General features: G+C 27.3%; 2 protein-coding genes across 4 annotated transcripts in view; one reads left to right on the top strand and one right to left on the bottom strand.

Annotated features, from left to right (window-relative positions):
• The window catches only part of LOC101237240 (uncharacterized), a 7018-nt gene extending 99 nt beyond the window's left edge, over nt 1–6919 (top strand). Inside the window, exons 1-2 of one of the 2 annotated variants that reach the window (XM_065799515.1) lie at nt 1–48; nt 6017–6919. The exon at nt 1–48 is cut by the window's left edge and continues 99 nt beyond it. In XM_065799515.1, coding sequence (XP_065655587.1) covers nt 6073–6918 — 846 coding nt within the window. In that variant the 5' untranslated portion in view covers nt 1–48; nt 6017–6072 and the 3' untranslated portion in view covers nt 6919. Of the gene's footprint in view, nt 53–6016 lie in introns of both variants that reach the window. The other variant, XM_065799516.1, reaches the window with a different exon arrangement.
• Nucleotides 6920–12414: 5495 nt separating this feature from the next.
• Nucleotides 12415–50814, bottom strand: LOC100199199 (RAS guanyl-releasing protein 2-A). 2 transcript variants are annotated; one of them, XM_065799513.1, is made up of 18 exons: nt 50666–50814; nt 41077–41185; nt 36316–36372; nt 33049–33180; nt 31798–31933; nt 31551–31724; nt 31261–31377; nt 30853–30950; nt 29240–29426; nt 20908–20985; nt 19796–19915; nt 19244–19359; nt 18638–18776; nt 14493–14529; nt 14301–14384; nt 13942–13965; nt 13303–13490; nt 12415–13229 (listed from the first exon to the last, which is right to left on the bottom strand). In XM_065799513.1, exons 1-18 carry the CDS (start codon nt 50754–50756, stop codon nt 13062–13064), a joined length of 2055 nt encoding a protein of 684 aa, XP_065655585.1. In that variant the 5' UTR covers nt 50757–50814; the 3' UTR covers nt 12415–13061. The 2 variants fall into 2 exon arrangements, with proteins under 2 accessions (XP_065655585.1, XP_065655586.1); XM_065799514.1 differs by lacking the exon at nt 13942–13965 and having other exon boundaries at nt 12648–13229.
• Between the last annotated feature and the right edge of the window lie 21275 nt (nt 50815–72089).

The following is a 72089-nucleotide window of genomic DNA, read 5'->3' as shown; positions in this document are numbered from 1 at the left end:
TGATAATAAAAAGAATGAAGGCCATTTTCTATCAATATTCAACATTTAGTGAGTAAGGTTTATTTTCTTACATTGATTCCCTACTCTTTAGCTGATATATTTTATTTTATTATATTTTTTCCAAAAACAAGTTTATTATAAGTGACAAGGAGTTACTATAACTTAACCAACCCATTATAATAAAAATATATAATGTATAAATATAAAAATATAATATATAAATATACAAATATAATAAATACTATACTATATAATAAATATAAAAATATAATAAATATACAAAATAATATAATGACCAAATATAATATAATTATATATTATATTTGGTCATTATATTATTTATTATATATTTAGTCAAAATAATATAATGACCAAATATAATATATATATATATATATATATATATATATATATATATATATATATATATATATATATATATATATATATATATATATATGTATGTATATATATATATATATACAATATATATACAGAGGGTTACGAAAGTCATCGTACAGTGAACTATTTAATAAATTTAGTCATTTTTTATATATTTTTTCAGGGTTTTTGGTGAAATTATGTACAAAATTTATTTTATAGATCAAAATTAATGCAACATGGAAAGAAAATTATTATATTTTTAGAAAATTCCTTTAAAAAACTTAGACATGAAAAAGGTCTTGTTTAAAATGTTACAAAAGTCTTCATATGATATAAAAATCTTTCAGAAAAACAGAAAAAAATGTTAAAAAAGGTATCAGAAAACCAAATTTCAATAACGTGTTGCTTTTCCCTTGCTTTTTATAACAGCTCTCAATTGATCTGGCATAGAATGAACCAGTTTTTTTGTGATTTCATGACTTAAACAATTCTATGCACTCTCCAAGGCCACTTTCATCTGTGGTTTGTCAGGGAATTGAATTTTACACAGTTCAATTTCCAATTCTGACTATAAATGCTCAGTTTGGTGTTTTGATCACTCCAGGACAGTTGTAGAGCATCTAGAGTCATATATCAAAAGCACTATGCTTCGGATCATTATACTGATAGTACTTATATACACCAGTCAACCCCAATTTTTCAGCACTTTGGTTTAAGTTTTGTTTAAGAACATCAATATAAACACAGGCATTCATGATAGTTTCTATAAAATGCATTTTACCAACCTCAGAAGCAGCCATAAAGCCCCAAACCATGACACCGCCCCCACTATATTTGACTGTTGCTACCATATTTTGCTCTTCTAACTCTGTATTTGGTCTTCTCCAAACAATGAGACATCCATCCGATCCAAACAAATTAAATTTGCTCTCACCAGCAAAAATTACAGTCTCCCAGAACTCTTTAGGCATCAAAACATACTTTTTAGCCAATTCTAAACATGCTTTTTGATTCTTCTTAGAAATGAAGGGCTTCTTTCTCGCTACTCTTCCATGAAAGTTTTAGTTTCTTTAAACATCGTCTCACTGTTTGCAAACTTACAGTTTGTCCTAGATCAAGTTCTAAATCCTCAGTCAATTTAGAAGCCCTCAGCTTTGGCTGCATCTTGATTTTTCGTACCAACCAATTCTTAGTTCGTTCCGAAAGAATTTTTTTGGCAGCCATTTTTTGGTTTATTTTGAACAGAACCCTCAGTAGAAAATTTTTTTATGATAGACTGAACTGTGAATTTTGGCATACAAAGCATTTCTTTTATCTGTGACAGTGATTTCCTATTTAGATAGTGAGAAACAACAAGATTCTTCATCACTTCTGGCAACTCTTTTCTAGTAGGCTTCATTTTCAAAATTACCCATTTTTTATTGCACAAAATGTCCAATTGGGTTTAAAAATGACAATTTTATTTACGCTGAAAACAAAATATAAAGCTATAAAAATATAAAGCTATAATAAGATATAATATATAATATATAAATGTAATTATATAAATATAAAATAATATATAATATAATATATAATTAAAATATAAAGCTAATGTAAACATAAACAACAGATAAGGGGTCGTAGGAAGACTTTTGTAACATATCAAAAAACTGATTTTTCATATTTATTAATTTTTTGACGTAATTTTCTTTAAATGAAGTATTATTTCTTTGTTATTTATTCAATAGGATAAAAGCAATTTCAAGTTAGGTTAGTATATTGTACAATTAGAGTGCTCAATGTTTTCAAAGAGCAGTAATAATTTAATAGTAATTTTATAATATATTTAATAATAAAATTTATATATGTATATATATTTATATATACATATGTATATATATATATATATATATATATATATATATATATATATATATATATATATATATATGTATATATATATAAAAATATACTGAAAAAAACCATTAATAATGAGTAAAAACTTAACTACATTAACTTAAATAAATTTAACGATAAATATTTAAAATCAAATAGAAAGATATAGTCAACAACGATAGTCTTTTTTTTTCCTTTAAATTTGGTTAAATTTATTGATGACTTAGCTTTCCAAAGCAGTTGCTAATATGCTTAAATCAATCTTTTAATACTAAGATATTGTAAACTAAAAGTGATAAAGAATTATATTAACGTAAAACTCAAAATGGTAATAAATCTTTAAATAGCATTATATAGAACAAACTTTCAAAAAGGTTATACTTTACAGATTTGTATTAATTTCATTTACTTCCCATGTTTGAAGTAATTATTTTTATATATTAAATAAGCAATATTAAATACAATTTGTAAAAATAGTATAAGGTGTCAAACTATATTTGGTATGAGATATTTCTATGTGTAAAGCTATGGTATATGCAGCCATAAAATTTAGTAATCTTATATTATTAATAGATTACTAATTTTGTTGTTTGGGTTCAAATTTTTACCACGCTCTATATAGGGTAACACATAAATGTATATTATGCTTTTTTTTATTTTTATTAATGAATTAGCAGTATAAGAAAATTGCAAATAATCCTGAAAATATAACTAAAAAATTGTTGTTAAAAGAATATCATTCAGCTTCAGTTCTCAAAGTGTCTACTTGAAGATATAAAAAAAAATTTAATGCTTTATGATTTAAATGTTTTTAATTGTCAAGAAGTTTTAACAATGTTTAAGAATTACAAAACTGTTAAACTTTACAACACATTAATGAGTAAATTTTTTGTGGTCAATGTTAATTTAGAGAAAATAAAAATAAAAGATTACCTTAAATTTTTTTGATTTTTGGCAGAGCATAACTTAGTAAATAAAAAAAGTGATAACCTAAAATTTTGTATAGTAATAGCTTTTAATCCAAATAATTTAATTTTGTAGGTGTTTTTGACTGGCTTTGAAGTATTTATAAGTTGTTGTACCCTAAAGTTGCTATATAGCACAAGAATAGAAAGTTTTTTGGAAACTTTTATGTGCTGCGATTCAATACCTACAGACAGGCAGTACCATTTTTCTTTTACTTTTGTGTAATTAGAGTAACCATTTGTGGTAAAAATTAAAATTATGTGTTAAAAGTTAGTTTAACACTTGCAGCAGCCTGTTAAAATATTACTTTTTTTAAAAATATGATAAATTATTTTCATTTTCCAGACATAGAAAATAGTGTAGCATTTTTAAACTGAAAAAGTTCAGCTAAAAAATTTAAAGTAGAATGTAAAAATGCTGAAAGACGTGTATATACACATGAAACACAAGTACACTTATTTCTTTATCTCTGATTTACATATCTCAATATACTATCATAATTATTATTAGCAAGATTGTGGTCACAAGCACTTCTACTCTTAATGGATGCAGCACTTATTTGATATATTACTTTGCCAAATGGGACCCAATGCTGACTTGATCTTGCATTATTATTCCATTTCAAATTTAGTTTGTTTCAATTTCATATGAATATATTGGTTTTCATTACAAATCTTAAGCACAACTTCTATATACCACTCATCATTGTAAAAGCATGCTTTGATTTTGACTTGGACTGTGACAAGTGCAGTTTGGTCATTTGGCAAATTCAAAATAAAGCTCCTTTAAATGAACTAATATTAAGCGTTTTTGTTTATTAACTTTTCCACTATTAAATAATGTAAAAGTTCACAAACAAAAGTAGAATGTAAATGTTCATAAAGTATTTTATAGACATTGTCTTGTGAAGTCTTTGGATTCATAAGTTTCAATGACTTTCTGTTTAATAATATCTTCCAAAGGTTGTCCTTTTTTAGCCTCAGGTTTAGCAAGTATCTCTTTTTCATTTTTCAACTTTCAGGTTTTCCTAAAAAGATGTTCTAACACCGAAAATGTTTTGCAAGTTTTTTCAATTGACCAGCCATCAGGAGTTAATTAATTCCTACAATATTAAAAACAAAAATATTAAAATCCAGAAAATACTGCACAGATTTAGATTTTAATACAAACTCTTAAAGCAATTGAAGTATTTTACACTCAAATTATAACCATGTGGAAATTATATCATTATAATTATATTATATGCATAAAATTAAATAAGTACATATTTCAAAATCATATCATATAAATTAAATTAAGACACTGATAATATTATTTTAGGGAAAACTGTTTATAATTATTCAGGGAAAAATTAATAATATACACATTTAAGTCAAAGGGCTACAATCATGTCATAAGATAGAATATAGCTCTTTTTTTTGGTGATTGCTTATTAATTTTTTTTAAAAAAGTGATATTTTTACAGACTGCTGCAATTGTTAAATTTGAATGCATAATATTGATTCTTACTACAGGTGGTTAACCTTAGTACAAGAGTAACAAAAAAAATAGCACTGCCTTTCTGTTGGTATTGAACTGTAGCACATTAAAGTTTTAATTTTTTTTTTCTAATATTGCATTATATATAGGGCTACCATAGTCCTGATTTTTACGGAGGGGAGCCCAGCGCTAAACTAATTAAAATTAAAACTTTTATCGCGTTCTCCAGCGAAAAGATCAGGACAATGGCAGCCCTAATTATTTAGCAACTTTAAGGTACAAGAACTAAAAAATTGTTTAAAATCAGTCAAGAACACCTGCAAAAATAGATAATTTGGGTGAAAAATTATTACTAAACAAAATTTCAGTTGACCTTTATTTTATTTAAAAAGTTATGGTCTATTAAAAAAGATTAAAAAAAAAATCTATTCAAAAAGAAATCTACTGATACTTCAGATACACTTAAATATATTCCGATATAAACAAAGTGCTTTTTAATGCTACTAATAGTTTCATGCCTAAATAGTAAAAATCTTTTTTTTAAGGTTAAAGCCTATATGTGTGAGTGTGTGTGTGTGTGTGTGTGTGTGTTTATGTATATATATATATATATATATATATGTATATATATATATATATATATATATAATATATATATATATATATACATATATATATATATATATATATTATGTATATATATATATATATATATATGTATATACATATATATATATGTATATATATGTATATACATATATATATATATATGTATATACATATAGATATATGTATATACATATAGATATATGTATATACATATATAAATATATATATATGTATATATATATATATAAATATATATGTATATATATATGTATATATATATATATATATATATATATATATATATATATATATATATATATATATATATATATGTATATATATATGTATATATATATATATATATATATATATATATATATATATATATATGTATATATATGTATATATATGTATATATATATATATATATATATATATATATATATATATATATATATATATGTATATATATGTATATATAGAGACACACGCACACAATATATATACACAGTTTTTACTATTAGTATTACCTGTTATTATTAAAGTTAAAAAAAACCATGTATGGTTTATACTTCAGAAATAAGTGACGGGGTTGCATCCCCCCTTACATCGAGTACTGGTTAAAAGTTTATATTTTCAGAAAAGACTTGTACTTGGACATAAAAGGACTTCTTTTTTTAAATTTATTCATTCATTTTAGATAAATATGAAAATATTTTCTCAAGTACTCAGCTTATAATCAGTTGTGCATGAAAAATGGAAATTGAAAACTTTAATAACGAGTATTCACCAAGCGACTTTGTGCGATATATTCCTGGTGGAATTAAAACCAAACTTATAATATCAGTTCCACATGGTGGAGAAATGCGCCCTGAATTTATCACTGATCGAGATAAAAGCACATTTTGCAAAAGAAACGGAGGTTTATACAATGCAGTTTGTGAACCTGATCAATTCACTAAAGAGTTAGTATTTTTACTGCACGAAGAGCTTATTAAACACTCTTCTTTGGAGGAAGCACCACATATTGTTATTGCTGAGGTTCATCGTTCAAAGGTTGATTTAAATCGAGAAGTGAATGAAGCAACAATGCATGATCCAGAAGCTCAATCTATTTATTCTTGTTACCATCAACTGTTAAGCAACGCAAAAAAGATTGTGAAACATGGTCTTTTTATTGATATCCACGGTCAGAGTCATCCCGAACAATGGGTTGAGCTGGGATATCTTTTATCTAAAAGTTGCATTAATTCTCAAAATATTAATGACGATGATTCGTCGATTAGAAATCTCGCAAAACACAGCAGTTTTTCAGTTTTTGATTTAATTTGTGGAGAAGGAAGCCTGGGGAAGTTTCTCAATGATGAAGGCATTAAATCAGTTCCTTCACCCGCAAATCCGATAATCAATGGAAATTACTTTAATGGAGGCTACAATACGTTATTCTATGGAAGTAAATCCAGCGGAGAGATAGATGCAATACAAATTGAATCACCTATTAATCTTAGATCTGCTGAAAATCGAACAATGTATGCAGGCGCATTAGCTAGGGCGCTAGTCAAATACATTAATTTGCATTATAAAGAATGCACTAGCTGTTAAATGTTAAAGTGTTAGTTTTTCTTTACTACAAATAATGCAACCGAATAACGCTTATTAATTCAACATGCAAGAAAGTTGTTCTTTAGACAAAAATATTTAAAACTAGTGCATTTATTTTTTAATAAAAAATTAATGGTAACTATAGTAATTAGCAGAACGCGACCCATAAAAGAGTCATTGAAGTATAAAAAAAATCTTACTAATTTGTAAAAAATGGGGTCTTATTAATGATAAACAAAACTCTCGAATCATTCATGTATTTAATAACATTCAAATCACTTTTTGTTTTTAAATCGGCAAAGGATTCATCATCATTTTCGGAGTTTATCAGTTAAAATCTAAAAATAAAAGCTCATAAGATAATATTACAATAACATTACAAGCATTGCGAAATTTATTTTAAATTACGGACTTTCACAGAGCGCGGTTTCAGTGTATGACTTTTCCGTAGGGGATAAATGAACATAATGGCGACTTTGTTTAGGTTGTTTTTAAAGCGTTTTTTGTTGTTTTGATTTTTGAAAATGACTTTGCTAGTCTAATATTAGATAATTCTTATTAAAATAAATAGTATTAGAAAGGAATTAACACCATGAAGTGGTTTTGTTCTTCATCTTTATGCTACAATAACGTTAATACAAAAAAAGAAGATGGAACTAAAATAAAGTATTATTCGTTACCAAAAAATGAAAATCTTCAAATACAATATCAAAAGATATTGTATTTGAAGATTTCTTCTAAAAAATCTGAAGAAATCTCCTACTAAAAAAATAATTTCAAAATATGTTCCTAAACTTAAGCGTCGTCCTTCAAAATTGCAGCTAAATTCTATCTTATCTAATTCATTAAAAAACAATAAATCATTAAAAGAACATCTTGAAGAAGCTAATGTAAAAATCAAGAGACTAGAAAATGAAAATAAAACAATACAAATAAAAGTAAAATTTCTCCAAAAATCTAAATTACTAAAAGAAGTCGAAAGTAACAAAAAAATATTTTCATTATCAAAAAAATGATCATATCATAATATTATAATAGATAATAAACCTTCATGATTTTAATACCTTTGTGGTTTATCCATTAAAAAGTTTAATGTTTTATTTGATGTTACTAGTCCATATTTACATGCTATTGAATATCAAGATTGTAAAGGCACTAGTAATCGAGCTTTAGATAAAAGAACTGAATTATTTTCAGTTTTAACTATTTGTCGTCATGCATTACACTTGGGAGTTATGGCACATATGTTATCAGTTTCTGAAAGCACAGTTAATAGACTTTTTGTTGCATGGATAGTATTTTTAGAAACACTGTTTGATGAAGTTGATCTTCATCCTGATGATGGATATTTATTAAAAAGAATGCCAGAATACTTGTCAAGACTGGACATGGTCTAACTGATATGATTATAGACTGCACCGAATTTAAATTTCAACAACTAATTTTGATTTAAACACTCTTATGTTTTCTCATTACAAAAATACACAAACAGGAAAAGCATTGATTGGTATTTCACCTCATGGAAGTGGTCTTTTGTTTAGGGATATTTATCCAGGTTCAATATCAGATAGTGCAATAACAGAAAAAACTGGTGTGTTAAGTTGGCTTACCCCTGAACATGAATTAATGGCTGATCGAGGTTTCACGGTCCAAGATTATTGTTTGATGAAAGGTGTTTATTTAAACCGACCAGCACAAAAAAATTTGGATAAGTTTTCACATGGGGATGTTTCCTCAAATTTTAATATTGCTTCAACCAGAATTCATGTTGAACGATTTATAGGGCGTGTTAGAGATTGGTCAATTCTTAAGACAGTTTGGCCTATGCAAAGACTAGACTTACTTTCATCAACATGGAAGACTTTGTGTCATATTGTTAATTTAACAATGGATCCTATTAGACCAAATCCTGAAAAATAATACTTAAACGTATAAATTTAAAAATGTTTCTTTGAAAATAGTTAGGTAGTTTTTTATTATTGTTATTTATTGCAAGGTACTAAAATTTACCGTAGAAAGTTTACGTATTAATTTATTAATATGGGTACGTAATGGTTTGATACTTTCGAAGCTTGGAATTCGATTAAGATTTTCCTTTTCTAGAGTTGCAAATAACTTGTATTCTTTATGTGGCCAATCTGATATTGGTGTGTTTGAAAAGATACTGTCCATTAAACATTTCACTACATCCCACAAAATGTTGTTTTTCTGAATATTTAAGTACTTAACAGTTTTTGATTCAGGATGATAGGACATAAGAAAGCAGTAGTTTGATTGTGTACATACCATTTGAAGTTGTGTTTGAATAAAATAGGCAGGTGATTTAAATAAGTTTGAAAATGGTTCTTTTGAATTTTTTGCTCTGATCTTTATTTCAAGTAATAAGTTTGGAGCTACCAAAGCATCAGGACTTGAACCGTATGTTTCATCTTCTGTTAAAGTAAAGAAACCATATGGTGTAGCATCAGATAAAGACTGGTTTCGAAAAAATAACAATGCTTCTTTTTCAAACTGGTGACCACGACGGAAATTTCTAAAGCAGTTATTAAATAAATCACTTTCATTAAGTCCTTCTTTTCCAATTTTCCAATAAGGTTCAAACTTTTTTTCACCATATACACCTAACAATGCAGGAGGTCGACTTCCAGATATTTTGCTTTTTCTTATGTATAGCCATGCGTCTGAGTTTTGCTCAACATTTTTATAATTTGCATATTCACTAGGATCATTAGGGTATATGTTCTGAATGTTAACATTTATTTCTGTTGCATTTTCTTGTATGTGTTGCTGAATCTAATTGCAAATTGTTGCGAAGATAGAAAATTGTTTTCTGTGCTTGTTAAATAATTTTTATTATTTATAGTTATTTTAGGAAAATCATTTTCTTTAGTAGATTTTGTATTAGTAGAATTTCCAAAAGTACATACTATATTATTTTTAGGAATAGTATAAATTGTTCTTTCCATTACACGATTAATATTATATTTTATTGTGGTTAACTTTTTAGTATCTAGAAAAGTAAGGTTAGCATTATAGGTTTGAGTTTCTTTAACATAATCATGATTCATCAAGCAACATACAGCCATTTTTGTGGAGCGATAATTAAGGTGGTCAAAAAGTGATGAAGACTTTACACTTGATTTAGATAAAACTTTGTAACAATGCGATTCAAAAGGAATTTGTGTATCTTTTATTTTAGACTTTAGGTTAAGTTTCATTATAAGAATATCCCTTTTGAATTTTGAATTTTCTGGGTCTGCAACAATAGTTTTTTCCTCATGTGCATTTTTATTTATTTATTTTGAACCAAAATATGCTGAAGTAAGTTTAATTTGACGAAGTGGAACCGTAGGTATTGAACCTTTTTTACTCCGACAATGCCATTTTTGAAGTTGTTCAGTACAAGTAAGGGATAATATTTTTTCTTTTGTTTCATAAAAGTGCTTTAGAAATAATAACAATGCAAGAACATGGCAACATAGCCCACTGACACCAACAGGACATTCACAATAAGCTTTTTGTGGAAAGTTGCTTTTGAATAAAATTACAGCAGAACGAATTTGTTCTCCATAAGATCTTTTTATAAGTCCTCTAACAAACAACGCATTAGGTAAACTAAAATCTGTTAAAGCTTTAATAGTCACAATTTTTCTGTTTGTTAAAATAATATATCCTTTTTGTTGCTGTCCCAAACTGCCTTCTTTTTTATTTGATGCATGTTTTTTAAACATAGATGACGTTATATAAGGATACAATGAATCGTCACTAGTCCAAGGAGCAGTTAAAGGCGGAATATTTGTAGGATCCAAGAAAGTTTTAAATACAAAAATTCTTTCTGCCTTTAACCTACAGTTTAAATTTATTGATTCTGATATGTAACTCATCTAAAGTGCCACTTGTTGATAAGCCATGGTCTGTTAGCCATTTTATACAATCTTTTTTTTTAAGTAAAGTATCATCCATTGTATTTTATTTTCAAAAAACAGATGTTAAATGTTATAATTACGGATTCATTTATCCCCTATGAAGATTTCACCAAAATCTCATACGCCGAAACCACCCCTTATGAAAGTGCCTAATTATTAACATTACTCGACACATTTTTTTGTTATGAAAAAATTTGAATAATTGTTTCTTACCGTAAATGGGGATTAAGGCGATAATTGTTTAAAAAAACCCATCTTGGCGCACCTTTGACCAGAGTAGATCGTTGTACCTTTGACACAAGTCTTTGCAAAATTGTAAGGATTAGTTTTTCTGATTTTTTCTAAAGATAACTTATAAAATAGTTACATATGTTTTTTGATTGGCACGAGGTTGGCCAGAAATTTCTTTAAAATATATAACTAGTCATTGTATTAAAATGTTATTTATTTTTAATAATAGCATTTGGCCAAAAAAAAACACACCTTGGTCATAGGTACAATGCACACGATGTACCTTTGACTACTTTTTAAAAAAAGCAGTAAAATGATACTTCTTGGTCGAAAAAAGTCTTAAGTATAAATTTTGCGCGAAATATGAAAGAAAACACAAACTTTGATTGGTTTTAATTTATTCAATAGACTATACAAAAAATGCCTCGAAGCAAAAAATGGCCAGAGGTACAACAGGTTCCCCTATGTTGTTTGAATTTTCTTACTTAAATTGCCGTTTTCTATTAGAGTTGTATTTGTGTACGTTTAGTAACTTATGTTATAAATTGGAGATCAAATATACTCGAACAAAAATTCGCTTGTTAACTATGCTCTTAATCAAAGTAAACATAATCTTAATTAAATTAATTAATCATTTTCCCACATTAACTCTTACGTAACTCAGTAAAATTATTGTTTAAACGAAATTAAATCTTTGCAAATCGAACAAAAGATTATATCTAACCTCTAGCGTCGACACTGGTTTCAGCATTTTATTATCTCATGGGAGATTAATACTATAAAATTGTTTTGTTTGTTTTTTAAAAAATTGAAAATTTCCTGTTTAGAAATTTATTTTTATAAAAAAAAAAAAAACTGTTCGCAAGAAAGTTATAGAATTTCTTGACTTTTTTTGTATCAAGAGTTTAGAAATTAAAGTTTAAATTAGCAATTAACAAAAACAAACAACTAAAAAGTTATAAAAATAATAATTTATAAATTTAACTGTGAAACATAACGTTTACGACGTTTAGTTTATAATCATAAAAAATAACAGCAGTAAAACAACGAAATATCACAAGTTAAACTTTATAATTCTCATGTGACGCTCTATTATTTTTACACAATTTTTATGCCAAAATGTAAAAATCAATTAACTAACAAGGGTTAGTGAACTGTTTAAATTAAATTAAAAAAAATGCTTTGAGGCAACTTCAAGCACCTTAATTGGAGATGACGATTTCGGTGTAAAAACATCTCAAACACACGGTTTGAAAAAAAAATTATATAGTTTTTATTTAAGGAAAACCATCCCCTCAAGCAGAGAATGCATTTTTAAAAGCCAAATCTTATCTACATATAGCAAAGACATTTCTGTGATATATTTCTAAACAGTAATACTTCTTCCACACATAATGTAGGTCTCTTATATTTAGTGGCATTTTACAATTTAAAAAAAATCTACAACCGAAAATTAAAGGATTTAATAATAAACTCAAATCTCAAAAGGCCCTTGATAATATTCCAAAATGTCTTTAAAGTTAATTTTTAACTCAAAATTCGCAATGTTTTTAAAAAAAAAGTGCGTTAAACTATCCAAAAGCGTTAAATTATAATTGTGACTGCATAAGACAATTTTATAAAAACATTAAAGAAACAAAAAAAGTATAAAAACTAGTAATATAAATATTAAATTATTCACTTCAGCATCATTGTTAGCGACGTGTAAATTCGTCACTGTTTACCGTCAATAAATAAAAATTATCACAAATAAATAGCATCGACCTTTTAACGTCAATTTTGAGTTCAACAATTTGGTTAATTTTTCATAAAAGAACAAAGTTCATAAGAACACTTGCACTCATTTCGTTAATGACGAAAAACTCTGTTGCCATGCTTTTCATTAACACCTTTAATGTGTGGGCGCTACAATCCCTTCTTGTAACATATTTACAATCGGGCAGTTTTTCTTCAGTCGCTTACTCTTAGAAGAACTCTTTACGATTTTCAAACTTCAGTTTCAGTTTTACTAATGTTTTGTTTAGCAAATTGTTCTGTAACACTAGACCGCTGACGTATTTTATTTAATTGCGCTTGTAATTCGCTGATTGTCTCCTCAGCGCTCATTAACTTCGCTTTTAGACTATTATTTTCTTTCACAAGAGCATTTTTTTCCTATCAAAAAATAAGATGCGGTAGAAAGTTATCCAAATTAAAAAAATAAAAAAAATAAACATTGAAAGCCTACCAATTCGAGTTTTAACAATCTGTCTCGTGTCATATCGTGTCTTCGTATAGTCGGACTTCCATTGCCATTCACGTCACTAACATCACTGGACGCATACTCTGATTCTGCATACAGACTTTGAGAATCAAATGAGCCTCTCCATTCTTCTTTAAGCCTTTTTTTAAATGGCAATGTTTTAAATCTGATCTCTATTTTTGGAAAAAAACAAAATATTGCGCATTACATCACTTTAATTGCGTCACACAAAAAAATAAATAAAAACTTTGACTAATAAAAATATAAACAAAACAAAATGTCATTCAGTAATTCTTAAAGAAAAAGTTTTGTTATTAGAAACATTGATTAATAACAAAGATATCTAGAAAAAATTAGTTATCTCACTTATTAAACGAGAGTAAAAACATTATTAGTGTTAAACATAACTTATTTGTTAATAACTAATTAGATAATATAAAATATTAGTGGTTTTCGTATGATCATATTATTTATATTTCAAGTGTTAATTCGCATAGTGTTAATTACGCATAGTGTTAATTCTATAAGTTTTTAAAAGATATTAAAATTGATCAACAATAAAGCCAAAAGGTTAGCATAGTCAATTCATATTTTACAGCTTAAAACTATAACTAATGAACTTACTAGCATCAGGAGAATCAAATCCACCTGGTGAAAAAAGAAACCATAATAAATACGAGAATGTAACCAGCTATTGGCCCCAAGAGGTTTCTCATTATTTTCATTTATCATTTTAAGACTTTTTATTTTATTTAAAAAAACTTTATTCAAAAAAATTATATTTAAAAAACTTTATAATACCTTATTCAAATATTACCCTTAAATTAAAAAAAAGCAACACATTTTAATAGGGCCAACATGTAAAAAATATCTCGACAGATATCAATAAGTATTTAAAAATTTAAAACATCTTAAATAAAATATTTAAGTCAATATGTTCTCCATGTGACCCATATACAATAATTAACAATATAAATACATACCTTTAAAATTTTGGCTTTGTCTGACAGGTTTGCACTCTAGAACTACGTGACTTTTACATTCTTTATGACAGGTTATATGACAGACTAGAAAGAAAGTAAAAAATTAACAATAGTAATAACAGAACAGTAACGTAAAATAAAAATATTTTATTTTAAATATAAATAAAGAAAAAACGTTTTCAAAGATCTTACTTTTGCAACGAAAGCCAGATTTGCCTATTCCCCATAACTGTAAAAAAAATTGAATAAAAAAATACAATATTAAAGAAAAAAATACAAATGTTTCATTCGCCATACAAGTCATCTTACTTTATCCAAAAAAACATAAACAAACAAACAAACAAAAACAAACAAACGGTTTCAATGAAAGACTTTCTAGTCATGACAGAATTTACAGTTTAAAAAAAAAATTATAAAGCTGGAAAAGTTAATGTGAATTCACGTACATTACGCCGGAGACACATTAAATTTTACAATTTTATTGTTAACCAACTTTATGAACTCACGTACATTACGCCGGAGACACATTAAATTTTATTGTTACTCAACTTACTCTACTACTGTTTTTGAATAACTTCGTAAAAAACATTTTTGAAATTCGTAAACTATTTCTACTAAAAGTATATTTCCATAAGTAAATAAATACAACTTGCAACCACGGAAGCAAGAATGTCATCAAGTATAAAAATGATAGCAATAAAACATATTCTAATAAATACTTAACGTGATACTTAGTTAAGTTTTTTACAAACTTTCGAAAGGTGTTATTTTTTTTTTTTTTAATAAAGAACTTTTAAACAAATAAAAATGACGGAAGCGTGAATATTTACAAACTTGGTGTCGTCACGCCGACAAAAGTGATCGAAATTAAAACTTTTCATCAAATATTTCACATCTTAGCAGCAAGTTTGTATGAAAAGCAATCATAAGTACACTTTTGATTTTGAAGCCCGCAAATGCAGAGATTTCTTTTTTTGTAAATACTAACTTTTTTTAAATTAAATCTAAAAACAAAAAAAATAAAAACGCGTTTTTAGACCACGACTAAAAAATAATTTAACTTTAGATAATGGAGTAATAAAAATAGACTTAAATTGTCGCCGCAAAAACAACAAAAAAACATTGCGTAAAGGAACGAAACGTAAAGATCATGCTTGTTTGTATTTAACGAAATAAAACAAACAAGCATGATCTTATCATTTCTAAAATTGAGTTTGAGTTTAGTTTTCTTTTTAAATTTAGAATAACATTTTCAACTTTATTCAAATAGTGCATTAACGAAATTCAGTCGGTGGCGTTGCAATATAAAAGGTAGACTTAAAGCGTTGCATTATGGTCTACGTTGTTTGCATGACATTAAGACTAAAGTAACTAAAAGAGAATCCAAATGTGTTAATACATATTAACATTTTGGGTGTGCATGTAATGGATTTTAAATAAAAAGCTGGTTCTTACTTCAACTTTTGCCCATCTTTAATAACCATGTAAAATACTGAAATTTCTTTATATTGAATTCATTTTAAAGATTTAAATCTGATAATCAGTTTAATGTATTGGAATTAAATAATTTTATTTGAAATTTTTAATTCCGTGTTTGTGGTTATTTAAACCTGGGAAATAAACTGAAAATCTTTTTATAGTCTTATTAAAGTTTTTTCTAAAAATATGATGAGAAGGAATATTTCAACTGTAAGGAATATTTCAACCTAGACAAATCTTGTGAGTCGTGTATTCCATCAGATAATGATGCAGGTTGCATATTTCTGTGACAAATTCCATAATTGCCTCTGCTGAACTTGCTTCTGTGTGTATATATATGTGTGTGTGTATGTGTGTTTATATATATATATATATATATATATATATATATATATATATATATATATATATATATATATATATATATATATATATATATATATATACATACACACACATTATACTTACAGTTACATCCAGAGTTGTTAGTCCATGGCCTTGTATTAAGAACAAAAATTGAGGCCTTGGCCTTGAAAATTTTGGCCTTGGTCTTGATTGTTTTGGTCTTGGCCTTAAAAAAAATACACATTTTCTTATTGATTTCGTTGAATTCTGCACATATAACATTGGTCTATTTTTACAAAATGTAGTTTTATCGTCACAACACTAGTTACAGTTTTGTTAATAATTAGCCTTAACATAAGACAAAAATTCAAGTCTTTGGTCTTCAAAATGTTTGTGTAGGCCTTGGCCTTTAAAATCTTAATCTTGGCCTTGAACTTAAAAATCTTGGCCTCGGCCTTGTCCTTGTAACTTATGGCCTCGGTCTAGTAATGTGTGGCCTTGACCTTGCTACTTTTGGCCTTGTTAACAACTCTGGTTACACCTAATCCTTATTATAAACAGTTTTACTTGTTTTACAGTTTTACTCAGCCTCAGAACATCTGTAATTTTTGTATCAGTCAAATGTAGTTCATCATGACATAAACACCATAAGTCTCCATACTTGACAAGTAGACATGGACAGTAGACATGGTCTGACAACATTTTATTAGTTTATTATGCTTTTGTAAGGTTCACCAACGATAAACTTCTATTGCTAATCAGTCAAACTGCTCAATTTTGTCTTTTTTTTAACTCCTTCACAGTAACAGTAAGCATACATTCTTCTGTCTTTAAAATTAGTCAACATACATTCTTCTGCCTTTATTAGTCTTAATGAAACTACTATATTGATTTAAATATCAATTTTATATTAATTTCAAAAAACAAATAATTTTTCTTTCTTAAAAAGTACCATTCAACAATTATTTAAATTAACTGATACACTTAAAGAAATTTAAAAATAGTTAATAAGTTTCAGGTCTGCTGCTACTGTAAACATTAGCTTACTCAAAATAAGAACTGTATTGACTTCTGTATTTTTTATGCTTTATTTCTTATTTTATAGCTCTTCTAGATTGGTTCATAACGATTTTCAGTAAACCCCATAAATATTTACTCTTATGTTTACAATTCTCTTCTATTAGTTTTTCAATTAAAGATTCATTCTTATACAACAATGAGTTGTTTTGCGAAAATATGACTATTAAAATTTACTTAATTATTATAAGCTCCACACATCCTTAATAATGTACTATTTATTTAAGCAAATAAGTTATTTGTAAATTGGATTTGATTTTATTTTTAAAATTTGATTTTTGACTTTTATTAATTTTTTATTATACTATTTGTTTGCATTCTCAGAATTCTAAACGGAAAAAAAAAATCTTGTTAAATTGTATGAACAACTTTGCAGTTTTGATTGTTGTGCGATTGTTGAAACATGTCTTACTGGATAAATTTGTCTTTTAAATACCTTGGAAAACTATATATATATATATATATATATATATATATATATATATATATATATATATATATATATATATATATAAATATATATAAATATATATAATTTGAAAATATGTATTTTGATGTGGATAAACTAATCCACAACCCAATTTATTTATTGCAGACATAAGATTTTTTTCTTTATTCAATTAAATAATGTATCTGCAGATATTTCTCTCATGAGTTTATGTCCACCTTTAGAGTAGAGAACAACAGGAAGAGTATTACCATCTACAAAGGCATACTTCCTAACAAAAAATGATATATTAACTAATTTTTGACTTCAATACAACCATATTACGGTTATATATAAATACCTAAATAAATATCATTACCTGTTGCTAGAGTTTTTACTGTCTGATGTTTTAATCTTTAAAGCACAACTTGTTGGTAAGGAAGAATAAGCTCATGTAGATTTAAAACTGTGGCCGATTTTGTGCAAAGTTGTATCATACTACTACATTTGAAGACTCAGGCTTATTACTATTATCCACAATAAATTCAGATTATTCTTTTGCTAGCTTCTCTTGTCTTTTGCAAGACAGTAAATAGGATATTAAAATAAACCAATACTGTGTAATTTTCATAGAACTGATCAACCTTTTTTCAATTTTCAAGGAATGAAGTGTTTTCCATTTGAAAACAGTTATTTATATTTAATACAGTATTTATATATAAATGTGGTAAAAAAACATTATCTTTTCCTTTTTTTTTTTTAAAAAAAGGGAAAAGATAATGTTTTTTTTACAGGTTACAGCAAACTCCAGATAGTGCAGCTTAAAAAGTTATAACCCTCCATTTATTTTAAAAACTATGTAGAATTTAGCCTAAATAATACAAAAAAAAAAAAAAAAAATACAATACAAAAATAATACAATAAGTATACAAAAAGTTGACAGTTTTTTATATATACAACTAAATGCTTTTTTCTTTAAATAAATAAAAATAAAGCAGAATGAACTTACAAATCCTGTACAGTAAAAACAGTAGTGTGGGGAATAAAAACCATGTTCTTGAAAATCATGCACAAACTCTTTTGTCATTTGTTGAGAATTGACATTCATGAAGTAATTCAGCATCTCCTGGCGACTGATATTACCATCACTTAAAAAATGTTAATGTGTTTGTAAATGTATGTATGTATATATGTAACATTTGCATATATATATATATATATATATATATATATATATATATATATATATATATATATATATATATATATATATATATATATATATATACATATATATACATATATATATATATTTATATATACATATATATATATATATATATATATATATATATATATATATATATATATATATATATATATATATATATATATATATATATATATATATATATATATATATATATATACTTATGCGTGAATGCACAATGTTTTGCAGATTAAAAAAAGACAGTATGAAAATCCATTTAAACCACACATGTAGAACAAATGACATCAAACTTAATTTAAAAAAAGCAAATAAATGTATATAATAAGCTCAACATAATACAACAAAAGATAACACACTAGAAGTTATTAAAAAAAAAAAACATACCAGTCAACATCCAACACTGCAAATTTGTCAAGAAAAGGAAAGTTTGTGGCTAAAGCATCAAATTCTTCTTCATTTATAAAACCATTTTTATCCACATCATATGTATTGAAAACAGCCTAGATTAAAATTGAACATCCTGCTATTTTAATGTTTTTTTTATAGTTTCTCCACATATTGAACATATAATTAAATTTTAATTTATATAATAAAATATGTATATACATATATATGTGTGTATATAAGTTAATAAAATTTACTAGAATATTTCCAGCATCTCCTAAAATTCCAAATAAGAGAGGATTTAAGGAAAATATTTTAACAATATATCCAAGCATTTTTAAATTTAGAGAAAAAGAGTAAAAAGAAAAAGGGATAACATTTATTTATAAAATAACTGACATAATACAACTTTTATTAATGCTGGTAATAAATTTTTTTTACATAAATTAAAATTAAATGAAATGCATGTTTAAAATTTTGTTAAATAAATATAATCTTATAAGTTATCTTTTTAAAGTTAAATTCCAAGTCAAGATTCATAAATCTACTTACATTGACCATAGCTCTCACATGCTTTTCAACTGTATCTCTATTAGGTGGCTCGTCTATAGAACCTTTGGCCCAATCAGAAAACAAAAGTGAAGATGATGAAGTAGGACTTTTAGACACACTCTAATTAAACAACATAATGGGAAAAAGAAATAAAAAGAAAAAAATAATTAATAATAATATATATTTATATATAATAAATGTATATTAATCTAAAACAAATTTAATTATAAATATAAATGCTTTTTCTCTTTTTATTAAATATTTTACCAGTTCTCTATACTTAAATTTACTGTTTTAATTATCACATGATAAAAAAAAGTTGAAAATTCTAAAATGCATCTCCTATATTTGAATTTTTTTAAAAAGGGCGAATTTGCTCAAAACTTCTTAAGGAAATTCGCCCTTTTAAAAAACACTGATTCATTTTTCAAAACTTTTTTTTATGAATTTCAAATAATTTCTACCACGAACGGCTTTTTTATTTTGCTAATCACATAATTATGACTTAGTTGTCATGTTAAAAATATAACATTCTATGAAGAAATTTCCAATTAATTTAAGATTAAAAATAACCATTGTTTAGAGATAAAACCATATACAATATATAATTTAAACGATTGAAATGGTGTTTTAAAATTAAATTAAATTTATTTAAATAAGTTTGTTTGTTTTTCATTTTTATACACTTATTATTTGTTTTATGTACTAATTGTATATTACTGCGCACAGCAACGCAGCGAAGACAAACTATCGAACTTTAATTTTCAGAACTTGTTTTTTTAACCATTCTAATAAAAAAAAAAAAAATATTTAATTGGATAAATGACATCCAAAAGTTTTTAGAATAAATATCCGAAACCAAAGTTGATTGAAATTGTTGTTAACTAAGTGTAAAACCTAAATACGTTTCCATACCTAATTATTTCATACATAATTTAAAGATTAAATTTAAAATAACAATAATAATAAAAACTTGTAAATAGATTTAATTTATTTGAAAATATTTGAAAGAAAAACAAAAATTATTTTGTAAAAAACAATAAAACTTAATAATAAATAATCATCAAATTAGTCAAAAAACAAATATAAAGGCAGACAATGAGTAAAATTACAGCTTTGTTCTCTCTAGGTTCTCTCTGCATAGACATGTCATAAAGATCATCTTCTGTGTATCGAGATCTCAATGAAACCTAAAATTTAATAAAATTCTATAATTTTTTTTTCAAAACAAAACTCTAAAATCAATAAATTAATCACATAAAATTCCAGCAACGAAACAAAAATTCCATTAAAAAAAAAAAATAAAAAAAAAATAAAGCTTCATATAGGTGCTTTTCGGTCGAATGCGACGACGGTTTAAAAACATTTCGCCAATTAAAAACAACAACAACAACAACTAAAAAAATACGTAAATTTAAATTTGAAATCTTAACATAATAATTTTTTACTCGTTGGTATTATCTATAGAAATAAAAAAATCATTTTATGTAAGTAGCTGCTATACTACAAACGTTTTTTTAATTGTTTTTAAAAAAAAACAAAAAAAAAACGCATTACCACAAAAGAAGTTTTTCAGTTTATTTAAGTAATAGTCTCGCGTCAACATATAAATCAGTTTAATGAAAAACACGTTAACTAAAACTACGCCGTAGATATTTGTAAGACTAACTATTTGTTTTAAACGCCACAACCAAAGAAATGGCTAAATATAAACTGTGTAATAATAAACAATAAAATAATGCAATAAACAAAAGAAAACAAAAAGATTTTTACCTCTTTTTTTTTAGTTTAAACTTGTTTTGAAGATTTTTTTAAATCAAATCTTATAAATTGCATCTTTGTTGCACGGTTTTTTTTTAACAACAACAAAAAAATTGGAATGTAAAACATTAGTTATTTTCCGTAAAAACATGATTAAATTGTCCAACCGCCAGATTTTAATTGCCAAAAACGTGTCGAATTTTGTATGACTAATTTCTCGAGGTAAAGTATAATTAAAAGAAATTTCGATTTCATTCGGTTATAAACTGCCTCGCCTCGCTTCACACAAGTCCTCAAAGTTGATAAAAAATATATATTTTAAATATTTCGTTAGCGCTCGGAACGCGTTCGCTATGCAATATTATCTGAGTTTAAAATTTCCAACACTTTCAAGTCCGCAAGTAGTCCACACACGAGTCTCAGGTATAAAACATAAAAACATATTAACAAAAAAGGCTTACTGAATCATTAAGCTTGCTGTTAGTTTCGTTCTAGCAACATTTTCAGTTTTCTCGAACTTGGAGCATTTAAAAGTTTTTAAGATATAAATTTTTAGGAAAATTTGTATTTCGTAAAAAGATAATTAAGAAACTTTAAAAAAATTTTGTTTTCTTTTGTTTACAAAAATAACCCACAAATATCTTATAGTTCTTAACAATATTTAATTTTTAAACATTTTTTTACAAGTAAAGAAAAGAATAAAAATTGTTTGTAAGTAAGAATGTATTTTTATTTAAATGAATAAGATGCTTAATATAAAGTTGATAAAAAATCAAAAATAGTCAACTTATAAAATAAACATCCATCAAGTTGAGAATAGAAAATATACAAAAAAGAGAATGTTCATGTGCCAAAAAAGTTTTTATATATCCAATTAGTACATTTTTCAAGTGTGATAATATTTTATTTAGCAAAGTTAATAACATAATTTTAACAAAACTAAACTTTCAACAAATATCAATAAAAAAAAGATTTTTTAAAGTAATAAATAACAAAATACGGCATTTTAGAAAAACAAAAAATCACGTTTTTATTATTATTATTATTAAGAAAGTAGGCAAATGGGCTAGATAGTTTTTCATTTTAAGGATTTTATTTTCCTAATCTTGTAAAAAAAAACTTCTTAAAAGTTTCTTAAGTTTCAAATAATTATAACAAATGGAAATTCCTTTCGAGCATGTAGGTAAGAAATTGGGTCATAATTCTTCTACACAGATTATACCCAATTTGCAAAAAAAAAAATTTCCAGATTTAAATCCCATTTAAACAGATGTTTAATGGGATTTAAATCTGGAAATGTAATTATAAAGTTGGTTAGATATTTTAAATGACCCATTATATGACACGTATGGATATTTATATTGAATTTTATGTTGTATTTTGGATAATTACTTTGCTGAAAAATATACGACATGGTAAGTCTTGATTTTTTTGACACTTTTTTCTGGATTTTTTTTCTTCAATGAAAACTATGTTTCCTACAGTACTCATACAACCACACACAAAAACACTTTCCTCACCGTGCTGATCATTTTAGAAATATTTGAGGTTTACTAATGTGAAGCTTTGCAAAGTACAGCCAACTGGTTTTATTGACTTTGCTTGACGTAGGGTTTTTCAGTGGTACTACACCATTTTATCTAGTCCTTTTAAAGGTTATTTATAAAGTTCCATGATCTAATTCTAATTTAATCAATTTGAAGCATTCCAGAATTTTAGAACTCATTTTAGAACTCTGTCTAATTATTAGTAGAATAGAAGATGAACTAATTTAATTTTCTTCGGAATACTGACCGTGGCTAATCACCAATTTTATAGTAGTTTTATATTTCTTATTAATGGACTACTCGGTTGCATGTAGTTTTTTTACTATTTTTTCTTATTTTTACTGTAAATATAATGTATTAGATAAAAAATATAGTTTTTTAAACATGGTATAACATTAAAATATACTTTAATTTATATGCAACTAAAATATTTCGTTTTATATACAAAAAAATAAAAATAAATTTTTTTGTTTTGTTTGAAAACTTGGGCAAAGTCATCGAAAATAAATTCTTTTGTGTATAAAGCAAAAGGTCTCAGTGGGCACAGGACATAATCTTTACGTCGTTTTGAAAGTACTTACGACGTACGTAACTACGCTGAATTAATAAGTCCTCCTGTGAAAATTTTAACGCATCTTATTTATATCGTCAAAGTTTACGGGGATTCTCAACTTTATAAATTTAATGCAAAAAACGTTAAAGAAAAATTATACATTAATGTTATGTTATAAAACTTGGCTTAAAATTTTGTTACATATCAAAAAATTAAAAATAGTTTCTAAATGAGAAGCTCCTTTAGCTTTTCTTGTTATTAAAATAATATAACAATATCTTTAAATATTATAGTTTGAGTATTACATTTTTAGTATATAAGTATTACTTATAAATACTTTAGCATAATTATTATATTATTTCGTTATTAAAATAATGTAACAATTTATAACAAAAAATATCTTTAAATATTATAGCATTAGTATTAGATTTTTATATTTAAATAAACAATCTTTTTGAAAAGTATTCACATATAGTAGGGAGGAGGGGTGGGGGTTCCAAAATTAAATTTTTTTTTAGATTTTTTGTAGTTTAACCAATTTTTCTTAATTAGTTTTTTATGCTGATTTCGAATTTCACAATGCTTTTTACTTTTCGTGCGAAATAACTTTGTGGAAGTCATCGTAGGTGATTGTGGATTGCTGTGATGACTTTCCAAGTAGAACCTTTAAATTATTAGCATAACCTTCTATAGACATAAGACGGCGTTTTATTGTATTTTTTTTATCAAAAATCATGATTTTAAATAGAGTCGATTTCCGCAGCAATGACCTACTTGTATCTCTAAAATAAATTACTGCATTCTTCAATCGTTTTTGGCATTTTATCAGATCTTTCTTTTTTTCAATATATTCCCTGACATCTGATCCACAAGTGAATGGGCCGACTTGTAGTTTTAAACAAGTTAAAATAGAATTTCTCCTGGGCGTCTGATGTAAAGCTTGTTGTTCTTTTTTAGTTAAGCCACTTTGTCTCAGTTGAATCTGACTCTGGTTCCAACTGTATTCTTTACTTTCAATTTTTCTAACAATAGGACCCATTTTCCGAAATAGTTCTAAATTATTTGAATCTTTAATTCTTAAATGGTTTGAATATTTAAAAACCACGTGAAACTGTTGAAAGTGACAGCTTTTTTCGAAGTCGATTGCTATGAGTTCCACACTGACGCTCAAGTTCAATATTATTTGAAACTGTTTTATCATCAGGTAATCGATCATTGTTTCTTTCTCCGAACCCATAATGGTTCCTCTTTGGTGTTGAAGAACTATAGCTAAACTTTGCCGAACTATATTTGCAATAAGAACTATATTTGCAATAAGAATAATGCAATCATCAAAGTTCTTTGATGCGTATTTTCGAACTACACTAACATCTTCTAAGCCATAATCTTCTTTAATGAGATTTTGATACTCCTTGAACACATGGCTCTTTAAATTCAAAGAATTGTTCATTTATGACATCGTTAGATAAGCTTGCATGCATCTTGTTAAAGAATATTTGCAGTTTAGATTGCGTGACTTTACTTTTAGTTTTACAGAAAAATGGTGAAATGACTGCTACCACGACTAAAGAAAATATAATGTAATCAAAATTCATAGAATCTCGGACTAAAGAAGCAAGTTTATTTGTGATATATTCATGTTGGTCTAAAAACTCTTTAAAGTCATCCCAGTGAAAGCAAACTATAAAAGAACATTTCGAAAGACATTCAAATCGAACATTTTTAAATTCAAAAAGAAAAATAACCTTTTTTTTACGCTGCATAAAATTTTTAAATTTTTTATGATAATTCCATGTTTTTGAATAAAACTAGGACTAAACAAGTTTAGTACCCATGATAGAAAGGTTGAGGATAACGTTTCCGTACTTTTGTTAATAGATAAATCTAACAGCAAGCCTTTGAAAAGGTTATCCATACTCACTTCATTTTCAATTTGATTTAGAACTTTTTCAATAGCTCTGTCAAAACCTAAAGCTGTATGTGAAGTGCAAAACAGTCGACCAGCAGTAATTTCTCTATCGAATATATCAGCTGCAATTTTAGATATTCCTATATTATGAACAGTACTGTCAGTCATATGAACATCTAGCTTCTGGTAGAGTTCTTTTGAGGTGTATTTTGAGGCTTCCTGTAACATTTCGAATGTTGTTTTTATTCCATCTGCAATATTTGCTGTAGTTTCTGAAGCAATTGCTAATGTAGGCAAAGGAAAATAACATTCTCAGTTAATATGTAAATCAGAAGGTGCAAAGGTCCCAACATGCTTTCGAGTGGTAGAGTCGGTTCGTGAGTTATTATATCGCTACTATTCTTAGCTTGAACAACTATGTCTGCAATCAAGCCAAGAAAATATTTATGCATCTGTTTTAGTTTTTTACGCATGGAACTGCGTGTTGGGAGTGTGTTAGAATCAATAAATGTGTTCTCAATAGCGACACAATTATTTTTATCGTACTTAAATATACGGTCAGTTTCATCTGGAATTTTCCATTTTGTTTTAAAAATTCGATTGCCGATTACTTTCAGTGCAATTTGCAAATTGCACTGAATGTAATCTTTTTCAAGGAACTGATATTCATTTTTGTTAACTCTTTTTCACAAAATTCATCTTCTTCTTCAAATTCACTTAACTCGCTTTCATCATTATCAACGTACATTGTCTGATAAACTGCTGTTTCATTTCTTATCATTTTCTCCATTTTTCTTTTGTTATTAATAACTTTTTGATGGAAAGTTTTATCAACATTTTGACATGTAAAATTTCTGTTACCAGGCATGTTTTCTAGATACGAGTAGTTTTCAGCATTCATTGAAATACCGAAAAACTTCTCTAGCTTTTCACAACGCTCTAGATTGAAGCAGAAAATATCAAAAAGTTTTTTAAGGGATTCGTTCATAGAAATACATCTACTTAAAAAATCACCTTGCTTGTTTTTGCCTTTTAAGTAGCGATATTCTTTGATTTCACTTTGCAATATTCTTTGATTTCACTTTGCGATATTCTTTTATTTTACGTTTTAAAATGGTCTGATATGATATTGTGTAGATATTACGCTCTGTCCAATGAACTTCTACTAACTTTGCAACTCTTCGACAAGCACTTTCAAAAGATAATTTATTGTTGACTTCGTTAAAGACAAGTGCAAGAACATCTCTGAGTAAAGGCAACACTTTGTATAATAAAATTTATCAACTACAGCGAGACTTTCTAAAGGAGTTTGATTATTTTGATTTAAAACTAGTTTGTTATTACGTGTTGTTACAATTTTTTTCCTTTTAATTGATATCTAAATTTAGATAACAATGATAGAAGCAAAGTATTCTCTAGCAAAGTAAAACAAAAGCTATTTTTTTTAATATATATATATTTTAACAAAAAAGTTTTTTTTTAACGCAACTATTATTCATTTTAATTCAAATTTATCCAATCAAAATTTAAATTGCAAAAATTTTATTTAATTCCGCTGCAAAGATTTTTCTTTTATATTTTTTTTTTGTATCTTTAAAAATGTTTAAATAGAATAGAAGGCCACAAAAAAATAGAAAAAACTGAATTATTTTTCAAACTTTTCTAAAAAAAATTCATTAAGAATAACGGGTTAAACAAAAAATATAGAATTTTGGACCCCCCTACATTTAGAAACTGAAACAAAATTATAAAATTTTATAATTATGTAGAAACGAAAAAGCTGCTTCTTAAAGATTTTATAAATTATGGAAAAAGTAAAAAATTGAATAAAAATTAACAAAATTGAGTTTTTATTAGATAGAAACAAAACTAAGTGGTTAACCTGCTTTATAGTTGTTACTTTTTGCACTATACATGCATAATTTTTACAACTTACCAGTAAAAAACAAACAAACCCAATAAAACTCAAATTGCATGTGGCTAAAATTTGATTTTTTGATAATCTTGCATTTACCACATTTTGGACATTATTTGACAAATTGCAGTTTTCTTATGCAACCTTTTTTTAAACACGTATGATTTATTTCAATAAAGATTTGTCAAACTTTTTTTATGATATTTGTTGTATATTTTGTTATTGATACATATTTTAAAACAAGAACAAAGATTATTGTTTATTGACAAAATTTATTGTTTATTGACATATCTTAAAACAAGAATAGTGATTATTGTTTCTTAACACTTGACGCAGAAGTCCTTTCTAATATAGTTATAAGAATTGTGATACCAAAAATAATTTTAATTAATGAGAATTTTTTTTAGATCAATTTTCGTTTTATAATCTGTCTTAATATTATATTTATAGGGATATCTCAAAAAGTTATATAAATAAAATACCGAAAAAATTCCTTATCATTTTTATTTATTTTTCTTACTATTGCATGAAAAAGATGTGCATTAAACATTTTATGAAGTGATGATAGCATTTCAAGTATTTTCCTTTAACCAAAACTTAATCCAGTGCAACTCAACATTCAGCAAGATCGCAACTTAATCTCTCATGACTCTTCACTCATCTAAGTTGCATCCTTTTACTATAACTGTATCTTCATACTCAAAGAACTTAAATTTATCTAGTTTTTTTTCCTTTAACTTCAGTGCTTTGGATTTCTCTCCCGTATTAATGTCTTCCTGAATCATACAACTTCCAGTTTTTTAGCTTTTCTGTCAATCACGTTTTTGCTCATTAACTCATCTATGTTTTCTGTTAACTATCAAGTTATTGTTAGTGGTTGCTTGCAGCCTTGTCGTGAGATAATTTGTTTAAAAAAAAGCAACAATAACAACAAAACATTTGTACTATAGCATTACAAGTTAAGTAAACATAATAAAATTGATTACTTATTATAATTATTCATTATAATTATTTATATTATTTACTCAAGCAGTTATATTTCTATTTTAAAACACCTAATAATATGCATAAAACTTCATATTCTTGTTAACATGATGGATAGTAAAATTAGAATAAAAACAGAGCCTAAAATAATAATAAATGTTATTCATAAATAGATACTGCTGTTTAAACCAGACTCCTAATAACAAATACAGTTTAGTCATTTGAAAGCCTATTTTTTTCTAAACAAACTGCCTTATAAAAATTTAACAAATAAAATCTGATTCACAATCTCAGTTTGGCACTAAGTTCATAAACAACAAAGTTTAAAAAACACTCGGCATATAATCTAGTGGTTTAAGGTTCAAATCCACTCTACACCTCTGTGTGCACAACCTGTTTCTCAACACAGCAGTTTAACAAGATTTGTGTTATGAAGTTTAGGGTTAGGGATCGTTCATAGCAACGCAAAATTTAATTAATAAGCAAAACAAAAAAAAGTTCTCCTTTGTAAAAAGTTTTATATCAAATCAAAAATTAAATTATTTAAATTCAAAAAAAATCAAAGTGCAAGAGAATAAAGTATTATATATTTATGTATAATAGAAAAATTTCCTGAATGCTTATCTAAGCAAATTTTAATATGTGCTGAAATCGAAACTTAAAATTCCAATTTCAGTTTTCAAAATTCAATTCAATACACATGCATGTAAAACAATATTTAATACAAATATACGTAAAATATATTCATTATATTCATATAAAATTAAAAAAATACCCTGATGACATGAAGAAGATGATTTACAGGAGTCACTTCAGGTTGCATTTTTTTACTTTTTAGCAATTGCTCAAGGATTGAAGAAAGTTGTACCATTTTCCGAAAATTTATGAGCAATAACTCTCCTTCTTTTATAAAGTCTCCAACAGCTGTTTCCATAGCAATAAGGTCTTTCATGACAACGCCTTGCAAAATAAATTTTATTAAAACTTTCTAAATAAATAAAAATCAATAATTGAAGATTATTGATCTAAAAAACTCAGGAAAAATCAAAAAGGAACAAGTTACTAACTCCAAAAATGTATATACAATAAAAAACAAAACCATACCTCTAAAAACAATAAATCCATTTTGCATGCAAAGAAGAAAAAAAAAAAGTTAATAATTTCATAAATTGATGTAAAACATGCAAATCATTTATCAGTGAAATTATTATATCTACTACTGTAAATTGAAGTCAGCACAGTTTTATATTACTTTTACGATATAAGTTAATAAAAAAAAAGTCCACCAAAGGTGTCAGAAAATCTTGAATTAACCCTTGATAATAAAATTTATATAAGAGTTTTTTGAAAATTACGTTTTGAAGATAAAACTGATAAATACTGCAATCAAATAAGAAAAAAAAATCTCGGTTAAGACAATCTAATCAGACAACAAAAGATTTCGTTAAAGATAGATTGTTAATTCCACTTTTAAAAAATTGTATATTTTTTAGTAAAATTGCCACAATTAATATATAAAAATGAAATTGACTAAAAGAAGAATTCTAATTTAATTTAACATTAAATTTGAAACTTATAAACTCAAAAGGAGCTTGTGGCTTATAAAACCTTACTATTACTATTAAAACCAGGAACAGCCAGAGACACCCTCCACCTCAACTCGGAACTTCTAGGAATATTCATGTCTTATGATATACTTTTAAATTTGGTTAATATACTTTAGTACTTCACTTTTAAACTTGTTTAAGATACCTCGTTTGAAATAATCTCATACGTTAGGGAGGGGCCCCCCCTATTACCCTAAACAAATTTTGTATACTGTAACATTTTTATTTAAACATATTTTTCTATACTGTAATTAGTAGTCTAAAAAATTCTTCTTTTCATTAAGTTTCACATCTACATTAAACTGGAGAAAATAATATTTCAACACATTTTTTAAAACTGGAAAACTGCACAAAAAAAATGTTTCACATATTTTTTAAAACTGGAGAAAAAGATCACAAAAAAAATGTTTAATACATTTCTGGATAGAACTGTAAAACTGTAGTAAAAATGTTTTACAGATCTCCATGTTCTTTTTTAAAATTTCTGCGTTCTTTTTTGAAATCTCAGTGTTCTTCTATACATTTCTGTGCAGAACTGTAAAACTATGCAAAAACTTTCTACACATCTCTTTGACAAACTCTGAACTATTTTTTTTAACTACAAGGATGATTTTTTTGTCCTCTACATCAGATTTATCTATTATACTAAAATGTTATGAGATCTGCTCTGCCTTTTAGATCATTTTAAAAACAAGTTTAGATTATTTCAACAAAAGCAATAGAAAATAAAATTTTAAAAGGATTAATATCAAGAACAAGGATTAATATTCAAGTAACCTACAGTACAGGGATAGTAAATCCTTGAACTTGATCTGCCATGCTTCGATATTTTGCATAGTTTTGGTCTGACGATAAAATTTCTTGGGTCTCTTTAATGAACTACAGTTACAAAAGTTAAAAATATTAAATAACAAAATAAATGTAAAACCAATTTTTACAGTGATTTTAGACATGTGATTTAAAAAAGAAAAAAAACTATTTTAAAAAACAAGTTTTTCTTGAAACAGAATAAACGGAAATATTAAAAAAAAATTATAAAAAACTTTAAAACTCTAAAAATAATGGTTATCTAGGTTACCTAGGACTATTATTTTAAAAAAAACTTTTTTTTTAAATAATAGTTCAAGGTTAAAAATTAGCAATATATTAGCAAAAAGCAAATTTGTTAAAAAAGTATAATAATGAATACCAATTTATCTTCAGGAGATAAAAATTCTTTTGTTTTGTTAAGTCGCAAAAGAGCACTATGCCCCAATCCTCCAACAACAGCCATTACTGCGTTAAAATCATTTAGCTTTAGAAGTTGCTAAACAGATAGTACATTAAAAAAAATCAAAATTAATCATTATTATCAGCATTATGAATCAAAACTTTTAACATTTATATCTGCATATGCACTTATAGTATTAACTTAAGATAACCAAGTGTTTGTAAACAAATTTAAACTATATGCTAAAATTATTTTAACACATTTATTACTTTTGTCATTTCTATAAACTTATGTATGGATTTCGCTCTAAGTTCTGGAGTATTATGACTTAAAACCATTGCTATAACATATTTTGATATGTCATTAAACAAAGAAATTTGATCACGGAGATTCGGACATTCTAATGCAGATGCTGATTTACCATAGCACTTACATTCCTCAATCTAAAAATTTTCAGAACTTTTTAATAACAAATAAATATACTTTCAACTTATTGATATATAACTGATAACTTACAGATATTTTTCTAAATCCTTTAAAAATGAGATAATGAAGGTGATTGGCAAAATCAGTACTTGACACGTCATTGAAATTTAAAGACTGTTTTCTTGATAGCGATCCAGTATTTACACTTTTTGCACGCTTTGCAAGCCTAATGTAGAATCGAAACAAGTATTGAAACCAAAAAATTCAAAACAAAATTTCCATAGGTAAAATCTAATTTAATGATACTGTCTATATTTATGCATGTAAAATTATGGATGGAAACTAGGAGGGAACAAAAACTAGGAACTACCCAACTCTCTAACATGTACTACTGCAACTACCCAACTTTCTTAATGAAGTACTAAATTAAATTAATCTTAAAAAAGTTAAATGAAAGTATGTTTTCCTTCTTAAAAACATGATTAAAAATTTTCCATGAAACTAATGGTAATTTGAACTTATTTGATGAAACTGATCATAATATCCAAATTAAAAAATAAAAATTCTATTTAATAAAAAAAAACAATTAATTCAAATTAATTAACCTATTAATTAACCTATTGTTTCAAATTAATTAACCTATTGTTTCTATGTTAACTGTTTATGTCTAGGAATTCATGTTTTAAAAAAACAACACATTAAAAAAGCAAAATTTATTATTATTATTAAATTTTTTTGTAGGTTATATTTTTTAGTGGATAATATAAGCAATTGTGATGCAAAAATTTAATTAAAAAAAACTTTAAATTTTTAGAAAACCATAGTTTAATTTTTAATTACTTTCTAGTTACTTCTAATTATTCATTCAAAATGAACTTTTTCAAAACATTTTTTTAAGTTACCTAATGATAAGAAATAATTACACAAGTTGCAATTTTATTCTCAAATAATTTGATGACCTTTTAATAGTAATTAAAGAATATAATATACATAAAAATTAAAATAAATAAAAATTAAATTATATATGTGTAAATATCATATAACAGATTCTTGACTGTATTACTTAGTTACTTATAGCCAATGATTTGATGGTCAGGTTTTTTTTTACCAAAAACCTGACCATCAGATCATTGGTTTAATGAAATATTCTGCTAAAGTAATAAGAATTTCAAATGACAATTTTTGTTAAAGAAAAAGTTTTTCTGACAATTTTTTTTCAATATTTCTTTAAATTTTACTACCACACAAAATTTTATATATTATTTATATTTACAAAGTTGCCTTATTATTAACTTTTCAAAAATGATTGTTTAACTATAAATATTTCTTTTATAAATATACCATTCTTCAATATTTAATGTAAAAATTGTTCCATTTTTTAGTTTTTCTTGAACAATACCATTCAATTCATCCAATATTGATAACATAGTTTTTTTGTTTTCAAAATCAGATCCATAGTTAACAATCCAATATCTATAAATCAAACTTGAAAGTATAACCAAATTAATAAAATTTTAAACAAAATAAAATATGCAAAAATTATAAATATTCATTAGTTCATTAAATACAGACAATTTTTTAAATTCACCTCCCCAAGGCCCAGAAGGTCACTACAGACGAGGAGGCTACTTAATTGTGGTTATAACCCTCTCTCAACTCTATAATTCCGAAACACGAACCTTGACAAATAAGACTGCTGCGCGGAGAAACAATTTGAGCTCGGTACTACCAGGGACGTGGTGGAGATCGAACTCGGAACCTCTCATTTATGAAGCGAGCGCTCTACCACTACACCACTACCGCATATAACAAAATAAATATAACAAAAGCAAAAATAGTTTGAATTAAAACTGAAATGTAAATCAATGTTATTCCATCGCTACGATTATTAAAGTTATATTAGTAAAGTGAAACAAATGTAAAAAAATTATCTGAACAAGTACAAACTGGTTTTTCTGTATCATATTTTGATGAAATAAGATACATAAAATCTGACTTTTAAGGTGATCTGACCAAATAAGTTTATACACAAAGGGGATATCATTCTTCTCAGTGTAGTGACAGTAGACATAAGTTAGGTGGTTTAAAAACCTCATGGCATGTGTCCAACCATCTGTTTTTTAAATCTCAGTTTTACTGTTGCTAAAGACTACTTTTAATTTCTCATAATTGCTCATTAAATCCTATACAATCCTATACAAAATTGCTCATTAAATCCTATACAAATACTCTACGTTTGGAAATTTAGTCGACCCATGGAGCATATTGCCTATGTTGAAAGCAAAAAATACAATCTGGCACACAGTCCTGACAACTAATAAATACTTTTTTGGGGTATTTTCTCCCTTGGATGATGTGGTACAGCCAAACAACAACTCTTATCTTCTTGCCAGTAATTGCACTTGTTGTGTTGATAACAACCATCAGAATTATTCCACACAAGTTGAATTCCTCTAACTAATCCATAAACTCTTCTGTAAATGTTTAAACCTTCCCATTATTCAGTGCAATCAATTTAACTTCTTTTGCTTCAATTTTGAGAACCACTGCTTGATATTCAGAGCCATCAATGTATTTACAATTAAAGTGATTACTCCACTTCTCCAGATAAAGCATGCTCACTAAATGTACCTTCACCTGAGCAGCTCTTTTGTAGATAGACTTTAGGATTGCTGACTAACATGAGGCGTGTTTTTTCTGAGGCATGCAACTCTGTTTGCTCAAAAATGCTTCATAAATTGACTCAGAGTGTTTTCTTGATACTGCTTAAACCTGAACTAAGTTTATGTTCCCATATTCATCTTCATGTTTAAATAACTCTTCTTAAATGACATCATGAACAATTCATATTTAACGACATAATTCCCTAATATGCTTTTTACACTCTTATTCTAAAAATGTGTGCTTTAATTTTTCAGAAAAAAAAGAAAAAATGAAAAACAATAAAAAAAAAAGATTGCTGTTCTATGCCAAAAACTTATTTCTGTGACGACATTTCGAAATTATTTCAGATTTTAAAAAATAAAATGTTTGTTGATTAATTTTAGGAAGATATATTCAACATTAGTAGAAATGCTTTTTCTACTAATGTTGGAGGAGGGGGGGCGGGGGGAATGAAATATAATATGGTCAACACCTCCTACAGTAGAAGTGTTTCTACCAATGTCGGACATATCTTCCTAAAATTAATTGACTAACATTTTCCAACATCCCACCCTCTAAAAAAGTTATTCAATCTAAATACAATTAAAGCGAGTTATAGCTGGACCAAAACCAAAATATTGAGATAATAATAAAAAGCCACAACAAAAATTTTTTATCTAAAAAATCAGATGAACACCCACCATGCAATTGCATAAACAAACAATACTGCCCAACGAAAGGAAAATATAGAATCTAAATTGAAATTTATAAATGTATAGTCTCATCCCCTAACATTCCAGAAAAAGTATACAATGGCTCATCAGAAGGCGAATAAGAGAAACAATGGGTTGACCACAAACACTCCAAATATATAGGCAAATAAAAAAAAACTTCAACATAACACCCTGAAGAAAAAAAAAACTTTGCCTCCACGAAAAACTTTTAATAATTTCAAATTGTTCGGGTTTGCGGTTGTCAAACAAATTATTGTTTGACAACCACAAACTCAAAGATTAAAAAACCTTAAGCATGCTTGCAAACTTAAGCATGCTTGCAAACAATAAAAAGCTTTATAATTGTTTCTGCACTTTTTTATTGTATACAGCTCCCAGATATTAGAAAAAATAAGGTTAGAAAAAAAATTGGAAACATTTAACATAAAATTGAGATAAAAAAAACACCGAGTTTGCCAACTTTCCTTTCAAACGCTGGGGTTTGTTTAAAATTTGAAAAACGAGTGCAGCATTTTACTTTTTTATTAGAATTTTAAATACAGTCACAATCATTATTATTAGAAATATTGTGAAAAAAAAATTGTTTTGCAATATTGTTTATTTTTTAAGTAAATAATTTCTATTTAATGCCATTATTTTTTCAGAAATTTCAATTAATCTTTAATTCTTTTGAGATCCAGGTTGATACACTTTTGGAGAAAAAAATTCAGTTATATATATTAGAACCAGAACATAAATAATGGTGATGCAAGGTGACCTTTTTTAAAAGGTAAATAGAACCAATGATCAATTTTTCATATAGTAACTGGGAGATACCAGAAGTTATTTATAATATATAATAGAGATGCCAAAATGTTTATATATACTTGTTTCCTTAAGAACTTTATACACTTATTTTTTGAATACCCCAACCCACAAAAATCTTTTTTTCTTCTTTCTAATCCTTTTTTTTTCATTATCTGAAAAAATGTCTAGATTAAAGTGAGTACTTTTAAAATTAAAATCAACAGAACTGTATTGTAGCATAGATATACTGTCTAAATTAAATTTAAATAAACATAAAGAAAATTAAGGGCAAATAAATACACTTTTTCAACACATTTTTGTGTGTGTAGTTTCATATAAAACTATACAATTTTTATATCAAACTTTTACAGTATAATAGACTTGTTTGTTTATAGTTGTTATATATAAAACTATTCAATTTTTCTATCAAATAAACTTTACTTACTTAACAGTATAATAGACTTGTGATAGAACATGCAAATCATACTTTGACTGTTTTGTTCTAAAAAATGAAAAAATTCATATATTAAAATACCATAAAAATAGGAACAGTGTGTAGTATGTTAAAATCTGGGGACTGGGACAGTGTTTCATAAAACAAGGCCAGAACTATAAACAGCGATGATTAAATATTCTAATCCTAAAAAATATTTTCTTATTCATCAGATGCATTTTGAAATTTTATATTACTATTATAATTATTATCATATATATATATATATATATATATATATATATATATATATATATATATATATATATATATATATATATATATATATATATAGTAGTAGAAAATCACTTAACAAAAATTTTTTCCATTTTGTTAAGTGATTTTCTACTACTAATATAATTGCTCTGTTCTTTTAAGAACATTGAGCACTCTATTGTGTAGAATACTTTTTAAAGTTGTTTAAATATATATATATATATATATATATATATATATATATATATATATATATATATATATATATATATATATATATATATATATATATATATATATATATATTACAGTCATAGCATCGGTTCAAATTTGTATAATAAATTACTTGATAAATATCTAAGATCGAAACGATTTGACAGCAATACCAATTCTGCATCAGCTTCTAAAGAATGGTCACACTGGTTTAGAACTTTTACAAACTTCATGAAAACTATACAAACAGAAGATAAATTAGATGTCCTTGTTAACTATTTATCTCCTTTTGTGTTCAACTAAAATGCTGACATTGAATCATTTGATGGCGCTATAGAAATCCTGGAAAACTTATTTGTAAAACTTAAAAATGATTTATTTTCCTGACATCAGTTAGCGTAAACAATCATCCAGAGAATCTATTGATGAGTTTTTGCAGGCTTTACATACACTCAGTAAAGATTGCAACTTTAAATAGGTTTCTGCTTCAGAACATTGTGAAGAATACATTTGTGATTCATTTATAAGTGGTCTAAGCTCTCATCATATTCGTTAACGACTACTAGAAAGCTCTACTCTTAAACTTACTGAGGCCATCACTCATCACTCATAACCAAACTCATTCATTGGAAAACGCTCAAAGAAATAACGAAATGTATTCACATACAGAGTATAGTAATGTTGCTACAATTAAAAAATATATTACTGAGCTTGCTTCAGCTTCTACTAAGCCTAGTGGACTTTGTTATTTCTGTGGTAGTCACCCTCGACAATCATGTCCTGTTAGAGATGCAGAATGTAACAATTGTGGTAAGAAAGGATATTTCAAGAAAGTATGCAAATCATCAAAGAACTCTGTCACGTCTGCTGCTGCTAACTTCCATGCACCAAGTTTAGCCTCAATTACTTGCTTTTCTATCAACTCACTCAACTCTATGGTTTATATCTTTATTGCTAGTGCCAAGGTAAGAGCTGTTCTTGACACTGGAAGCTCTGACACATTTATCATTATCATAAGCAAATCATTATGTGACTCTTTAAAACTTAATATACTCCCTTCTAATAAAAGAGTCTCTATAATTGATCCTTCCTTATCTTGTCAAGTTATAGATAAAGTTTCAACTAACTTCACTTTATTTGGTATGAAGTACACTAAATATATACTTTTTATACTCAACTAAATATTAACTTTTTATACTTGCGAACAAATCATACTTGGTAGAGATTTCCTACAGTTGCACAAAAGTCTTTATATCAATTATGGTGGTAAAAAAGATTTTTTTAAAATTTATGTTCTTTAAATAGTATTACAATAAAAGCTAGCACTCTTTTCCCTTTTCTCCAGAATGTTTTTCTTTTCTATCTCCAGAGTGTAGACCGATTGCTTCACCTTCTAGACGATATAACTCAGAGGACAAAGCATTCATTGAGCAAGAAACTAAAAAACTTTTGGAACTAGATATAATTGAACCCAGTAACTCTCCTTGGCAATCACAAATAGTTGTTACCAGGAATAAGAGACATAAGAAAGCATAGGTCATTGATTACTCAAAAACAATAAATCGTTTTACACTACTTGATGCTTATCCTTTACCTAACATCAATAAATAAGTTAACTCTGTTGCAAAATATTCATTATTTAGCACATTTGATTTAAAAAGTGCTTATCACCAAATACCTCTCCTAGAAAGTGACAAGTATTTACTGCCTTTGAGTCCAATGGACATCTTTTCCAATTTAAAGGAATTCCTTTTGGCCTCACTAATGCTGCTGCACAATTTCAAAGAATCATGGATAAGTTTATTCAAGAAAACAAATTAGAAGACGCCTTTGTATATCTAGATAACTTGCTTGTATGTGGTACATCTAAAAATAAACATCATTTCAATTTAGAAAATTTTTTTTGCAGCTTCTAAGAAAGCAATGTTTACGTTCAATGAAGAAAAGTCTATATTGTCTACTTCGTGAATAACCTTCCTAGGTTTTATTATAAAAAGTGGCTCTTTTTCCCCTAATCCAGATCGCTTAAAGCCATTAATTGAAATGCCTGCTCCCACTTATAGTGCTTCTCTCCGTCGAGTCCTTGGTATGTTCTCATAATACTCCCAATATATCAAACATTTTTCTGACAATATTCATCCTATTTCTCTAATGTCTACCTTTCCACTGTCATCTGAAGCTATTGAATGTTTCAATGAAATGAAAGAATTAATCTCTCATTCAGCTCTACAAGCTATTGATGAAAGTATACCATTTGAGGTGAAAACAGATGCCTCCAATTTTGCCATAGCTGCTTCCCTTAATCAGGCTGGAAGACCAGTTGCATTTTTTTCTCGCAAACTTTCGCCTACTAAAAAAAACATTCTTCTGTTGAGAAGGAAGCTTATGCTATTGTCAAATAATACATGGAAACACTACCTTGTTGGTCAGCATTTTACTATAGTCACCGACCAGCACTCTGTCACTTTTATGTTTGACAATAGCAAGAGTGGAAAAATTAAGAATGACAAGATTCTGAAATAGAAGATAGAACTTTCTTCGCACAGCTATGATATAGTATATTGCCCTGGACGTAACAATTTTGTTGCTGATGCCCTCTCTAGATCTTGCTGCTCTATGACTATAAAAGGACCCTCTCTTAAGGAACTACATGAATATCTTTGCCACCCTGGAATCACCAGAATGTATCATTTTATAAAATCGAAAAAGCTGCCTTTTTCAATTAATGATGTAAAAAAAATCATTTCTTTGTGTCAAACTTGTGCTGAATTAAAACCTAAATACTATGCAAGCAATTTTAAACACACACCTTAATAAAATCTACTCAACCTTTTGAGCAACTAAGCATGGATTTTAAAGGACCTATTCCGTCTTCATCTAGCAACAAATATTTTTTAACAGTTGCTGATGAGTTTTCAAGATTTCACTTTGTATTTCCTTGTCATGATATCTCTACTTCAACCGTAATTAAATGTTTAGCTCAACTTTCACTTTATTTGGTATGCAAGCTTATATACATTCAGATTAAGGCACTTGCTTCATGTCTACAGAGCTCCACAATTTTCTTAATTCTTGAGGTGTCAACCTGAGTAGAAGCCTGAGGATAATAAGGAGTAGCCTTATAATCCTCAGGGCAATGGTCAGTGTGAAAGATACAATGGCATAATATGGAAAGGAATTTTGCTTGCTCTTAAATCAAAAAATTTACCTACCATGAACTGGGAACATGTTTTACCTGGTGTCCTTCAATCAATGCGTTCCTTACTTTGCACTTCTACTAATGCTACACCTCCCAAACGATTATTCGGATTCAGTCGACGTTCTTCTAATGGACACTCTGTTCTTAATGCTCAACTAATTCGGGTCCTGTATTGCTTAAAAGGCATGTTCGACACATCAAATATGAACCTCTGGTTGAAGAGATTGAACTTTTAGAGGCTAATAGTAAATATTATCATGTAAGAATGTTTGATGGACATAAGACCACTGTTCCTACAAGACATCTTGCACCAATGGCTGATATAATTAGTGATAATGACAGAAATAATAACTACAAAGATAACTCCAATGAATCTGATACAATCCCTTCACCTGAGCCTCTCCATCTGAAAAGATCTCAAAACTTTTCTACTCTCTTTCCAACAAATCCTAATGGAATTTCTATTGAAGAATCAGACTCTCGTTGTTCAGAAAGATCCCGGAATCCTCTTAAATATTTAAATGACTATATTTGAACAATTTGAACTTATTTACTTATTTTGTTTATTTAGTAGAATTTGCTGATTATTATAATTATTATTACCCTTGTTGAGTTTAATTATGTGTATACTAAAACTAACCTGTTTGAATAATTTAGTTTACATATTATTATATGAAGAATAAAGCCTTCTATGTTGGCTAAGGATTAATTATAGACTATTAATTTCACTACACTACATGTGGTCAGCAATAGCGTTTGATCGCACACCATTCCTGTCCAAGACTGAATTTACAGTCTACAGTCTTATCTTAAGTCTACTGTTTTAAATCTTTTAAGTCTACTATCAACCACTTTCTAGCTCATTAACTCTTTTCTTTGTTTTTTACTAAAACTTATTTAGTGGTTGCTTGAAGCCTTGTTAGGAATGAATTTGTCTCTCTTTCTCTTATAATACTTTCACTCTCTCTTATAATATTTTCTTGTACCAACACAAAAAGGAGCAACATTCTGCACATGTTACAGCTTTCCAACTTTAAAAAATATATATAACTAATTAATAAAACTTATTTTCAAAAAAAGTATACCTATCAATAAAATTGGTGAGAAGATCTTCCGAAGTTATGTACCAATGATAAGTGATAAAAAATACTTCTACAAACTTTGCATCATTTGAATTAACTAAAGACTGTTGCTCTTAAAAAAGTAAAAAAATAGAAACAATTACAAAAAAATCTCACTGGTACTGGCATTAACAACAATTATATTTAATCCTGTGAAAAGCATACACAAATAAAAAAAGGTTTTAATTCTTATTTTTAGGTAAAACTCTTGAAACTTTTTTTTATTCTAAAAAATAAAAACAAGTTTTAGAATAAGCTAGTTATTTACTAATTTTTTAAAATAAAATTAGAAAACTGTCTCTCTTTCATATACTTTCTGCAATCTTTGACAAAATGAAATCTTAGGTAATCAGTTTTTACATATCTGAGGCATCAAACACAATAATCAGAATTGAAGCAGAGAAACATGCAAAAGAGAAAAGTGCAAAAAATTTACCAGGCACTTGCTTCTATTACAACTTTACTCCTATAAGTACATTTAATATTTTCAATAATTAGACTTTTTTTTTTTTAGATTTATATAATCTTATGTAGTTTTTTTATTACCTATCCAGAGCCGTACCAAAGGCAGGGCCGGCCGGGCCGCAGCCTGAGGCGCCAAAATTGGGAGGGCGCAAACTTTAATAAATTAAAAAAACAATAATCAGTTTATGAAACTAATTTTTACGGCGTCGCTGCTGTTGATAAGAAAATTAATTAAAATTCGGCCTCTTGACACAAACTCTTAAATATTAAAGCTCATATACTGAATAAAAAAGCGCCCTATAACACTAATATACCTTTGATAACTTTTGAGCATTATAATTCTATTATGAGTCGAACCCAAAAGTTATCTGGTGCTGAATTTAAGAAGAAAAGAAAACAGCGCCAAGAAAGTGACGAGAAACTACAAAAATGTTTCAAAAAGTGGTTGGTAACAAACTCAGTGGAGAAACAAATTATTTCAGAGGATATTTGTATTGAAATTAATGACAATTCAACAGATCCTATAATTGACTTTAACTGAGTTCAGATCATCATTTGGAATTAATTGAAGAGGAGATTTTCATCAGCCAAAGTCAAGAAGAATTTTGCACAACTGATTCAGAACCAACCAGGGAAGATGAAAATGCCTAGCTTTCAGGCCCAGCTGAAATGGACGAGGATGAACTTCATTCAGAAATCTCAGAATTCCAGTGGCCTCGGAAGAAAATTTTCAACATAGGGATCCAGCAACATGACCTAAAATAACGGACAAAACAAGATGCTTTTTGATTGAGCATAGGCCAGAGCAAGACAGAAGAGAATTTTTCCCAAACACGCTGTGTGATTTTGACAACAGAATGCGACACTTCAGCTCAAAATGGTATGAAAAAATTCATCCCAATGGTAAAAAATTTGTTCGCACTTGGCTGCAGTACAGCAATAAATAAGATTTTTTATTTTGTTTTTGCTGTTTGTTATTTTTAACAACAAAAACCAACAATTTCTCAGAAATTTCTAAAGGGTTTTGTGACTAGAAAAAACTAAACCCAAGAATTCCTGAGCATGAAAACAACAATGAACACCAAAGATGCTATTCGGATTGGAAAACTCTTGAAAAAAAGCTCAAGGAAGGAAAGACCCTGAATTCTGATCTGAAGAGAGTTATTAGTGGAGAGATGAAAAAGCGGAGAGATATCTTAAAAGTGATTGTAGATGCAATTTTGTTCTGTGCCAAGAACAATCTTGCCCTTCGGGGAACAACAGAAGACATCAGTCAACAAAACAGTGGCATTTTTCTGAGCTTAATTGAGTTGATTAGCCATTATTATCTTTTAGTGGCTGAACACATTGCGTCCGTTAAAGCAAAAAAAACCACAACATCATACTTTTCTCCTTGAATTCAAAATGAACTGATTGAGTTACTTGGGCAGAAAGCCAGGAAAGAAATTTTGTCAAACATCAAAGAAGCTAAATACTACTCTGTTCTGTTTGACTGCACTCCAGATACCTCCCACAAAGAGCAGATGACTCAGATCATCAGGTATGTCCGCATCAGTGATGAAACCTGCACAATTAAGGAAAGCTTTGCGGACTTCATTGAATCTCACCAAAAAACCGAAAAAGGTCTTGCAACAGAGATAAGTGAAAAATTGGAGAAGGATGGTCTAAGCATTTCCGATTGCCGGAGCCAAGGCTATGACAATGGAGTCAATATGTCTGGAAAATACAATGGCGTCAAAACTCACATCTATTCTCTTAATGAGTCAGCAAGATTTGTTACATGCGCAGCTCACACTTTAAATCTTGTTGGTGTTCATGCTGCTGAGGTTTCCCCACTCATGATTACGTTTTTTGGAGGTTCAAGCCATCTTTAACTTTTTTTCAAGCTTCAGGTCAAGATGGGAAAAACTGATGAAAACGTTGACCATCTCATTAAAGGGAAATAGCGACACAAGATGGTCTACCAAAAAAGAAGCAATTACACCATTGCACAGACAAATCAAAGATGTTCTTCAAGTTTTGGAATCCATTATCCACAATCCCATGACAAATGCTGTCACAGTTAGCAGTGCAAAAGAACTTCTCATTCATATTGATTTCAGTTTTTTGTGTTTGTTGGATTTCTGGTGTCAAATTCTTTCTCTAATTGACCGGGAAAACAAACTGCTTCAGTCAAAAACCATTTCAATTGACATTGCCGTAAAAAAAATGAAATGGTTGAAGGCTTTCATTCATAATTTTTGAGATGTTGGGGTGGACGATATTATCAAAGATGCCACAGAAAAAACTAACCAGAGCGGAATTGATGGTGGCTTTCCAATTAAGAGGAAGCGCAAAGTGAAGCGAGTAGCACTTTATGAAGCTGAAGATGACTCTCACCTTCTCACAGCAGAAACAGAATTTGGATCTCAGTGCAACCTTGTGTTTGACAGCATTATTACACAAATAGAGTGGCGGTTTGAGGCTGATGTCTGCTGTATCCTCTGATTTTGGCTCCCTCAGTGGGCATTCACTCTCTAAAAGTTCAGTGGATGAACTCAAGAAAAAAGCTGGAAATTTATCTCAAATTGACAAGGCAGATTTAGATTCTTCCGATTTCCAGTCAGAAATGGCAAGCTTTAAATATCAAGCTGCCGCAATGATGGCCAACTTTGAAAAATCTAGCCCGATCGACATTTTGCAGCTCATTCATAAATATTCTTTGACCGATGCTTATCTCAACACAACAATTGCTATTCGCATCTTCCTCACCATACCAGTCACAGTTGCTACGTGTGAGAGAAGTTTCAGTAAACTTAAGCTCATAAAACACTCTATGAGGTCAACAATTGGCCAAGAACGTTTGTCTAGTTTGACTATAATTTCAATTGAAAATGAAGTGGCAAACAACATTGATTTTGATGATGTCATTAGTGAATTTGCCTCAAGAAAAGCCAGAAAAGTGGCATTGAACTAAAGTTTGTGCAACCTTAATGACAAATTTTACTTATAACTTAATGTGATAAATTTTGTGATCAATAAATCATTTTTTTCGTTTAATTTTCTTCTTTTTTTTTTTTAAGGAGGGGGAGGGGGAAGGGAGGGGAAGAGGGGGCGCAATTTTATTTTCTTGCCCGAAGCGCAAAATTGGCTCGGTACGGCCCTGTACCTATCTAATAAAAAAGTAAACATAAAAAAAGAATTGAAAAATCAAAAAGTTGTTTAATTTTTATTGATTAGTTGACCCGGTTTTACTCTATATCTATGATTAGCAAGGTCATTGTAATAACTAGAATGATAGCTTCGTATCAACTTCTAAGAATATTTTGAAAGGTCATCTCTGATATATGGAGGGCACCAAAAATGCCAGCATTTTTAAATAACCCTATTTTTCAATCATCAACCGTTGAATGCGTTACTAGAAACCAGTGCCCCTCTAATCTGCCAACTGGCCTATGTAAAGGGTGCAACTAATTATAAGTCATTTCTTAATAAAAAGAAAGATATGGTTGGTTGTCCTCTCCTTGATCTGGTCTTTACAGTAGACAGGGGCACAAATAAAAGGGGCTGTAACTTTTTAGAGACCTTCATTATTGTTCAAATAAAGGTCTCTAAATTAATTTAGAAATTTAGATACTTAATACCTAAATTAATTTTAAAATGAAACCATAATTTCTTTAAATTCTATTTTATTATAGGTAATCAGTGGTCTATATGTGGTCTGTCCCCCCCCCCCACTCACTAAGGTGAGGAGGAGGGGCGGGAGGGGGTTTAGGGTGGCACTAATCAAAGGGGAGGGGGGCAACCAACTTATAAGATACAAGCATTCATTTTCTATCATGAAACATACATAAATCATTTTCTAATGAATATACAGTTAAGGCCATTAGACCTTTATTGCATTTTTTTATGCTTTTACCATAAGATTTTGATAGTGAATATCAAAAATGTGTGCCAGATTTTGCAGCAAATACACAATGTAATGGTCTTAAATGAGAATTAACAAAAGTTAATTATATTACTAAAAGTTGGTTGCCCTGTTCCCCTTTAATTAGTCCCACCCCAAACCCCCTCCTGCCCCTCCTCCTCACCTTAGTGAGTGGGGGGGGGGGGGCCAGACCACATATAGACCACTGATTACCTATAATAAAATAGAATTTAAAGAAATTATGGTTTCATTTTGAAATTAATTTAGATATTAAGTATCTAACTTTTTAAATTAATTTAGAGACCTTTATTTGAACAATAATGAAGGTCTCTAAAAAGTTACAGCCCCCTTTATTTGTGCCCCTGCCTACTATAAAGACCAGATCAAGGAGAGGACAACCAACCATATCTTTCTTTTTATTAAGAAATGACTTATAATTAGTTGCACCCTTTACATAGGCCAGTTGGCAGATTAGAGGGGCACTGGTTTCTAGTAATGCATTCAACGGTTGATGATTGAAAAATAGGGTTATTTAAAAATGCTGGCATTTTTGGTGTAGATTTTTGGCTGGCATTTTTGGTGTGGATTTGACAAGTTTATGTTTGCATTTTCAGATAGTTGGATCTAATGGTGTTATATGCTGTTAATCTTAGATCAAAACGAAGTGTTAGAAAAATTCACAAGCATCTCAAAATGGCTGTAAATTGGACTTCTTAGGCGAGTGGACATTTTGCTTTTAGATATATTTAAGTTCTAAACTGCAACAAGCTGCCTATATTTTGCCTATTTATTGCAGACAGTAGTAGCTAATCAGAAAACTTATCTGTAAAAACTTGTGGGTGAATAGAATAATGCTACAGTTAGTTTCATTTTGGCATATTTTAGCAATTTTATGATTTTTTTCCAAAGTTGAGGAGGTCATAATTTTTTTCTTATTTAACACAAGTTAATAAAAACCACTTTTTTAAAGAGAGAACTATCCAGAAAATAATTCTAGAAAAAATGAGACACTTGTTGAAAGTGAGAAAAAAGTTATACAACTCTAAAGTAGTCTGTTTTGACCATTTGTAAATTGAGGGGGGTCACTGTGTCATGTTTCTATAGCTATAATTTCTGAACCGCTGTACTTGGAAGTCTGAAATTTCAAATTTAACCTATCTACATAATGCACATAACAATATGAAAAATCAGGAGAATCAGAGATGGTGACCCACAGGCGATTGGTTGAAATATAATGACTTATATTGATTTTGTTACCCTTATATTGATTTTGTTTACAAGCAAATTTGTTTATTTTTAGGAAGATGTTTATAAGCTTTAATTAAACAGCTGAATGTACTTATACTTTATACCATAATGTTGTTTTTAGAATAATTTTATTTTGTGTTGTTCTATTGTTATACTTTTTAAGTAACCAATTTAAGCATTGTTATCTATATGTATTCAAATACTACCTTCTATATTTCTATATGATTGTTGTTTAGATATCTAAATTACTAATTAACTAATAAAGTTAGAGAGTAAAAGTAAACTGCTTAATACCATTTTTTATTTTAATTGAAATAAAAAGTGTTCCTCTAAAATTTTATTTCTTTTTTAAAAGTTTTCTTTTTATAGTTAAAAAAACTAAAAAATGTATATCATTTTAACTCAGCTTTTTTATTTAAACTGAGAACTGTCCAAGTATTTGTTTACCAGTTCAAAAATTTTAATAATTATTTAATCCAAAGGTACCAGCATCACCCTTTTCCTATCCATCAGCATCTGCATCACCATTGGTCACAAAAGTGCACTAATTAATTGTTTATATGGCATCTGTGGATCTCATTATAGAAAAAATACAAGGTATCATAATATACTCCATAAACAAAACCCATCTATATTATTTCTACTGTTTATCAAATCTGACGCATTTAGCACATTTTTCCTAAAAGGTTTCTGTAACTAGAGTGACTAGTCAAAATATTTATTTTTCCAAAAAGGTTTCTGCAACTATAGTGCTTAGTCAATATATATATTTTTCCTAAAAGGTTGACTATTCTGCAACTATAGTGACTAGTCAATATATATACCTCTTGATATTTTTTTAGTCAGGCAATACTTTGATGATTTTTAATAAAACAGGAAAGATTTTTGTTAGTGTATTTGAATAAACAAAATGAATAAACTCGTCTGTCAACAGCTTTTCAAATTTAAAGTTTTAGTTGATTAAGTCTAAATTTTTTACTTTAACACCAAGACAAAGAACAAGAGTTTCAATATGACTTAACAATTTTGATAAAGAAATATTTAAAAAAGATCCTTCATATTGAAGGTACAAAAGATGATTTATTGGTAACATCCAACCAAAAATTCCTATACAATAGTCTAGCAACTGATCATTTTATAAGATACTTATTATTATACTAGTATACCAGTGCAAGCAATGGGTTTGTGGTGTAGAAAAGCTTGGATAGGAATGGCGTACAATCACGCGATATATTTGACCCTGTATGTAACTTTTTTTTTACAACTTGACTACGGTTTGTTAGATCTTTTGACAATTTAAACATTTAGGAAATCTGTAAAACTACGTGGTAATATTGTGAATTAATAATATTGTGAATCTTTTTTTGAAATTTTATACCACGCAAACACTTTTAAATAAAGTAACAAATTACTTTAAATGATTGTGTAAGATAAACACATTTTATATAAATTACCAAAGAATATTACAGGCCTTGCTAAGAAGTGTTATGCAATAAGAATTTTATGTACCAAATGGCAATTTCACCTTCACATTAAATCATTTACATTACACCAAAACTTTTTTCAATTAGATCATTTAAAAAGTCTTTTAAAATAGTTTACACAGAAAACATTAAAAAGTAATTAATTGTTGTAAAAAATATTTTAACCACAATTGTGAAAAAGTTTTTTTTAGATAAATAAACATTAGAATAAATAAAAATACGTTAAATAAATTTTTTTCTACTTTTCATTTTTAGAATTTTTTTAATTTAACTTTATTTTATTATATTTAAATTAAATTTATTTTTAATATTTACAAATTTAAATTTATTTTATTCAAAATAATTTAAATTCAAAAAAAAATTAAAATGCTCCGTTTTATAACTTTTTTAACTTTTCAAATTTCCAAGCAGGTTAACAAAAACTCTTTTTATCAAATTTAATTTTAGTTAGGGGTCTTCCATAAATTACATAACGCTCTAGAGAAGAGGGGGCAAGGGATGGTCGTTTTGTAACAACTTATAAGGAACAGTGTTACAATGTTGTGACAAAAGGGGATGGGGGTCAAAAACAATCGAAAATTGAGCCCCTTACTTTGTCATGTTTGTTTTACATTCAACAACTTTCTTGATTTATAGTTTTTTTAGTAAACTTTATATAACAAATTATGAAAAGATGATTTTTTTTGTTTTAAAATTGCTTTTTAATAAAAGTTTTTTCATTATCAATAAGTTTTTTATATTGATCTTAGAATGAACATCAATTAGAAATGATTGACTAGTTTATGAGTAATAGACGAAGATTTTGTTAAAGCCAAAATGTTAAAAAAAAAATGTTTAAAAAAAAAATTGTTGATAGTTTTTTTGTTTTTTTGACTGTTAAGGAATTCACTCTTAAATAATAGCTCCCTCATTAAAAAAAAAATACAACTAAATTGTGAGAAAGCAAACATAAAGCAATAATGTGATATGTTATAAATGTTTTAAGAAATAAATAGTATAAGTTTAAATAAGTATAAGTCTTTTAAAATGAGGAAATCTTTTTTTTTTAAACAACATTTAAATTTCATTCATAATTTTTTTAATAACAATATTGTTTAATTTAAAAATATTTTATACAGATAAAGACTTTAAATAATTTTTAACGTGGTTTCAAATTAAAGTTCATTACAATAAGGTATTTTAAAATACACAACTGACGTAATTTAACTTTTAACGATATAAATATGGATATTGAGTGAAGTTACATTTACTTGCATTTAGCTTTCTGTTATGCAACAAAATCTCTTATCAAGGCCTGATATTATATACAAATTTTTTTGAAAGCTCATAGTTCCTGCCTAAACCCATGTAGTACATTTCATATGTGGACTTCTAAAGTATTCATTGATATAAAAAAAATTAATATTCTATGTCATCTCTGGTACTATAACTAGCAAGCAGGTCACTGTATAATCTTTGATATTGTAAAAGGCATTTATTTCTCTAAACCAAACTCTGCTTACTCTGCTTTTGAACTTTCTGTCAGAAACAACAGAAAAACAGTAATAATTATCAATAATAATATCAAAATCCATGATGTTAAAGCAGGAACATTTTGAAACCACTATCAATTTGTGTAATATAACATAAGGAGCTGTTAAAGAATTTAAACCTTTTTAAAAAGATTTTAACTATTTAACAGTTAAAATATAAAAAATTTTAATTTTAAGTAAAATGTTTTTTTGTTTTTTTGTTCTTCACACTTTTATGAAAAAATGAAAAAAATTTATTAATTCTTTAAAACTTAATACTTAAAAACCTTTATTGTAACAACCAGGGGCTATTCTAGACCCTATTCAACAGCGTTGAACATATTTAGGCAATATTTGGGTGCCACCCAGATTCAGAAATTGAGGACCCTTTTTTTTTTTAATACTGCAAATATTGTTTCTTTTATGAAAAAATGCCTAAAAATGGCAATGTTTCCTAATTTCCATACAGCAGGCACAGGAACAGAGGGTACCACTGAAAAAATTATTTTCTAGAATAGCCTCTGATAACCATGAAAAAGTTTTTTTTAATAAACTAAATAAAAAATATTCTTAAGAAATTTAAAAAAGATAACAAGGTTCCTGATTTGGATTTATAAGGTTGAGAGAGAAAAGCATAAAAACGATTAGGAAGAAAAAAAAGAAAAGTGAACTTCTTAATTGCAGTGGTTTCCTGTAACTTTGGGTCATAAAATTAAATAAAGTAAAAAATAAATAAACAAACCATGAACAATAACCTTTATTTATATTTAATTTTTTGTTGTTGTTGATGTTTGCCAATTATATCTGAATAAACTATTATTAAAAGACTTGCCCATATAAGATTTAAAATTAATAAATTTTTTGATCTTCTCAAAATATTTGCTTAAAGTATCATCTATTTGTCTTAACAGATTGTGAACAAAGGAAATAAAACTTACCAAAACACTTTAAACAATGGTTTATGAGTTGCTCCACAGAAGCTGCTTTTATTTGTTCGCCATCTTCTTCAAAGATTAAACTTTCATCCATTTAATATTTTTTCATATACTTTAAAAAAAAAAAATTTTTTTCATTCTAGACTATTAAAACTAATGAATATACAGTTATGTTAAAAAGATCCAACCAATTATAATTATTATAAATACTTAAATATAAAAATAAGCCGCCAATGGATGGTTATAAACAGCTAAAACAAATCTTATATGCTCTACATACATTAAAATCATGTGTAATTAATTTAAACAATTTAAACATCTGAAAAAAGGATTGATGCATGCCTAAATAAATGATTGCCACATGTTTGAAGATGCCAAAGACAACTGTTCACAATATCATTCAGCAAATCAAGTCAACAGATCAATCAAGAAAAATTATGCAGAACACCAACTTTAAAAACCAACAACACGATATGCCATTTGGTTGTGAAGGATATACAGATTTCAAGCTCACTAACTCTTACTCAACTGCCTCCTAGTGTAAATGTTAGAGCTTGCACAGCTCAAAGACACACATATGCATATATATATATATATATATATATATATATATATATATATATATATATATATATATATATATATATATATATATATAAGGTAAACAATTGCCATGGGCTCGACTCAGGAAGTATCGTTTACCTTGGTATAATGGCGGCAGCATTTTAACAATTAAATTAAAGTTTTGAATTTTTAATAAACTATTTTCTTATAACTTCTTGAATGAAAATAAATGAAAAATGTTTTTTATTACATAAAATAATATTTGGTATTAGAAATGAAGTTTTTTTACTAGCCTTCCTTTCTAAAAGTTCTTTAATAACTTCTTTTACCAAACCTTCATTACTTAATGACTATAAAAATAAAACTTTTTAAAAAAATCTCTGAAATATAACCTCAACACTTTTTTGCCAAAGCAATTTATCAAAATACTACAAAGCTTTCACCATATGCCAAGTGACAAGTTTAATCGTGCACGCTGTTTATGTGTATATATATATATATATATATATATATATATATATATATATATATATATATATATATATATATATATATATATATATATATATATATATATATATGTATAAAGATATACAAATTATCTTTTTAAAGTAAACTTAAAAGATATTTGTTATATACTGTGAAGTATTTCAAAATATTTATATTGTAACATTTGTTTTATTTTAACATTTTAGTTAATATTAATAATATTGAAACAATTTTTTATAATATAACAACTCAAATTATAATGTAAAAATTCAAATAATCTTGGTCTTCAAAGTCATTTTTCATCTGTAAAATCTTATCTCTTGCAAAATACTTTGTGAGACTAATTTAAATCTAACTAATAGTGCTACTGTATTTTGATCTTAGTTTTGATGTTTATTTTGATCTATTATCTTCTGATTCACAAAGAATTTAATGATCACATGCTTAGACTGGGGATATAATAGTGATGTGCTGATGAAAAAGGCCAATTGTGACTAACAGGTTTTAAAGTATATATGTAGGGTAATAAAAATATATATATATATATCTACAATAAACCTTATTATTAGCAACAATCGGCTTTTTTCAATGGTACATTACTAGAATATACTAAAGTATCAATTCACTTATTTGTTGTGAAAACTTGAGTTCTCTGACTTTTCATTTAAGTGCTTTCATTTAACACCAATTCATTCAAGTATCTTTCCTTTTTTTCATTATACTAAATACCTAAACAATGCTACCAGTAAACTTGAACAAGCTAAAAAATTATACCTTTCTAATCTCTTATCTAAATTGTGCTTAATTTCTTTTGTTCAAAGTTGTTCAAACCATGGTATGATCTCACAAAAAATTTCTTTTATACTCACATTCACACTCTATTTTATTTAAACTGTTATTGTACACTTATTATTTTAAAATTATAAAAATTAAAAAAAAACTAGTGATATAAAGATTTAAAAGTTGTCAGTATTAAAATATTTTATAAGAAATGTTTTGAACTTAATTAGACTTAAACTTAGAGATTCCTCTAACTTTAATATTTAATTTCTTTTCTTTTTTTGAAGAAAAACATGCAAACACCTCCAAACTAAAAATAATTTTTTAAGAATATTCCAATTTATTCAATATAAGTTGAGTTATAAATTATATATTAGAATATAAGTATTTAAGCATTATTTATTATTCATCATTTTACAAAAATTAATTCATTCTTCAAAAAAATAATTTATTAGTAAAAAATATTTTCTAACTTATAACTGAAATTATATATAATACTATGAAAAAAAATAAAATATATACATAAATTATACATTTTATAGATACCAACAAAATAAAACTCTGAATTTTTTCTCATATTATTATTAACTAAAATGTTATTATAAAACAAATGTTAGAATATAAATATTTTGAAATACTTGACAATATAAAAGAAATATCTTTTTAGTTTACTTACTTAAAAAGATGCTTTGTATATGCGTTTTAAATATTTATGTAATTTTATATAAAAAGCACATATTTTATTTAAATAAAAACAAAAAAAACTTATTTTAATAAATTTATCTAATATATTTAGATACGTAATAATATTAAGTAATTATTAAGTAATTATCTAATAATTATTAATAATATCAAATGGAAATAGTATAATTAAATTAACTAAAAAATAGTGTAAGAAACATTGTACTCTATTTCAATTCAACTAAATCTTTTAAAGTTCATAGTTTTAATAAAATCTACTATTATTGTTGTTTATTTCATCTTAATAACACATGACATATATATTCACACATAAGGCACAATATTTGTATTATCAAGACTAAAAAAATCGCAAGCAAAACCGCACGGAAACAAACTTTAAATAGACTTTAAAAAGGCATTGTTTTTTGCTAATCTTTTTCAGACTAACATCACAATAGCTATTTTAAGTACATTTACTTTCGCTATAAAGCGAAAGTAAATATAACTTAATACGTATCGCGCTTACGTAAGCGGTGGCGGCTAAGGATCGTAGGCGAAGACAATTGGGGAAAAATAGCTCCCTCTTGAAAATATCAACAAAGTAATTGCATTAAGTAACTATAAGATTAATTTATAAGAATTTTTACCAGAATAATGTGGCTAAACTAAAATACTGAAATAAATATCATCAATTAGTTTAGGCTTGAATTTTAACTGCTGAACTTTAAATAACGATTGCATAAAGTTAAGTTCATATTGAATATTGGACATAAATTTTATAGTTATTAATAAAAAAAAATAGCTTGTTTAGTAGAAATTAATTTTTCACTTTAACCGATTTAGTCTTAATGTCGCATGATTTAGCAAAATTAAGACCTTTCATCTTTTTTTCTGCGTGTAATTTTAAATTAAAATTTTGTAGAAAATGATTGTTAAATCGAAATTGGAAAAAATATCTGAAATTACATTTTTGTTTCAATAATGCTTTTTTCGCTGCAAATTTTTTTATATTAATTTTTTTTTTTAGTGTTGTTTCTCAGAGTTTTGAATTAGTATGTATATTTTCGTAAAATATAAAGAGATTTATTAGCGACAAAAAATTGTAAAAGTACGCCGTAAACATATTGCATGTAATATGATATACTATATGTTGAACCTTTCATTTCTTATCATAGAAAATAACGTTTATATGTCTATTTACAGCCTACGTAAAATAAAAATATATATTAAACATATGAAAAAAAAAATTTCATAACTTAATAATGACGTACACTTAGTACCGTTGGCATATTTTGAAACCCTATACAGACTCAGAATAGGCAGAAATTCGCGCAATCTGATTCGCTGATTTTGAAAGAGAGGCTATTGCGTGTATGTTTAAATCAAAACAAATGTCAAAAAACGTATTAAATAATAAAAGTGAATTTGAGTAACTTCATATAAAACCAAATAATAATAGCAAAAAAAAGTTATGATTTTTCTATCCAATTTTGTGAAATATAGTACAAATACTTATACAAACCCTCACAACTCAAACATCCGTGTTTTTCAGAATTTTTTCTTAAAAATAAAGATTTGAAAAAATTAAGTTGTTTTTCTAATTGTTTTTATAATTCTAAGATATAAAAAAGACAACCATTGTAACAAACTATAAACCAGATGGTGAAACTTGACTATGCTGTGATTCTCATACGATAGATTTTTTAAAACAGTTTTAAAATTTACCTACTAATATTAATAGACTATTATTAACTTGGTATAATTTTTTTTCAAATTAAGTTCCCATTTATCCAATCATTTAGCAAAAAAAGTATTTTGAAAAAATAACCTAATTTCTTTTTAGAACTTTACACTTATTACTCCCATATATAAATTATATACAACACTAAAAAAGTTTGAGAATATTGCTTATTGGTTGTTATAGCTAGCCCAGATGATTTGCAACACTCTTAAATTAAAAGCAATTGTAAGCAAGAGCGAATTTAGATATCCTTTGGTAATGTATAGTAATAAAAGATCACAAAGCATTGCAGCATAATAAGCTATTAGAAAAAATCTATAACCTGATGTACACAAGTGTGTTTTGATATAGTAAACTGATTACCAAAAGCAATAAATCTCAACTTAACACACCTTTATGAAAAACTAAGTGTAAAAAGGCGGAAACAAGAAAGATTGCCAACATGCAAGTTCATGTTGTTGTTTATTTCAATTTCAAAACTCAATGCATGTTTGTTGGTAAATAGCTTTTAACCTGAACAAAATACTTGTTATTATATTCTATAATTAATATAAAATGTGTATCCTTTAATAGCAACTGATGGTAAATAATATTAAATAAAGCAGCAAACTTTGATAAATTTTATAAATTTATAATGCTAATAATTTATTTTACATTATATATTCCAGAAAAAAAAGAAAATATGTCTGCTCTAAAAAAATTAGAAAAAAAATCTGAAAATGTACTTCATATTTACAATTTTTATTCATAGTTTTATTATGTAATTTTTAATATAACCAATAAAAACAAGTGTTCTTTTTTTAAATTTCTGTTAATATCTCTTGTTTATTAATATAAAAACAGAGATGCGTTATGTTTTATTTTGATGTAATATTAATATCTTTTTTTTAAAACTTGCTACTTCAAATGTAAAAGCTAATTTTGATGAAGTTATTTTTATTACAAAAATTGCCATAATTCACCTTTATTTGGTTAAATTTTTTGACTTTAATACTCAGTACAGTTTTAATGTTCAGTGAAAAAACAAATATCACTTTTTTTGTTAAATTTTCCATTAGATTTTTATCCAATTTATTATTCAAATTATTTCCATTAGATTAATATCCAATTTTCATCCTATATAATATATATAAAGAAAAATATTGATGTACGCCTTATCAGCCTTCTCAAAATTTAGGTTGAACAGTAACTTCTTCAGGGTTCATAGATTTATATGGAACATGTAAGCTAGTTTGGCAAAACATCTGTAAAAATTTTCTTTTTCCAAAATTTTAAATGTTAAACTGTTTATAATTAACAAGTTGGTATAAAGATGCAGTAATGAGCTTAGAACAACCTCTACATCAGCTTAAAATTTATACTTTTCATATTATAAGTACTTTACCAGAAGTCTGGTGCAATTGCATATAAACTTTGTATTGAGTATGCTTTATAAAACACGGACATTATATTTGATGAGAAACACATTTAGAAATCTTGCAAAATTGCACACATGCAAATTCAAGTGAAATATTTCAAGAGTTTATACATACAAAACACATTTTATAATAGCTTTTTTTTTGATAATTCTTTTTTCTTTTTTTTATTACTCTTTTTTCATTAAAACGATTGATTTTAACCACTTAGTTTAGTTTTTTAAATCTTTTTTTCTTTCAATTACTGCAATACAAAAATGCCACAATCATTTGCCATAATCTACTTTTATTTATGCCATAATCCACTTTTATTTCGTTAACTTATTTGACTTCAATACTTTTTCTTGCTTTTAATGTCAGTGTTTATATGAAACTGTACAAAAATTACTGTTCTGTAGACAAACATAAATATCACTTATTTTGTTAAATTTTCAAATATTTTATAACTTAATGCAGCCTGCCAAAATTTTTATAAATTTAAAAAAAGTTTTTAATGGTTTAACTCGATGTTTTATTAAAGTTACGTAATAAAAAAATATATCAGCCTCCTCCAAACTAAGGTTGAAACAAAGCATGAAAACAAAATCTCCTCAGAGCTCATATATTGACATGGAACATGTAAGCTAGTTTTGCAATTAGTAAAAATTTTCTATTTTAAAAAACTCTAATTTTCAACTCTTTATAATAAACATGTAAATCAGTTTATAAATAAAGTTCTTCACCAGTAGTCACATAAAACTTTACTTCAGTAGTCACATAAAACTGCATATAAACTTTGTATGCAAAGTGCTTCACTATTAGTCTCGTACAACATACTTATATAAACTATGTATTTGAGAATGCTTTAAGGCCAAGAGCATATTTTAGGAGAAACACATTTGTAGATTTTTTCAAATTTACTTCAACACATTTTTTTTTCGTTTCTTAAAATTAACAATAGATAAAATCTTCATCACCAAGATAAACTTTATTGAAATTTTTACGAGTGAAAATTCTCTTGTACAAATAGATTTTGATACATTTTAAATACTCTGAAGAGTATTAAAAAAAAATGAATTTCCTGTGTTAATAGTAACACATGACTTGTATTGATAAACTTAGTATATCATAACTTTGAAATTTATTTCAAAAATCTGTTTGTTTTGATTTTCATTATATTTTTCAACAAAATCGCACTTGCCTCTCTTTCAAAACCAGCGAATCAGATTGCTCATTTTTCTGCCTATTCTGAGCCTGTATAGGGTTTCAAAATATGCGTACCGTTGTCTTCGTATCATTGCGTGTGCGAAAGTTAATATTTTTTCAAAATAACAGCAACAAATTTTTTTATGTAACATAAATATAAATATATATATATAAAGCGCAGTTGAAACGAAATGAGTAAATAAAATGATATGATTTCTAAAATTATAGAAATAATAATAATTTTAATTTTAAAAACTTTTATTTATAATGAATATTTATGATGAATGAATAAATATAAAGAATGATATGAAAATGATGGATATTTTTGAAATAAATATCTATCAGTATTTAATTTTTATGTATCGCATTCAACAAAAATCTCTCTCCTGAAAACCTTAATAGCAAGTTTGAAATAAATAGAAATGAAAACTATTATCTAAGAGAAAATATAAGTAACACATAAACTGCCTCAAAACTTTAATAAATATACTGAATACAGCATTGCATATCGAGAACCAAATATATGGAATATTTATTAAAAAGGATTTAAATGTATGGCAAAGTCATTAAGTTCATTTAAGTTTCAAATCAAAAAAGAAAAGTTTGAAATTCATTTGTGCTAGGGTAACTCTAAAGTTTTTTGATTCTATTTTTTCAGTTTTTTTTTATCTTTATTTGATTTCCTAATCAGCGCAGCAGTTTTATGCCCGTAATTAATATAGTATCTATATTCTATTGAAAGTATATATAGGGGCTCTAAATTGCGATGACGTATTGTTATCTTTATCTTCTTTGAGTCCCTGACTGTTTAATTCTTTATTTTATAAAGATCATTGTTGATAGAAAAGTTTATATTTTATCTTAATCTTTATCAAAATACAGGCTTCAACAATATAATTACACAAAAAAGATGGGGGAGAAGTGGGAGATCAATCAATTTTTTTTATCCCCTAAAAACTCATTTTTTGGGTGTTTTATTTTAAGTGTACTTATATTAGAATTTTAAATGCTTTCATTTAAAAAAAAGAGCGACAAAAGGTTTATACAAGCAACATAAAGTTTTTCTTTAACTCTTGTTGCTTGACTTTATTGTTGAGTTTAAAAGCAATTACATTCAAGTTTAGCTATGGACCGGTATAGTTAAGACTGCTTTCTATCGACCGGTATAGTTAAGACTGCTATGATTTTTACCGTTTAAAAACCTCAAGATTAAGTATAGACTGTTAGGACCGGTATATTGAGTATCTTATGATACTCCAAGATGCACTAGTTGGTGCGTTTTGCTACGGAACAAATTTGCTAATTTGTATAACATTTTTCATTAGGGATCGTCCATAAATTACTTAATACTAAATTATACCACGCATAAAAGTAAATGATCTCTTACTTCTATTTTAAATAGAAGAGATCATTTAACTTACCATTGCGTAATTTACGGATGATCTCTGACGTATTTATGGATGATCCCTGACGTATAACTCTTTGAATTACGTCTTTTTAAATAATCTAACGAATTGAATGCTGAACTTAAAGCTAATTCTTGTCAAAAAAGAGGACTTTATTGATAAAAAACGCATAAAAAAGCATATTTTTATTTATTTTTTAAAACACGATTAAATCAGAATGGCTAATTAAAACGACTCGCTACTTTGCAATATTATTATCTGATATATAAGGTAGAGGATGAACTAAGATCAATATATAAAAAAAAAAATATTTCTTTTAAGTCTCTAAAAACTGAAAATTTACTAATTTTTGGGGGTTCAAAAAAGACTTAGCAATCGATAAATATTCATTCATTTATCAAGATTCTAGTTCATTCTTTACATATATATGTATTGGAAAACTGAGGAAAATTTGAAGGTCTAAGCATTTTTTAATGTTGAGATATCGTGTTTTGAGTTTATAAACTATGTTAAAATCTTCATTTTAAGATATAAGGCAAATAAGTAAAAAAATTTTAAAAACATCCCTTTTTGTAGCTAATTTTTGATAATTGTTTTTGATCTTTATCAATCCAACCTTTCCTAATTCCTCTCAACTCTTTTCTTCTTTTTTTTTGGTTGTCCTTTTTTCACCATATTCTGTAACCATTTCTGGTCTTTTTATACTGAACTGGTTATTGTATTTTTTCCAAAGTCTAGATTTAAATGTTTAAATACACGATAAATGCCAGATGAACCTTCATTAAAAAAAAAGAACTGCTAAGTTTACTCCCATTTCAAGAACATCTGTCTTTACATAAACATTTTTAAGACATCGGGACCAGATAATATTTAGTCCTTCATTACAATTTTGATTATGCCCATGAAGACATTTTTTAAATAAACTGTCGTTACTCAATTCATCAAAGTCTTTCTTGATAATTTCATAAATCCATTCAGGCAAGTTTAATCTACAGTTTTCATCTGCGTCTGCATTTTTACTTTTTTTCCACTTGCACCAGCTATCTGGACCAATTGGGCAAAGAATATGTCAATGTGATTTGTCATCAAAATCTGTGTAATAGCGCAAAACAGCTTTTATATTTTTTTCATTTGATACACTTTCTGTTCATCAGTTAAATTTTGTTTTGCAGCTGTTTGCCTGATAGCAATACCAAAAGCATTCTGTAATGTATTTACACTTGCTTCAGATAAGCTCCCTTTTCCTTTTCCTCCACATATGGCTGTAACAACGCCATTTAATGAAGAATAGCCTCGTATTATCAAAAGCATTTACAGTTAAACATGACATATTCATAAGTCTTGAAAAATTAACCATTGGCTGGTGTCCTCTTCCAATTTCACGGAATCCAATTACCATTTTCAGGTTAACATCAAACATGTTTCTACCTTTTTTATCATTTTAAACCATGTTTGAAGTAAAATTAATTTATTAAAAGAACATTGAGCATTTTTACATGTTAAAATAAATTTACGGGAGAAACCCATTCTGCTAGAATAATCATCTGTGATGTTAACTTTACTTTTACAATCAGAACACGCACTAACCAAATCAAATAACTGTTTGATAAAAATAAAATTAACAAGAAGAAAATAATCATTTATATTGGTATTATTTGTATCTTCGACATCAAACTAAAATTTTTTAGAACTGATACATGAAACATTTTCAGACAAGTTACCAGTTACATTCGTATCTTTAATACATTTGGTGTGCTTATTACCACTAAATTTTCTCTTCTTAGATCTTGAAGTATTCTTATAATTACCCATTATATATTTAATTTCTTAACCGAAAAAAACTTTTCAAGTAAACATTGTATCACTTCAAGTGTACATTGTATCACTTCAAGTAAAACATTGTATCATTTCAAGTAAACATTGTATCAATAGTATAATGGTTTCGTCACAAGAAGTAAATAATCAAATGATCGTGAAATGATACAACTTCGTTAAATAAAACGGTTTTATTTCAAAAACTGAACATAGTTAGCCTCTAAACTAAATCTTTTATTGTTGCAGAACACGAAAACATACCACAAAAACAGTGGTTAAACAAAAGTTTTCATTCTGCTTTTTTCCGTTGCTATAGGCGTTGCTAAGAAAGCTACTTTATATCATACCTGCAAAATGCAAAATAGTTGCCTAAAAAATTAAAATTATTAAAAAATAACTATACCATCATTTTCAGCATTGTTAAAATTCTCAAAATTCAAATTTTTCAATTTTTTTTTTTGATTTTACACCTTTTATTTTCTGTGAAGCCACCTTAAGCATGTGACACACTCGCAATAATTATGAGCATATGTTACTTTTGTTACGCTGAAAAAAACTATTTTATTTAAAACTTTAATAAACGCTCATGTTGCAATTACAAAAATTACAACATTTTTTATAAATATATGATGAAAATTGTTTAAGGTATTTTAAACATTTAGTAACTACATTTTAGTAATTTTAATTTCAGTAACTTTGTAATATTAAGTTGAAGTTTAGTATTTCCGTAGTTATTAAATATTTTAAATACTTTAAACAATTTTTAATCAATATTTACAAATCGCGCTTTATCTGTAAAATTAACGTAATAGAAATACGCATACGTCTTGTACTCAAGTTAGACAGTGACATGGAATCGATTGCGGTTTTTACCGGGATATTTTCGGTAATACCGCGGTAACGGTAATGACTTTTTTTATACATGATTCAAAAATTAATTTTCAATATGACTTCTTTGTCTTTGAAAACGAGACATAGAAAAACTAATAACTTCAAAATCAACTAGAATAACTTTTACTAAAAATTCTGGAACAAGTGATGCCTAGCCTAATTTTCAAAAGGTTGAAGTCAATGGCATGTTAAATGTATAAACTGTAATTCACTTTTAAAGTGAAAATCTCGTGGAGCTAAATGATTTGATTGTAGAAATGTGTGCAAGAGATATTCTGTATGTAGATTTAGAATATTAGTAGGGGAACATTGGGCAAGATGACGAACGTTTCGAAAAACCCCTGTATCTTAATCAACATCTGTCCCAAAAATTAAAACTTGATTTAAAAGTGATAAAAAATCATTCTGCGTCACTGATGTATCAAAAAACCACTCTAAAAGTAGAAGATAGCAAATGAAAAACTCATTAAACGATGTTAACTCAAATCGTCATCTTGCCCCGCATACGGGGCAAGATGACGATTTGAGTTAACAAAGTTTAAAACTTTAGGAAAAGAAATCTCTATGAAGCTATAAACGCCTTAAAAACCATCATCACAAATTCTTGTTTTTTAAAAAAGTAATTCAAATAAAGATGTAACTTTTAAAACTAATAAGTTATACATTTATATCGGTCAATGCAAAAAAAAAACAGTAACAACCTAGTAATCAGTTTGTAGCAAACTCCAACGCAACAAAATAAAACTATTGTCAAACAAATATTGTATTTCGTAATAAAATAATTACTGAACAATACAAGAATAGCAAACAGTACAAGTAAACTTCAGTTTAATATAGATTACGGACAAGTCATCTTGCCCCGGTCATCTTGCCCCAGGCTAATACAATCTATAAAATGAATCAGAATCAGTATATAGTCAAATTATCATAGCCTAATATTTCTTGTATGGCTTCCAGTTTCATCAAATTGAATTGAAAAACTTTTGCGGTAATGGGATGGGGACATAATTCGATGAACGGGGTGGAGACGGGGACCAAATCCCGTCCCCATGTCACTCTCTAATTCAAATAGTTATTGTCTATATATAGTATAATGTATTATCTAGGCAGTGACTATTCAAATACAAAACTTAACAAACGTATTTAATTTAATAAAAATTTTAATAAACGTATTTACTATTATTCTAACTTAATTTCGATTTAAATATTTAAATTTTACTAAAAATTAATAATTTTTTAATTGCTTTAAGGCGCCATTTAAATTAAAGATATAATTACGGTAAACTTAATGATTAAAAAATATTATATTTTTTTAATTTCATTTATCTAATAAATACTTTTTATTACATATAAATTTTAACAATTATTATTTAATATTACTTGTAAAATACTGAAAACTTTAACTTGCATACTTCCTTTTTTTAACACTATCAAATATGGCAAGCTCTTTATAAAACATCAATGTATTTCTCACTGGAACCAAATAATACCATTAATAAAAAGAAAGATTTTAACTAAATACCCTTTTATTACCAACATTTTTCTTCTCAATCGAAACAAAATTAAGAAATTTTTGTTTGAGTATATATTTGATGAATATTAATTTTATCTTTTATTATTATTGCTTTTTTTATATTACTGCATTTATAAAACTATTATTACGTAATACAGTAATTACAGTAATAATTACAGTATAAAACAAAAGTACTTTTATTTTATACTGTCTTTTCCAACTCTACTAATATTACTATCATCATTAATATTAATATTACTATCATCATTAATATTAATATTACTATCATCATTAACATTAATATTAATATCATCATTAATATTAATATTACTATCATCATTAATATTAATATTAATATCATCATTAATTTACCTTTGTTTTAGGTGTCACTCCATTGACTAGTTTTTAACTATATGAGCGATGCCTAACCTTATTTATGTGAGTTTATAAAATATCATTGTAAATTTTCATATTTTATGGTTAAATAAATGGATTAATTAATTAGTTGTATCCTAAATATGTTTAAATTCTGTTCTTTTACCAATATCATTACAGCGACGTACAGCCGAGGATGATAGATTTTCATATTTAGAAGCAACAACTGTTTAGTATTTTGATGTTTTATTTGAAAGTTTTTTTTATTATGGTTTTACTATTATTGTTGTTTAGTTATAACTATATTTATTTATTATTTATATTTCTAAAGTTTCACAGAATAATAACAATCAATGCATACATAAATTGACTGATTAGGCCTTAGTCACAGTGTAGTTAAAGGCATCGACTGACTTAAATAGGTATGGGGAAGCGGAGTGTACATATTCTTTTTTGCACTCCTATAGTTCTATATAAAATTGTATAAATTAACAGTAACTAAACGGAGAAATAACCTCTGAAGATATATTTTATTTTCGATAAATATATTATTTAAATAACTTCTTTCGCAATAAGTTAGTGTCGCGGTGTAGATTAAATTCACATTATAATACTTAATGCTAACGCGTATTAACTATTATTGTTGATTAATAATTATAATATTTCTAGTAGGATAGCCCGCGCAATCGCGTAAAGAATTGGTTGACGCTTTTAATTAGATTTAATTGTTTTTTATTGTTTCTAGGACATAAATCGATATACATAGCCCGCTACATAACTGACTCATAGCCTGCTCATAGTTATTACAAAGCCTGCGGGTTAACCACACACTAAATCGCAAGTTACATTGCCTGCTACACAACTACTAAAATGCCCGCGAGCTACCTGCCTCCTACATAGCCTGCTATGTGACCTGTTGCCTAACTTCTACAATGCCCGCTGAATACCCGGCCACTACGTATAAAATATAATTTAGTATAAAGTAAAATATAACATAAAATATAATGTAAGATAAAATGTAAAAGATAATGTAAAGTATGATATAAAATACAATGTAAAATATAATGTAAAGTACAATGTAAAATAAAATGTAAAATCAGTTGACGCAATTAGTGTACGTAGTACACGCAATTTTATTTGACGTTTTTGGAAGTCAAAATGAAATGGTGCAAAAAACTGTTTAATGACGTCAAAGAACGTCAAGTAAAAGTACAATTGCGCTTTTTTTAATTATTTAAAACGTATTTTTTATTTTTGATATTCATTTTTGATATTTAGGTGCCTCAAGAAGTCCTGATGGTCTCGTCACAGAGAACCGCGGTTGTGCATTTAACTAGGAAATTCACGCCTCCTTCCTTACCGTAACGCAAATATATGTCCAGAATTCGTTTCGAACCTGGATCTACTGCTTCTTTAAGTAAGCGCTCTAACCACTGCGCTACGGCCACACAACGGCTTTTATTTACTAAAACAACCATAACTCCTTCATAAATTTATTTTTTAAATTTTTTTTTCGCCAAAATTACCCACCAATTGAATTAGAAAAAAATTCGCTTTTCACAATATTATTTCTTTTAATAATTATATTATTGTCAACTATTTTTCATTGATAATATATCGGCAATATCCAGGGACGCACGGTGGTCCTTTTTCATAATCTATGGTTGCAAAAGGTATAAAATTCATCTTCAAATAATTGGTTGTAATGACACTCATTGAATACCTAGATAACCAGGTAAAAAAAATAAACCGTTTTTAGAACTCAACTCCTACCTCGAAGTGAACAATTGAACCCGAAAGTTGTACTTTTTTACCGAGCTTACGCTCAGTAGTTTCAGGCAATTTACCAGCGCTCTTTCAAAGTGAATTTAAGTGTACCTAAAACTGTTATTTTAATATTTTTTTGAAATGGAAGTCGAGCGAACAGGTATATATTTACAATATTATGAAAAAATAGTTGTATCTTTTTTGATAAAAAAAATTATTTGATTGTAAAGATGATGATAGATTAGCACTGAAATAAGAATTTGTAAAGATTTTAATAGAGTAGAACTTTTTGGATTGTTTGGGATTGTTGCTAAACTACTTTTTTATTGTTACTTTATTTATTTATTTCTCAGAAAAAGCTACTCTTGTGTGCTCGTACGTGCTCTTTCTATATATTTTTAATTTTTGTTGGTTCGATGGCGTGTCGTGTGAGAAAACGAGACATTTTTGAAGTATGGCGGAAAGAAAGAAATTTTAATACAGTGATGAAATTTGTTGAAGAAACAATTAACTTTAATAGCTGTGACACTAAAGAAGGGCCTAAAGTGAGTTTTGAAAAACAATTAAAAAATTTGTCTGACGAATTTGCCAAAAAAATAAAACAACGATGTTGCTCAGTTAACAAAATTTTACATCACAACAAAGACTGGTTGGACAGTGATTTTGTAATTTTTAAGTGCTTAGAGGAAGGGGAACAGACAGAAAACACTGGGCGTCCAAAAAAATATTTCGGAGAATGAAGTCATTCAGCGAAAACCAGGAGAGTGAAAGATCTCGCTGAAGGTAGGACATCTGATGAGTTTTCTCTAGCTACACGAATTAAATTAAGGCATAGGGTAAAAGGGATGCTGCAAAAGTTATTCATATGGTTTCATCATCTACCAGTTCACCAAGAAGAGCTACCAAAATAAAAAAACGTATTTTCTCTGAAAGTAAGGCTCCCATAAAAATGACAGCAGAGCGTGCAATAGCTCTCTTTGTTGATAATAAATTTACAAAAAATCAATACATCGATATTCAATAAACCTCTAAATCGCACAACGCTGACATTTACCCACCATACAATCGTTTGTTGGAGGCGTCCCCTTATATTGACTGCTTCGTCGGTAAGTGGGTCATGTGATTTGATTCTGTAGAATAATCCTGTACCTTCATCAACAAAGTATTGTCGTCCCATCAAAATAATGTTTCACAAAGAAACACCTGATTTTGTAACACAACAAGTTGATAATGTTTAAAAAGAAATACAGGATCTGAGCCCCAGTGAGGTTATTGTGGAAGGAGTACAATTTAAAATACAATTGACGTTTTCACTAACGATGATCGATGGTAAAACTTGCAGCACTCTTTCCTATACAGCTGCTCAAAATTGTCATATTTGTGGTGCATCACCAAAATGAACAATCTAGAAGCAGTGCGAGCAAGACCGATAAATAAAAATGCTCTTCAATTAGGACTATCAAGCTTACATGCTTGGATTAAATGCATGGAATGTATCCTCAATATATCATAACGTTTAGATATTAAAAAATGGAGAATTGAGAAACAAAAAAATATAACAGAAAAAAGAAAAAAGAGAGTACAAGAAAATTTGAAAAGAGAACTGATGAACGAATGAGAATTGAATGTTTTAGTTGATGAACCAATTAGAATTGAATATTTTAGTTGATTTACCATAACAAGGCTGTGGCACAAGCAATACAGGGAATGTGGCTCTTACTTTTTTTTACAACCCAGAGCTAGCCTCACAAACTACAGGGGTAAATAAATCTCTTATAGAAAGATTAGGTACAATTCTCCGTACCATTAGCTCGGGGTTTGCAATAAATATATCAGCTTTTGAAAATTTTACCATGCAAACTGCTGATTTGTACATTCAGGAATACTTTTGTTACTACATACCGCAAAGTGTACACAAAATTTTGATGCGTGGAAGCCTCATTATAAAAGAAGCCATCCTACCAATTGGTACACTCTCAGAAGAGGCTAAGGAGCATAGAAATAAAGACATTTGAAATTACAGAGAGTTCCATGCAAGAAAATTTTCCAGAAAAGAAAATGTGGAAGACATGTTACATCTACTTCTTATAAGCTCTGACCCTTTAATTTCTTCTTTAAGGAGAGAAAGCCAAAATCTAGTGACAGTTTTCCACAATCAGTTTTAGCCTTGCTAAGAGAAGCTGAAGACTTGCATACAAAAATTGTTTTCCCATGTTATAAGAATGTAATAAAATATTGAAAAAAATTAGTTACAGTGTTTTCTTTTTTTTAAACATTAAATTTAATAACTACTTTGCAAATACATTGTTATATTTATATTTTCAGGATTCTGGTTTAGGCGATTTTTTGACATACTGGTAAATTAGAAAACAAAACTAAAATCGGTTTGATTTAAAATTACTCCCCAGAAAAATAAAACAAATGTTATAAAATATTATTTTTAACATTGTTTTTAAATATAGAATTAAAAGTATACAAAATTTACAGTGCCTAATATTTCTAAGAAACGATAATTTAACATAGCAAAATAAAAATCATCATTTTTTAATTTTAAAATCTAACAAAATATAAAATAAATACTAAAATTACAGTTCTTGACAAATAAAGACATTTTAAGAAATATAAATGTTTTGCCAGATGTAGACAGATTTCATTTCTAAGAAAAAATAACTGTTGAATATTAAAACCACGGCACTTAGGGAATTCCAAGTTTTAATCCTATTACCTGAAGACAGCAAAAGTGCACCCTACTTACGACAATTGCCATAAAATTACTATCTTTACTACCGTAACCAAGGTCATTCTTTTATTTTACATATACAACAATGTTTTACCTGTATACGAATTTTCAGACCCTTATATTGTTGTATAATACTTTTGCAACCATAGATAGCCGGAAAGGACCACTGTGGGCCGTCCCGAAATAGTCTTCCGGGGAGGGGGTTGTATGTATTTATTGCCGACTAGAGACATCAAAAAAAAAAAACTCCTCAATAATTGCACTTTGCCAACTATAGTTCAAAACTTGCTCAATGTGCTAACTCAAATGCTTATATGACAGCTTTGAGGAGAGGGGTTCGGGACGGTCCTGGCAATATCATTGATTTACAAAGCCGTAGTCGTAGCGGACTCAAATTCAAGTCAAATTATAGTTAGTCAATTCCAATTACATTTAAGTCAAATTACAAAAAGTAAATTTCAATTTATCCCAGGAAAAAAGTTTTATAGAATTTCTATAAACTTTTGGAACATATGGTCTATAGAAATTCTTTGGAATTCTATAAAATTTCTATAGAATCTCTGTTAATTTCTATAGAAATTCCAAAAGAACTTTTTTTTCTACTTTTTATTTTATAGTAAATAAAGTTTTATAGCAAATTCTATAGAAATTAATAGACATTCTAAAGAAATTTTATAAAATTTCTATAGACAATATGTTTCAAAAGTTTATAGAAATTCTATAGAACTTTTTTTCCTGGGATGTTAACTTGAAATAGGCGCAGTCAAGTGTACATTAACTGAGGGTTTATGTTTTAGGCTAGACAATAGAAAAAATTTTCTAGAATTAAATCTTTTATAAAAATGTTACAAAACTGAATACCCTCTCTCCACTCGGTAACAAATTGTCACAAAATCGCTAATCCCTACCACCCACCTAAATGATTTAATTGCGTGATTTAATTTGTGGAAGACTAAACATAAAATTAGTTATCTACTACTGCAATTGAAATCAAAAGATTTTTTCCTGTTTTTGATGAAAAAAATATTTTTTTTTAAACCAAAAGTTTTTAAACCACGTGGTATAACGATAAAAATCAAAAGACTAAAAAAATTTTGCGTCACTATAATGACGCATCAAGTTATTACCAATCTCTAAGAGAAATGTATTTTGTATAATAAGGCAACTTTAGGCGGGAAGGGGTGTGGAGGTAAACACACCATACTTACCCCCTTACCTTCCAAAATGACAATTTTTAACTAATATTCGGTTTTTAAAGATATAGTCTGTTAGTCGGTACTTGACACAATTCAGATTTTTTCAGCATTTAACAGATTTTTTTTAGAAATTAGTTGGTAATTTTTAAGGATTCAACACCCACCCCCGACTCCTCTCTCATTTTATATTCCTAGAATCACCACTGTTTGTAAATGACTGCAAAACTAATAATCAAAACACTAAAAATAATGAAACCTGTAAAAAAAAATACTAGTTAATTGATTTTCTAAGAATTTATTAAAGAAAAAAGATTTAAAAAGAGAAAAAAGTATTAAGATTCAAGTCACAAATTCTAATAGATTAGTTACAGATAAAATGGTTATTCGCCAATTGCAATGACTTTGGCCATGTTATTCCATTATCAGAAGTTTATTAATGGAAAAAAGATACCGAAAAAATTGTTAAATATAAATAACTTAAATTACTAATTAACTTTTTGTGCTAGTGAAAAGTTAAATAACTTTTCACTAGCACAAAAATGCAATACGCCAATATTTGCTAACAAAATAATGTACTTTAAATGATAAAACTATGATATCTGGTTTGATCAGTCAAGAACGTTTCCAAGTAGAAAAAAATAGAGAAGTCATGAAACGAATGATAGACGCAACGTTGTTCTTCACAAAATAAAGTTTTCTATTTAGAGGACACAGAGAACATCAAAATTGAGTTAATTTGATCAGATTTTTTAAAATGAAATATTAATATTAAACTGTAGAAAATGAGTTTATGATGATGCTTCTGTTATGTCCGGAATCTTCTATTTCTGCCAAAAAAACCTTGACACCAAATTTCATTTATGTTTTTGCTGTGTTCATCTTTTGAATATTGAATTTAAACTTGATTTTTCATAACTACCAGATGAAAATATTAGTTCATTTAAAAGCTTATGTGAAATTTACAGAAGCAACATAAACATTAAAGAAGCAGTTGTAAAGTATGATGCTTTTAAAGATTTTTATGAATCAATATCCCCATCATTGACGACTGACCTACATATAAAAGACGTACTTCCTTTCTTGCTAAAGAAACAGATGACACCAGTTCTATCTAACTTGTCTATACTCTATAAAATTTATTTGACTTGCACATTTTTTCTTCCTGTGACATTTTTTAATGCTGGGACCAACGTCTCTCTGAATTGGTATATATTTCAACTGAAAGTAGGCTTGCTAAGAGCATTGATTTTAAACTTTCAATAATTCGTTTTCGCTTTAATGAATTCTCGACGAAAAAAGTTTGTATAAACTAGTAGGAAAGTAAATGCCTTTCCTAATGCTTGCTTTCAAAAATATGACTAGTGTAAATACATTTTAAAAAATCAAACCATTTTAGCAATATTAAATGTTTCTTATTTAATTAAAGATAATTGTGAACTAAAGTAACTTCTTGAACTCAAACTCTAGGTTGTTTCCCAGCTAGCACACTTACGTTGGACTAACGTAAGTAAATACATCGCGAAAGTCGGCTGTTTTTACCATCGCAATTTATAGGTATCAACGTTGATCTAATGTATATGAATCAACGTTAAATAAATGTGTTTAACCCCACATTGATCCAATGTATATGGATTAAAGTTGATCCAATGTTTATAACCCAACGATAATCTAATGTACATGGATTAACGTTGGATTGTATAAATTGGATCAATGTTGATCCATATACATTGGAATAACGTTGGATTATATACAGTGGATCAACGTTGTCTTTGCATCGAGAAAAGGAAGATATACAAATATATATTTGTATAATTTGTAAGAATTATTTTTCATTTAAATATTTTGGTTAATTATTGAAATATATTTTGCTAATATATTTATCTCTTTCTTATATAATAGAATACAAAGCTACGAGTAAAACAAACATAAATAAATAAAACAAAAATAAATAATAATAAAATAAATACTCTTTAATAAAATGCATTACCATCAGTTATATTAAGAATACATAAACGTCCTCAGCAATGTCGATTTATCAAAATGGATGAATTATTTCGGTGCAAGTACATATATACAATTATATATGCGAGTAAATTTTATGATAATAACACATATGTATACTAAAATTTAAAACAAATAAATTTAATTTCCACAAAAGTTAAATATAACGTTGTGCAAATATATAATATAAAGTTGAATCAACTTAAAGTACAACGTTTCACCAACGTAAAATACAATGTTGTGCCAACGTAAAGTACAACGTTGATTCGACGTAAAATATTACACAATGCCAATTTAAAATACAACGTTAGGCCAACGTTATTTTTTGGTTGTTGGCGTCTCGAATTTGTAACCAAAATGATATAAAAACAACGTTGGCGGTGTGCCAACGCAACGCACAACATTGTTCTAATGTTTTATCAACATAATATGCCACATACTATGTGTGCTAGCTGGGTTCGTATCTTAGATCAGGGTGTTAGCCAGGAATATAACTTTTACCGCGTTTTTGTGATGGCTATGGAGCTCGAGATTCTCATGTAAAAAAACCATAACACTTACCTACATCAATAAAGATATTTGGATTAAATACATTCTTATCTACATCGATATCTCATTTGGAGCTCCACATTCTTATCTACATCATTCTTATCTCTGCAGGTCGACTGCCAGAAAAATTAACAGCGAATTAATTAAAAAACTTTAAACCAAACAAATTTCGTTTAGGGCTTTAGCTTTAAAATTTTAATCAGCTATCATCGTCACTAGTGATGTCACAGTTCACTTGATACTCTGCTGTAACCTGGAATTTGATGAGTTTATTTAGTGTCCAGTGAATTTACATGGTTTCATTAAAAATACTTGACGT

Source organism: Hydra vulgaris, chromosome 06, assembly GCF_038396675.1.
Source record: "Hydra vulgaris chromosome 06, alternate assembly HydraT2T_AEP".
In the NCBI taxonomy this organism is placed as follows: domain Eukaryota; kingdom Metazoa; phylum Cnidaria; class Hydrozoa; order Anthoathecata; family Hydridae; genus Hydra; species Hydra vulgaris.
This window is presented reverse-complemented; position numbering and strand designations above follow the sequence as displayed.

Coding starts and splice junctions, on each gene's coding strand:
- LOC100199199 (XM_065799513.1), bottom strand. CDS start 50,756: ATGGATGAAAGTTTAATCTTTGAAGAAGATGGCGAACAAATAAAAGCA. Junction 14,385..14,492: donor ATCTGGCTTTCGTTGCAAAA/GTAAGATCTTTG, acceptor CTTTCTTTCTAG/TCTGTCATATAACCTGTCAT. Junction 13,230..13,302: donor GATTGTTAAAACTCGAATTG/GTAGGCTTTCAA, acceptor ATTTTTTGATAG/GAAAAAAATGCTCTTGTGAA.